Here is a 72,089-nt window from a genome sequence, read left to right on the forward strand (position 1 = left end):
AGAAGTCAATAATTTTTTGGTAAAATACAAATGATGGGAAATTGTGAGTTTTGTGGGAAATGTTCAAGGGTGCCAGGGCGGTACCCTTCCTAATATTGTTTGCTAGTTTCGAAAATTCATGAAAATATAAAAATATTTTCTTTCCGGATGAAGATTCGAGGTACGGCTCTTGGATATTAAGAGCTGAAAGATGCTTTGGGTGGGAATTTTCCAGAATTTCCCATTTTATTTCCCTTTCCTGTTCGTCGCAGCCCAAGTGATTAACATTGTTGGAAAGACTGTTCCAATACAAGCATAACAAGGTTTGAACCGTTATTCTATGTTAATTACTCTAGAAGTTACAGATAATTTCCCAGAAGTCAATAATTTTTTGGTAAAATACAAATGATGGGAAATTGTGAGTTTTGTGGGAAATGTTCAAGGGTGCCAGGGTGGTACCCTTCCTAATATTGTTTGCTAGTTTCGAAAGTTCATGAAAATATAAAAATATTTTCTTTCCGGATGAAGATTCGAGGTACGCCTCTTGGATATTAAGAGCTGAAAGATGCTTTGGGAGGGAATTTTCCAGAATTTCCCATTTTATTTCCCTTTCCTGTTCGTCGCAGCCCCAAGTGATTAACATAGTTGGAAAGACTTTCATTAGAAGCAGAACAAGGTTTGAATTTTTATTGTACATTAACTACTGTAGAAGTTACAGATAATTTTCCCGAAGTCAACGATTTTTTAATAAAAAGGGGGAGGGGAAATTGTTAGGGAATTTTGTGGGAAATGCTCAAGGGTGCCAGGGTTGCACCCGGAAGTTTTGGATTCAGCACATCAAAATCTATAAGAAAACATCAAAAAACCTTGGTCACCCCAAAATGCAAGGTACTCTGCAAATCTTATGGACTGGCTGCCAGACTAAAAGTCATTTCAGATCAAACGACTTAAAGAGAGTTCATTCCAACAGCAACAGGGTTGGACTTTCATTTTTTGTTGCACTTTATCTTCACGAATAGGACGAATATCAAGTAGTATGTTTGGCATAAGGACTAAACGTCTAAGATTCATCTCATTTTGGAGAAATGATGCTGTAGACGGTAGTGGGAATTTCGCCCAAGTGTACGGGAATTTTCAGTGCCTGGCGATTATGCCACCCGCCTCCTTTTAAAGTTAATTCGGTTGCAATACTTCCCGGCAAATGCTTCGGAGCACCTGGTGGTGGTTCGGCAAATGCAACTGGTGGAGCACCTTAGCCGTAAACCTCCATATGGCTGTACCATTTAGAAGTGTCCCCCACTGTAATAGTCGGCGAACCCTGGACCCGACGTTAAATAGAATCGAAGACTTACGCTTGGGGACAGTCGGATTTGCAGTTGGCCAGTAGTCGAGATTCTGATCCACAAGGGAGAACTTCAATAACGGTTCGAGACCAGCAGACGGTAAGGTCCCTTGAAAGAGGAAGGAGCCAAGTCTTTGGATACCTGACCCGATCTTCGAGGAGTGATAGCTCTACACCCAGACGTCGTACTGAATGTATTCCTTTCATACGCCTAATTTCCTTCCAAACCCAGTCTCTATTTTCTAGAAAATCATATCGCTAAATTCATTACTTAAATTCACTGCTGTTTATCCATGCCTTTATCCCAGAGAACAGCTGTCCGATCCCAGTAGTCAATCATCTCGAGCTAGATCTCCCGCTTTCTACTGACGGCTAGTGGTGTAGGAGGGAGTAATTATAACCGATTCTCCTGTATTTTTCCTCCCTTTTACACACCCTCTTCAATATATAGCTAGAGTGATTACCTCAGGCAGGTTCGTTAGTGGAGTCAATCTGTTAATATCTTCATGCGTAACAGTAACTTACGTTCGTCCGTTATTCCATACCATAACTCCTAAACGAAAGTGATTTTTTCAATTTTTTTTCAATATGGATACTTAAGAACGATTATCTCGACCGAATTAGCTTCTAATTTTTACTTTACAATTTCTGTAAAGTCTTATGGTAAAAAAAACGTATCCTAAAATATGCAGCAACCATATTATCATCAAAGTAAGGTGGGTTGCATATAACTCAGATGTTTAAGAACAACTTTGCAACCAACTTCCTGTAAATGGTTTAATCCGGTCCTGTTCTACCATTTGGGTGTCGAAGTTTTCCAGAGACCTCGCCACTTGCTTCTGTCCTGCGCTAGATTGTTCAGTTTCCCATGAAATGTCAAAACTCTTGGAAATCCCTTCTATCAGGGACGTACGCAGGAATTTATTTCGGGAGGGGTCCAAACACAATTTCAGGCTAAAGTATATTAAAAATTGTAAAATTGTCCCTAAAATTAGACTAAATTTACAAAAAGTTCTGATTTCGGGGTGGTGGACCTCCAGGACCCACCCCCTACGTACGTCTCTGCCTTCTATAGTCTTTTTCCAAGTTCGTTTTGGCCACCCCTTGGTTTTTTCTTCCCTAACCCTCCTGATCTGCTTCCCACATTTGTCTTGGAAAACCGTTCTTCTTTTACTTTGATGACATCCCTAGCCATCGAAGTTAAGCTCGTTCAATAAACAACTGCATTGCTGAGGGTTTGATTCCTAATTCCATCCTTCTTTGTTTTTTCTTCAACTCCTCAAAAATTTCATTTCTACTGCCTGTAGTTTTTGTTTCTGTCTCTCACTAAAGACTTTAGTACCCATAACCATGGGTGCCCGAAGAGGAAGGAAGGGTGAAGCCCGGGCCCCCTCTCTGTCTCACGAAAATGTAATAAGTTTCTTAAGATGTTCTTAATACAAATAAAAAAAAATACTAAACGTAATATAACAATCAGGGAGATGAGCCCCTCTCCCGCTAGAAAATTTTCTTCGAGCGTCCATGCCCATTACTCACACCCATAGGTAAGTGCAGAGACGAATACTAATCGGTAAACTGCTATTTTTGTTTCCTGGCGTATTTCTTTCCTAAGAATGTTAATGGCACCACAAAGTCTGTTTGTATTTGTTATTCTGCAGTTCAATTCTCCTTTTATCTTTCCGTTTCTGTTAATGTTAATCCCAATGTATTTGGATTTGTCTACTTGTTCTAGCTCTTTTTCCCCTAGATGTATTATGCATGGTTTATTTGCCCTGCTGATGCTCAGTACTTTCGTTTTTTCCCCTAGTTTATCTTTATATTTCGCTTACTCAGTTCGTGGCCAAATTAGCTAATGGAGTCAAACCGGTAACGGTGACTTTAATGGTGTCTTTCCATATCCCATTTTCTACTACTGAAACAAAAGTATAGAATGTAGAACGCTAGAAATTACATATCATGCCGTTAGATAGCAGCTTATAACGACCACAGTTCGTATATTTATATAAATTGGGTTACTGATATATCAAAATCCATTTTACACACTGCATCAAGATATTACCTTTTATTATAGTACGTCACATGTTAAACAAGTACACTCTTTAAAAATTGTACATATAGATTTCACGAGATGGATCCTTTCTTATACATTATTGATTTTTCGTTGCTATGACAACTAACTCACATCGTCGAATCACTATAATAACAAAATATAATCGCATAACAACCAGAAAAGAAATTACATTTATTTCTCTTTTCATATTCTTCTTCTTCCTTTTTTTGAACAGCTTGTGCATAATTTAAAAGTACATTTTGCCCACAAATATAAATATAGATATAATAAAGATGTTAGAATACAAGTATCATTGTAAGCTAACATTCTCTAACAATTGACATCACATATCTACCGTATTCGCTAAAATTTTTAGAAATAAAAACAAATGATCCTCCTTATTGTCATGTAGCAGAGTTCCTTTATTTATGTATTTAATAAGCTTCCAGATACCACACACAAAACTAATTTACAATGGATCATTTAACAGTCAAGAGTTCCCTCGTGATCATCGGGTTCGATTCCCAGTGGCAGGTTATGTGGTGCGGATCGCACGTTAAGCTAAAGTTCCCTATCTCATGTAGTTTGGATGTTGAAAGCATTTTTTTTAGATGGTCTTGATGAATGCCGATATAATTCCTTTTCCTATATTTGTCTTTCTTTCTTTTAAAAAAGAACTAATCAAAGAAAATATTTTTGTGAAAGATTTTTAAACGAATAAATCACCATCCAACCACCACCACTACAATTACTACTACTAAATAATAATAATAATAATAATAATAATAATAATAATAATAATAATAATAATAATAATAATAATAATAATAATAATAATAATAATAATAATAATAATAATAATACAGGTAAGAATAATAATAACGTACTGGTGTACATTGTTTTCATTCACTGCTATTGGTAAAATTTAGAAATCTTTAAGTTCTATGTCCCACGGTTATGTTGGTAGACTAAAAGAAACGGTAATGATGAGAAATGAATGAAATAGTGGAATGAAGAAAGTGGGAGGAAACGGGAGAACCACGAGAATACCCCCCACACGGTTTTTGTCCACCACAAAGTTTACTTGGCCCGAGCTAGGATTGAGTCACGGACCTCATGCATCAAAGGTGAACGCTCTACCACTGAGCCACGGCAGCCCTCTGCTAAAATTTGGATCGTATGTAGAAAATAATGTTACACTATGATACAGGATGAAAGTGACCTACTATATAGAGGCAATAACTTATACTGAAAGGACTGCAACTCTTGATGGTCCTGACACTACAGAAGGAGTGAAATGATCCTTAAAAGTGTACGTGATCATCATGGACAGCGATGTAACGTGCTTCCATCTTGCTCACAAGGTAGATATTGAGTCGTTAGTGCACGGCTACCTTCGCAACGCGTTTTTATGGCCTATACGTACGCTTGGAATACACTGACCATGCATTTAAATGTGGATGGCTATTCACAATGCGCTGCAAATGCGAAAGCAATAAAAACGCTCAAAATACGTCGGCTCGAGCGTATTTGGTGCGTTTCGGAGCACTAGACCGTCTGCTGTTTCGGAATCACTAAAAGATGTCTAAAGCAAGGGGGAAAAGAAAATGAAAGACGTGTTGCCAGGCAAGGGGATTTTAGCAAGAAACAGCTGCTTGGAAGGTGCTTTGTGCAGAGTATTGGAACTCTGCTGTTATAAAGTGTGTGCCGTATAACAAAAGAAAATTCACAAAAATAAAAGGAAATTCCGAAAAAATTAGCTAATCCCAGAAAAATCTATGTAACACAATAGGGTTATTTCCCGTGATTTGCATGAATGAGAAGGGTGTGGCAGTAAGGCCTGGAAACCCTGACAGGCTCAAAGTATGATTTATAACTCTGGCGAAAGTAAAATTATCGATAGCCACCTAGGTCGCGTTCGCTACGGGATGTAACACATCAAAAACGCATCCTTGTATAGCCATACACTCATGGTATGGAGTTCCATTACTCTATCAGCGCTGTTTTGACAACTACTGGAGCATTTGGACGTGCCACGACACGTCTTCCCTTCATTGGCGTAACTAACGTTCCCGCAATGCGGTGGGGGCCACAGCAAAAGGAGGGGCTCCATTTAAGTTTCGAAGATTAACCTAATGATGGCACGATGTTAAAATCCACTAAGGCATTTCTTCAATATTGTTCTTGTCTTTTAGTATTTTCAAACTAATGCTTAAAATCCATTTAATTTAAGGGGGAACACTCTGTATAGAGAATGAAGTAATAAACAAAAAGTATTTGATAATCCTATTTATAAAAATGAAGTTTGTTTCTTTCTTTCTTCGGTATACAAAGTAACAAACATCAAAATAATTTGACACACTTCAAAGTAACTTTATCGAAGAGACAATAATCTGGAAGAGACTGTAGGCTATATAAAGCTTTTTTGGTTCGTATCCTTAAGGGGTAGCAGGGAGTTCCAAAGCTGAAGAGATGGTTTAAAATTAGTGTAATAATCAAGTGCTCACGAATTTTTCAAGTTAGGAGGAACTAAACTCGGTATATAGTCTCATTTTTAAAAACAGTTTGACACACACGTATGACTTACAACCTGGAGAAAAGATACTGGGGGGGGTAAGACATCCTAAGCACTTCTAGGAGGTGGAAAGAGGCGACATGTGATAATAATCGAAAACGACCAACATTAGCTTCGAACTTATTAGTTTTCGGGGTCGCCGAAATGAATAGTGGCACTGCTGATGCCGGTTAAGTCCAAGTTCATGTCCGGGAGATGTGTAACGATGAAAAATTAAATGTTCAAAATGACTGAGATTAATTTCTAATCCATAGTTTTCGAGTCACTAAGCTGATCGGCGACAGCCCCGAAGGCATTTAAACCCTAGCTTAGTCAAAAAAGTGAATATGTCGCTTGGTTCGGGAATTGATAGGGGCAACGCCAAAAGCGTTGCTTATTGTTATTTATTCTCAGTTCTTTATTTTCAAATATTGTTCATAAACTTTATCCTTCCCGTGCGAAGTCGGGTTTGGGCTCTTCTACCAGTATCCTTCAATAATTAAAAGTTGACGGGCTAATTAAATTTTACTTTCTTGTTTGGTAACAATTAGAACAAAATTAAGTTGGGCTTAATAATAATAATAATAATAATAATAATAATAATAATAATAATAATAATAATAATAATAATAATAATAATAATAATAATAATAATAATAATAATAATAATAATAATAATAATAATAATAATAAACGAACTTCAAGAGTAAGAACATAAGTAAAGCTATTATCATTTGGAGTACCGGTTCTAACATTCTCATTTGGAGTAATAAAATGGACAGTGAACTAGCAGATCTTGGAAGGAAAACCAGAACAATAGGGTCAGAAAACAGAATTCTACATACACCTACGAACTGCTAAAGAAAGAGCATCATTACCAAGAAACGAAGGAAGACGAGGACTAATCATCTTAAATTTGAATCATAGACAATTATTTCTATGAGCAAGAGAAAGAAAATTCAGTACTACATAGAACAATAGTAGCAGCAGACCACAAATATACACGACTTCACCTAAGTCAGACGGACGGAGCAATCGAAATATCAATGTTACAAACAACAGAGGACATAAGAAAGCAATGAAGAAGAAAAAAAAAAAAACACTACATAGGCGATTCCCAGAAAAAATCAACCGGAAAGATGTAGATAGAGATCAACATTTCAGTGGATGGAAGTAGGTAACATATACCCAAAATCAGAAGGCTTCATACAAAGAATACAAGACCAGGTAATAAATACATAACACTACAAAAAACACATCCTTAACATCGCAATACAAGATGACTAATGTAGATGTCAAATATATCAAGAGAACAATACAAAATATCAAAAGAAATGCTTATGATAACATAAACCGAATACAAGGAAATACATGACACAATGGAAATAGGATTAGAATTTAGATTTCTGGGCTTTCAGCATTGCTGGCCATATAGCCCGTCACGTATGAGGGGTGATGATCCTCGGCGAGCACAATGAGGAAAGAGAAGGAAGAAAGGATTGGGGAAGGAACGAAGCGGCCTGGGACCTATAAGTTAGGTACCACCCAGGCATTTGCTTGGTGTGAAAGAGGAAAACCTCATTCTGAACGACTAGCCTGAAAAAGCGTTTTACAATTTTTCGACCGAGTGTCCCCACGGGGAATCGAATCCGGGATCGCTCGCATCGAAGGCGAAAGCGTTAGCGACTACAGACGACACAATGGCAAAAAAAAAAAAAAAAATCATACATCAAGAAATAACAATGAAATAAAAAAAAGATGATGCCACAAGAAACCATAGACCTACTAGAAACAGACAAATTCAAACTTTACTGGGACAGAACAATATTAACCGATAAAGAAAGAAAGTACATCATAACAGACCGGACATTTGATTTCATTTAATTTTCAGTTTAACACCCTTTTCAGCAGCGAGGCTATATGAGACATGAACCTACAGCTCAATGTGGCATCCGAACCACGGGAGCTCCGGCTGGGAATCGAACCCGGGTCTCCCACGTCCAAGGCGTGTACGCTACCTAAAAGCCGGACATCAAATAGTAAGCAAAGAAAAATGAGAGGCTTATCTAATAGACATCACAATATCAAACACAACAAACCTGCACAAAGCACATACAGAAAAAATATACAAATACAAACAACTAGCCCAAAACAAAAAGAATAATGGAAAACCAAACATACGAAAATAATATCAGTAGTAATATTGGATGCCGGAGTGGTCCACAAGACGTTGAAAAATGGACTTGAAACAATTGCAATTGAAGAAAGAGTCATAAAGAAAAACACAGAAGAGCGTAATACTGGACACATGCACAATTGTAAGAAACTTCCTGCAAAGCCCAGAGTAAAGTGAATAACAGAGAGAAAAAGTAATATACTTGGGTGACCCATATATTAGTATATCACCTGTTCAAATAAAGAGTGGAGAAAAGAAATAATAATAATAATAATAATAATAATAATAATAATAATAATAATAATAATAATAATAATAATAATAATAATAATAATAATAATAATACACAATGCTAATTTATTATTAACATTGAGGTATTCCTAGCTACAATTCCCTTCGCTATGCCTGTCAAAAAGCGTTCTCCATTTCTCCGAATTTTGTTGCGTAAGGGAGTGACCCATGAACCTTCAATGAGTAGTCATATCTGAAAACAGAGAGGTGCCGAATCAATCCCGCTTTCGGAAAAATTATCCCACGTCCTGACGTAGCTCTGTTTGAACATTAAAATGTCCCGACTTTCATTTTATTGATGAAGGCGGTGAATACTATTACTACTACTACTACTACTACTACTACTACTACTACTACTACTACTACTACTACTACTACTACTACTACTACTACCACCACCACTACTACTACTACTACTACTACTACTATTATTATTATTATTATTATTATTATTATTATTATTATTATTATTATTATTATTATTATTATTATTATTATTATTATTTTCTGCTTTCTAATGCTTTTTTGAAGTCGGTTCATATATTTACAAAGTTTTATTTTCTGCTTTTCAGTGCGTTTTTGGAGTCAGTTATTTTTCTTTAAAAATTTGTTTAATTTTCCCACTTTTGTTGTCCAAGATGCTTCTCGCAGTGGACGAACAATCACAGAAGAAGTGGATTATATTCTGGTAAACGTCGAGCAAGAACCACATGTTAACAGTCATAACATCATCAATTAGTTAATCATTGATCACCAAACAGTGTTTTCAAGCATTTGGAGAAAGCTGGTTACAAGGAAGTTCTTAACCCCTTTGTGATACGCAACCCACCTTACTTTGTTGATTATATGGTTGCTGGATATTTGAGGATAAGTGTTTTTCAAAAGGCGTTACAGGAATATTGTTTTATGATTTAATTGTCATTGGCAGGAGTATTACGTGGCCGTAGGGTACTAATACGCCTCACGGAGAGGAATGTTGAACAACGAAGAGAGAGGAACACAAGTTACATGTAGCGGAGATGAAGATTTTGCGATGGATTTGTGGAGTGACATGGAAGGATAAAATTAAGAATGAAGTGATCCGAGGAAACAGGTAAAAATGAGACCAGTTGTAGAAAAAACTGCAAGAAAGTAGACTGAGATGGTTTCGACACTAAAAATAATACCTGCTTGACATACTGAAAATAATACAAAATTTACTGTTTTTCGTTTGCTTGTTTATCATAAGTGAAAGGAGATAATAAAATACAACTTATCTCAACCATAGATAATGTTATTCTGCAACAGAAAATATGAACCTGAAGAATTTTCAGTGTTGCCATCCATAGAAATTACATTACTGCCAGAATAACATTTCCCCGAAAATCTAAGTTAAGGCAGCGACTAGAGGAACGAACTCAACTGCATTTGATTACGTATCATGTTGTATTGGAATCCTGTTAATTACTTTTTAAATAATAGTTGTATTTAGTTTGTAATAAACAAAATAGTTTTTAACATAAAGTTATTAACATTAAATAATAATGTAATGTATGTAAATGTTATTCTAGAAACACTCTAATTTATATGGATGGCAACACTGAAATTTCTTTCAGTTCATATTTTCTGTTGTAGAATAATTATCTATGATTGTGGTAAGTTGCATTTCATTATATCCTTTCACTTATGAAAAACCATAATCATAGATAATGTTAAGTAAAAGAAAAATGGTAAATTTTGTATTGTTTTTAGTAAGTTAGGCTCTTACGAAGAATGTCTTCGGAAAACTCGTAGCTCACCAATTGGATGCTACAGAACTGATTAGGAAACGATCGCAAGGCCAACCAAAGAAATGGGGAGATTATGTGAAGAATAATATGAGTCAGAATAGTATTAAAGTGGAAATGACACAAGTTAAAAACAAGTGGAGGAAAGTGATTCGTAAATGCGGGCCCAGCTAACTGAAAAAAAAAAAAAGAATTAATTATTAAGATTTTTAAAAAATATTTTATAAGTAAGAGCTTTCCTTAGGAGAAGCTTATTCGATTACTCAGAACCGCATCGAAACATGACCAATCGTACTCGATTTATTTGCGAACACACATACAAACTTACAGGTCAAACTGATTTTATTTTTGGAAGTCCGTAGCTGCATGAAATGTCCTGCTTTGGAAAGGTTGTATCCCTATTTTATGTACAGAAAGTGGAAAGTAATACTGCTATAATAGTGGTAGCTCACATTGAACACGATCGAAGATATGGCCACAGGAACAGGGATTTAGTAGCTCTGGGGAGAATATCTGTCCCCGTGCTACTTCCTGAAATCATCACAAGTGTGTTTTTATGGGAGTACTTTTCTCGTTCGTTGTAAGCAGCAAACAAACACAGTAATTTAGGACACTATGGCTGAATGGTTAACGGGCATGGTCCCTCGTTTAATTCCGTGCATTGGTGATTCCGCGCATTCAGAAACAGTTGATAACTGGCAATCAAAATTTTTGATCTGGCTGCTGGACTCAGATCTAAAATTTTATGTCTTGCTATGCTCTACATTCCTCTAGGAAGAAAAAAAACTAATTCTAATTCACACCGTAAGGTCAGGTTTTGCATCTGAATTTGGTTTAAGTGTAGCTCCTCTTTCACTAGCAACACTTTACGAGACGTGGACCTATAGCTTAATGTGAGATCCAAATTACATGAGTTCCCACCGGGAATCCAACCCGGGTCTCCCGCGCCAAAGGACCTACGTGCAATCTTGAAGTCAATTCAACATTATCTTATCAGAGATTTGGGACGCTTGAGTCTCGCCCGTATTCGGAAACAGTGTCATATGCAAGATAATTCAGGATTAAACCGCCCTTGAGGAGGATATCACGGACAAATAAACATTTATTATAATACATATACCCAAAAATAACACTTATCCTGAAAGGATATGAGAGTGAGTAATTAAATCCCTTGATGAAATTCTGCGCACCCCACTGGAAGTGTGTAAAACATGTGCAACTTTATTGCTTACTGAAAGCGACAGCTTGATGTGTATTGCGAATGTGTCCAGTGATATAATATGTTTAGTGATAAGTCCTCTGTTAACGAACGAAATAATGCGCGAGGAAATAACTAATAAAGGCCTATACAAGTTATTTCTTCACACATAATTTGATTCGGTTCATTAACAGATGATTTAACCCAGGAAAAAAATGAAATATTTATGTTGTCCTAGATTGTTGTTGTTGATCGTAGTTTAGCATCTCTTTTCAGCACTGAGGCTATATGAGACGTAGACCTACAGTTTAAGGTGGTATCTGGACCACCGTCGTAATGTCAGTAGCGGATCTAGCCCGGAGCTGGGGTTTCTAGGTCCCAGTTTTTGAGTGACAAAAAGAATTTAAGCTGTTATTTATATATTTTTGAGTATATAGTAAACTCATGATATACTTATCATGGTCTGGGGGTTGTTTCCCTCCCAGTGGTTGATGTTACTTGTTAAATAATTATCTACCATTAATATAAATAGTGGAGAACATATTTACTCTTTATTGTATCTTTTAGCATTTATATAATATAATTTTCAAAAGTTTTGAGTAGGCCCGTGCCTACCTGACCTACCCGCTAAAGCTGCCACGGCGTGAGAGTGTTTGAAATTCAACATTGTGCTTACTCTTGGGAAGCGAAAACTTTTCGATGGGCCACGTAGCTCTAGAGATTCTTGTCAACACTGAAAGTTATGCATTTATGAATACAATTAAGTTGTATAAATGTGGTAAATAATGATAATGATAAACTTGTTTATTTGTTTTCTTAATCGCCCGAGCTAGATATCAAGGTGCCGTAGCTGCTTCAGTAAGAAGTTATGTTGCATTCCTGTACAGAAGTACTTTCAAATCAACCTTGAAACTCAATTTAAATGCATACAACCTAAGTTGGATTGTTGGGAAAATCGCTTCCTCCAAGCTTATTTATGTGGTAGTTCTCGGAAATGTTGACAAGGTAACAATAAAAACAAAGCATAAAATGTACGTACAGTGTACGTTTTTTCCTCTAGACGTAGAGTTATAAAACTAGTGTTGGAAACATTGATATATGAACACCTTACACAGTTTGCGCGTGTTTCTCGATTCTCGTATGTTCCGCTCAGCTAGGTAAGTCGTTCCATAACACCGCCGGCTTTCTGCAGCTACCAAAGTCACATGAGAATGACTCATCTTATTGTGACTCGCGCCTGGTTTTTGCGACTGCGCGTACACGATGGAAAGAGTGTTTTGGAGCTGAAACTGGCTGATGCAACGTCATGAGCAGAAAAACGTCACTATCCAACAGCCTTGCCATTGAGTCAGACGATCGTGCGCTTAGTTCAAGTTAACTTTAATAATATTAAATAATACAGTGAATATACTTAGAACAGCAGTTAAGTAACAGCGATTAAACCAACATAGTTATTTGTTGTGATTTTACGAAGATATTTGGGGGAACTTTTATGTCACTTCTTCAAATAGAAACACTAATGTCATTGCTGTCAGAGGCTTATTCCAGTGATTTGTTATTGTTACCGGCACAAGACAGACTTTTATTTGGTGTAAGATTTATGAAGAAGGACATTATGATTATGTGTTGTCTTAAATGGAAATGGATGATTAAGCATGTGAGTACAATAAATCATTATTTCATGCTAATTTAGTCAATTAAATTAGAGACGAAAATAAACGTACAATAAACGTAAGTCATATTTTCCAAGATTACGCCTATTTTACTGTTTCTTTTTGTAATATGACCAGGAAAACCGTAAGGTAGGCCTAGTGTCGAAATTATATTTAAAGTGAGGGTCCTGCTGAAGCATACCAATACGTATCTCGTACCTGCAAGGGACCGAATTCAGAACCTCTGAGAGAGAGAGAGAGAGAGAGAGAAACAATAACATTTCAAAGAAGCAATAGCAGAAGCATAATTTAATCATAAAGTTCTAAGCAGAGTAGAAAACGGGAAAGTGCATGAAAACGTTTGGTTTGCGTTTGCCGAATATGTTGCACCTCATGTTCCAGGATTGCCTCATCCTCTCATTTTCAGATGAGGCATGACATTCTAAGCAACTTTTAGGCGATCTGTTATATAAACATGTTGAGGATAGTGTTATAGTAGTATATTTGCCTAAAAGACTCCGAATTTGCCTAATAGATTCACGATTATGACCAATCTATCTTTTTAGTATTAGGATTAGGAATTAGATTTCTGGGCTTATGGCAATGTTAGCCAGTCAAGTATGAGGGGTGAGTTTTCTGGAGGATCACACTATTCGAGGAAAGGGGGGAAGGAAGCGGCCTGGAACCTGTATGTAGGTACCATCCCGGCATTTGCCTAGTGTGAATGAGCAGACCAGGAAAACTACGCTTGGAATGGTTGGCTTGAAAAAGCTTTTACATTTTTCGATCGAGTGTCCCCACCGGAAATCGAATCCCAGACTGTTTGCACCAAAGATTCTCTCTCTTTAGTAGCTCTTTTTAGTATGGTGGGATGGTACTCTGAAATTAAGAATAAAACTAAATTTTTCCGTTAATTATTTAACAAACTGCTACGAGACTTATTATTATTATTATTATTATTATTATTATTATTATTATTATTATTATTATTATTATAAGAAGAAGAAGAAGAAGCAAAATAGTAGCTTTGGAATACGTATAACCGACTATTCTTTCCCGATCATGCTTGATGCAAACAAAAACTTTATGAGATAATATTTTATCTAGTGATGGGGAAAGATTGAGGGCTTGATTCCTGATAAAAGAATGGTTATCTGTGGGTGCGGAGGGTCCCTGGTTCGGTCCCGTGCACCATAAAATTGTTGGGAACAATATCACATATGTGAGCTTCTCGGTATTTATCCACTTTTTCAACCAGTTCTCTCATCGTTATTTAAATTGCTCTGGATTGAGCTACAAGTAAAGCATACAAAAAAAATAATAAAATAAATAAATAAATAAGAAATAAAAATCGAGCACTGGAAAGAGGGTGCGGCAGATAGCTGCGCTAATCCGGACTTGGGACAAATGTTAACTCTGAAAAAAGTTTCAGTAGCAACAGACCGGCCATGCGTAAGGTGAATATATTGTCTAGGAAATCGTAATCCCCTTTGTTCTGTAGATTTCTCTTTGTATATATATAATTCATAGAGTAACAGGAACAAAATATCAAAACCAAGTGATGAAGGAGTCTAGATGCTCAGGAAGAGTCTTTCGTGGATATCTGCATGAATTCAGCCACTACAATATTAATATTCTTATTTTTTAACAGATTATAAACAAATGTGTCATGAAAGCAATGCGTATTAATGCTATACTGAAATAAATCTTAAATGTGTCGTTGTAATTTATTAAAAGATAGTTCTTTCAGAAATCAATTAATAAAATTAAAAAAAATATGCATTATAAAGCAAAATGACATGAGATATTGATGGATAACTTTTTTGTTTGTTTGTTTAATCATCGAACAGACTTAGACAATTACGCAAGCACCTCGTTAATGTGAGATATTGGGTTAATATTCTGTAGCTTTCAATTCTAATGATACGTGTTGATTTTTTAACACCTCGTTATTGTGAGATACTGGGTTAATATTCTGTAGCTTTCAATTCTAATGATACGTGTTGATTTTTTAACACTCAACTGCCGCGTTACCTATCGGTGAGTTACTGTAGTTTTGTTCCATGTGTCTCGTGACTTACAGGTGAGCCAAGACAATATTTCACATTTGTGCCCACGTACCACGGGAGGGTCACCTTTTCTACAGTTTTATATGATAATATAATTTTCGCTAGCCTGTGTGAATCAGTCTGCTGAAATTGGTCTCCAAATTAAATATGCATTTCTCTATTAATCGTAAATATGTAAAATTCTTGTGGCCCAGTCATGTAATTTACTTTTATACATGTTGACAGTTAACGTGTTAAACAGACTAAGCCACGAGAGAAAAAAAAATAGAAACTAAATTAATGCCGGAGGTCCATAACGTCAGTTTTTGAATATTTCAACTTATTGCAGAGTGGAGGTTTCAGCAGTGAGGGAAAGAGTAGTGTGTAAACACGGACAAATGTAATAAACTGGCCAGTATAACAAAAAAAAAAAAAAAAAGTTCCTTTAGCATATGTCAATGTAAGTGGCGGTACGAAATGATTTACAGTAACTAAGGGCGGCAAAAGAATATATTCAAAAGATAAACTTATCAGCTATGATTAAATAACAGTACTAATAAAATCCCATTCCAAACCATATTTATGTTAAATTCCAGTTATGTTGCAAAGTAAAGGGCAATGTGCATGATGTAACATTTTCTTTGGATGCTTGGCATAGCTTAACGTCTTACAGAAACGTACGAGTGACGTATGCGAAAAAGAGGGATGACTGGAGCACATGGTTGTTTGCCTACACCAAGGTAAGCAATCTTCTGGCACGGCGTTGGCAGAAAATAGCTGTTACGGCTACGATGACATAACTTTAATAGGGAGTTAGTATTATTGCGCAGTGTCACATAGTACATTGAACATAACACAAACAACACGTGGTGAACGTTCGATACACGTTGGCTCAGAAAAACGCGAAAGAACGGTGTTTGAAATAAAACGTTATATAAACATTTTCCAAAAACGTTGTTTAAAAAACATTTGTAGGTATCTCTTGATTTAAATTAGTTGTATTATTATTAATAGATTGAATTGGTTTCTTCGTCAAGGCTACTTCAATGTTACACTTGTTACGAACATGATATTTATGAATCAAACTTAATACGAAGTTTTGACAAACCAAGGGACATTTACTGGATCAGTAAATCAATGAAATTAGAATAATACTCTCCTGTATAAATCAATGAGCGAAAAAGCAAAGATGGCGCTGGTATTCACTACCTTTAACGGTTGCACTTACGTTAAATAAATGACCCCGCATGGGATAAATTATTAAAAATAAATCTTATAATCAAGGGCGTCCATGTTGTAGTTTCCAAGGGGGGGGGGGCAAGTATAAGCGACATTTCAGATGTAGTATCAAATTTTGCGGTAACTATTCTAAAATATCTATTGGGTTTTCGATCTTCCGAAGCACAATTTCCGCGAAAGGGGGGGGGGAGGCGAGTGTCCCACCTTCCCCCCTGATGGGCGCCCTTGCTTATAATAATCATTATATCATGTCTTGCTACAGTGCATGAGATCCTTCTTCTTGAATTCTTACGGACATGGTTATTTGGTGCATTTCGACACTATTACCTTTAGCGTGTCTCCCTCTGCTATGGCATACGAATAATTTGAATTATTGCTTCTAGGATCGTATTAGAAAATCATTATTCAGTCATATTGCAGTATTTCAGATTTATCCTTGAATAATTTCAATAAAATTTGGCAGAACATGAATAAACCATTTTGATGATAATTGAAATAAAAAGAAAGCTTCCAGTTTGACGTCTCACAATTATACCCTTTAGGCTAAGGGAAACGGATGATTAAGGAAAGGGAATGAGATGATGGAAGAGTCGGTGGAATGAAAATGTGGAGAAAATGGCAGTGCCCTGAGAAAACCCACGGACGTAATGTTGTCCAGCATTAAGCTTATTTGGCCACGGATCTTCCGCAGCAGAGGTAAGCGCTCCGCCACTGAGCCACCGTGCACGCGGACGGACTAAAGGACTATCAGTAAAAGATGGCTTCCTTTCTTCATATAAAGTTCACATGGTAACTTGTTTTCTGATTTTGAAGGCAATAGAGAAAATTCCTGGAAGTTATTGAAACTGTAAATTTGTTTCGGAGGGCATAGCAAATACGATTTATTTATAGATGTCAGGGTTCTCACCAACCTGGAAAACCTGAAAAAAGAGAATTCAAATTACTCGTAAAAAGTCCTGGAAAAATCAGGGAATTTTATGGTTAAAAAAAATTAGGAAAGTCAGGAGCTTTTAAATACGGATTTTTACCTTTTAGACTATTTAGTCTATTTTATAAATAGGGAATATTTTATAAAATAAATAGGTTTTGCAAAATTTATCTATCTACACACACCTCGCGGAAATAAGTGAATTCTCTTACTACAGTTTTCTGTTTTTAATATATTGTGAATTATATGATAAAGCTTATCACATTTTTCTGTATATCAGATAGTTATATCATCGTTAATTTACATAAGGAATTTATCTATTTTCATGAGTGCACATGCTTAGTAGATGAGAAACCCCCTAGAAGGGGAAAATATAGATGCTTTATATATATAGGCCTGGAAATATGTAAAACACGAGCTGGAAGAGTCAGGGAATTCGTGCTCACCAAACAAGTGGAAACCCTGAATGTGTAATACCGTGATAGCGATTTGGTTTCATTGGATAACAGCTGCATCAGTAACACCTTCAGATAATAATAATAATAATAAAGTCCAAAATTCCTTATTAGCGTAACTAAATGTGTATTAAAAAAAAAAAAAAAAAAAAAAACACTGGCTAATGTGTATTATGTCAACGGCATTCCCATAGTACAGAAGAGCAAAGATTTTGAGTTTGACATACTAACTATAGTTATAAGAAGAGAGCAGTAGAAAATGTAAAACTTGTTCGAAAAGATTGAATGGGGTTTATAGCCTAATTGAATTTGTGCAGTACTTATGAATATTATATTGTAATAATTTACGAGAGGCTAAACTGATTGTAGAAAACATATTATAAAGAACTTAAATATTTGCATTGTGGAGCGAATTGAAGTGTAGAGAATATGTAATAGGCTATGAAAGCTTAATTTTGCAGTTTGTTTCTTTACACCCTGTCGAAACGTCGAATGTTTGTTAGTTACGGGATGTATGTGAGGAACAAATTCCGTATGACGTCACTTCATTGCACTCGCATTTTCCTCGTAGAAGTCATTCACCTTGACCTAAATTCTTCAAAATGTAAGGCAACAAAAAACATGAAATTATTTTGGAAAGTAGCACCTAACAGAAGTTTATTTGATAAATCTACAATATAAGTAACAGAAAATAATACCTAATAAAATCATCTGTTTTAAATGGAAGTATTTTATTTTAAATCTAAGTATTTGTCTGAGTCTAAACATGTAGAAACATGTTTCAGGCTGGCTAGGCAGAAAGTCTGCAAATAGAGATATATAAATACAATCTGCAACACTGACTTTTGTATTTCCTTGTATACGGAGCATGCGTAGAAGGAAGACACTAGTGATTGGTGTACAATGACATCATGCCTGTAACTTCTGATTGGTCCACAATGATGTTACGAGGTAGTTTTGCTCTCCTAATAAAAGAACCAGCGATTGCACCACCATGCGTTATTCAGCGAAAGTTTTCAGAAGCAGTGGTTGGTGGTAAGCGAGTTGCTTGGTTTTGACAAGTTCTAAGCGAATACAAGGTTAACCAGTGTTTTGATTGTTTTACAAGCTCAAGATACATCACAGTAGTGAATTAATATAAATATCGGCTTAAGTGAAGCTTCTCATTAAGAGAGATATTTAGGGAAAGTGAGTATAAACATCTTCCTTCATTTAAAGCTTTCATCTGTTACTATGTGTTAACAATGTGCAACCGTTTTGTACTAGCATGAATTTCACTTTACAAGGAAAACTCATTTTTTACTTAATTCTTATTGTCATCTATTCAAATCCACATCCTACAGAATCCCGTATGATTTATACAACCATAACAAAAAGTTAAAATATCTTATTCGCGATAAATAATTTTTTGAAGGGCATTGCATTTTTTTTTTTTTTTTTTTTTTTTTTTTTTACAGCAATCTGAGAAAAGTTGCAAAATACTTGAAAAGATTTATTACGGACTATGACGTGAAAGGTGTTAACACCATGTTTCATATTAGTGTAGGTCGTGTTAGAAATATGGGTGCAAATATGACTACTAAAAGTATTCACAAAGGAAGGCAAATGTTAGCCTAATTAGCATCAGATCCATATGATTTTCCATTAGAAAAGTACGGCAGGGTTCTTGAACACAAGTCCCTCTTACCACTTACGGTAGCTGTAATAAAGACGGGAAACAACGTGCCCTACGGGGCTCAAAGTCGCCTTCACTCGCTCGGCAATACTATGTGAATTAAACTTTGGCACAGAAAAGAACCAATCTAGCTACTAACCTATATAGGGGAAGGGGGGGGGGGCTGTGTTCTAGAACCTTCCCGGAAAGCACTGCACACTTAGCACCTGCCGCAACTATTTACATCATGGTAACGAACAGCACCTAATCTAACCTAACGTGTATTTTTATAAGCTGGCGGAGGTTAACGGAATGTATGCCCTAACATCTAGTTAACTTTAGGTACAAGTAGTTCTAGATAAACTGATGTAATTGTTTCTCCTTATAAATTCATATTAGTTCAAGGGGCCGCGGTGGCTCAGTGGTAGAGTGTTCACCTCTGGTGCTTGGGGTCCCGAGTTCGATCCCAGCCTTCGCCAACTGAACTTTGTGGTGGACAAACACGTGTGCATGGGTTTTCTCGGGGTTCTCCCGTTTCCTCCCACTCTTCATTCCATCATTTCATTCATTACTTATTATTACCGTCTCTTTTAGCCTAACCGGTATAATCGTGGGACGTAACGCTCAAAGATATTCATTTTTCCTATTAGTTCAGTATTTCGGACGTTGTCATTGTAGACGAACTATACCTAGCAAAACTTGAAAGTTGCTAACTGAAGATTTATTTAGTAGTACGATGATCTATGTAAAGAATATCTATACACACACACACACGCTCATATAGTGTGTGGGAAGTCTGTAATTACGTAAATCTTTTTATAAGGCATTAAGGGATACGGGCATATTGTTGGATTTAGGGGACCAGCATTTTTTAAAGTTAAAATTTCGTTCTTGGTATATTTTCTGTATCTTTTGTTGGTTCAAGTTAGGTTAGGTTAGGTGAACTTTATATTGGCTCCCCAATTCCAAAACTATCCCGGTATACGACTTTACAAAGCACAATCAATTTGCTGTCTTTAGTGGTGACCTCCAGATTACTAGCACCAATTATTAGTCGTGTCAGCGTGACATCTTTAAACTTTCTATATATTTACTTGTTACGTTCATAGGAAAAGTAATGATTGCAGTTGGGATGATTGTAGGTTCAGCTGACGTCTTTAACTAATGAAAGTTGTTTTCAGACGGTGCGTTTGTATTATATAGTAGTCATAAGCGCAGACTTTTTCAAGTTTCTCAATGGGTGCTTAGGCGTCGGCACTAACATCAAATATTCTTTTTATTATGATCCAATAGAGCAGTGAAATTTTCTGTGAAAGGCGAGAAAGACTATCAAGAGCTGCTGAGATGAATTGAACTGTGAAATTATTTTAAACTTGCAAAGGATTAAATAATAATAATAATAAATAATTAAACGTCTTGAGCAATATTTGTCAAATTAAGAGAAGAGAAAATTACATATTAAGATTACCCTCTAAAACATTTTAGGATAATTTGAGTGAAAGTAGAAAATGATTCAACCAGTTTAATTTACGTAAAACCTTTTACATTTTGAAAACGTAAGTTAACAATATCAAACAAAGTTCTTTAAAAAATAATTATACAAAATTACACCCACGAATTGTTATTATTATTATTATTATTATCGTTGAAATCACTCGATATGCCGCAGACCTGGAGAGTTTAAATAGGTATTGACAAATGATTGTTCAACACACATGCATCCTTATCAAAAATTAACGTGGGATCAAATGCACTATACTTTCTTTTTATTATTCATCGCATGAAAGTATGATGTCGAAGTTAATTCCAACGCAAAAATTCAGTAGGTGTTCAGCACCCATTAAATACCTCCAGTGGGTGCTTGAGGCCCGGAGCATCCACGTAGTTGGCACCTATGATAGTAGTGCTACTTTCTCTACCACATTTATTTGGAATAGGACCTAAACAGGAAAGAAGTTTTCGAATGGTTTTTTTATTAACAAATGCAAGTTTATGAAAAAATGCAAGTTTATGAAAAAAAAAAGTATGATAATGTTTGAATCAGCACGTTACAATAATTATAGTATAATAACGTTTGTAATGTTTAATTATACTGCCATGCACCAGTATGCTCATTTGAAAGTGGTAGTACAGGTTTACATCAAGAATTTAAAGAAATGACAGTACAGTTCTCTTTCTCTCTCTCTCTCGTATATATTTCTCCTCCGTCGCGTTTCTAAACATGTTAATGCTTGGTGAATTGAGTGTAACTTGGCATACTTTTACAAAGCTGTTTTATGAAATACTAGTAACAACGAAAAAAAAGAAGGAAAAAAAAAGGAATGCGACTGGACTGGGAATCTTTATCCAAACCATAACTATATTTAGTCGCTCTCGGACTAGTCACACGCCATCATTTTTTAGCTAATATTCCGCTATTCACATCACTTCTACTGCAACTCCTATCATACTTGAACAACCAAGGTCCTATATTCGTGAACAGTTGTGACTGTTTACATATTAGTTTACATATTATATGATAAATAGGAAAAGCATCCGATATCGCACAACTAATTTCAGGATTGTGCGGGTTGAATCACCAGGAGTTCAGGGATGAATAGTTTTGAATTTAATATTCCTAGTTAGAATGGAGACTTTGAGTTTCTGGGATGAATATTATAGGTATTTTTGTAGCTTTTGTACTGTATTTTTTTTTTTCATTACTACAGTCATTTTTCTTTTCACCTATATATTTTCTTTAACATAACTGCTAGAGATTAAATTCCTAATTTTGTTTCATGACAGTAGTATTACGGAAGAGTACTAGAAGTATGAACCTAATAGCTTGGTATCGTTATGATTGTGGTTGCTCAAGAGTACATAATTTTGTAAAATATTTTCCTGCAGTTTTTCTTTCTTTCTTTTTTTTTTTATTTAATAGGCGTCCTGTGTCCGTTTATGTAATGGTTCTAGTAGTACGTCCACTTAAACTATTTGCTTCAATGTTTTGTATGATGTGTGTTCACATTCTATGCTGCTTTTAAAAAAAAAGTTGTTTTCAAGCAATCATGAAAGAAAATAAAAGTTCAGTAAAACTCGTGAAAATTTAATTCTTTGGCATCCAAATGTTCACAAGATGAACCCCATGCCTCCCTCTTTTAGTTTTAAAACAAAAGTTTCGAAAAGGACGGGTTTTTTGATATGGCCTTTTTTAAAGGTTTTTCTTTTGGTGCTTCGGGATAAAAAATCTTTGCAATATTTTAGGTGCTCATTTACTCCAAATATAATGCAAATTAAACTTTTTATTATTACAGAATTGCTTTTTTTATTATTATTATAGTTTACATCAATCATTCTTATCAGAATTCATTGAATTTGCATTTTTAGTTCTGGAAATTTTGATGTTGAAGATGTTTAACAAACAATACTATGAAGAATTCCCAAAAGTTTTCACGAACGTGAAGTAGCTCACGATCCCCTTACACAAGCTTTCTCCATGAGATTTGAATTTATACAGTTATGAAGATTCATACGTGTTGTGTTTGTGCTGAACTGTTTAGTGTAACTACTTCTCTAAATGAAAGTTTTCTAAAACGATGTAATTATATTTTGTTGTTTACATTTCTTTATAGTATTATTTGTCGTTTAAAACACATATTTCATTAATACTCATCTTACGCATGTTTCATTAGAACAGGCATTTGATTTATCCTCGAATAGATTATTCCCAAATACGAGGATAGTGCCTGTTCGGTGCAAAATCCTGACGCACCTATTTTCTGTGAGCTTGATTGTGGGTTAATCTCCGTTGGAGTATGTGTCTTGGAAACCCGAACGGTGGTTTGGATTTCACTTCAGGTAATAAATCCTGTCTCATGTTCGTGGGCGCTGAAAAGGGACATTAAATTCCAATCGGTTAAATAGTAGCATTTAATGTCAGGCAGGATGAGGTAAAATATGGAACCAAATTTAAAGTGCTTAGTGTGTTGGTAGCAAATTTGCTTCATTTCAGCGTGATACTATGTAAAAGTTAAAAGATTTATATGTCTAATATAGAGAGATGTAGACTCGCAAAAATTCAACAGACAAATCTATGTGATGTATTTTCACAACTGATATTAACGTATGATTTTAATCATGTTTTTTAATAGGTTGAGAAGTGCTCGACTTTCCCCTTTTGGGTGACGCCAACGAAGTAAGCACCATTTCTAGCCAAGGACACGGCGTGTTAAATGTAAGTATCATAAATACGAAAAATTTGGATCAAACTAATTTGTCATTTTGATTAGTGAAAGGCACCATTTGCTCCTTTTTGTTTGTTTCAGTTTATTTTGATTGAAATTTATATAAGGTACCGTTTGCTTTTTTTAAATTTATAATTGAAATATAAATTAATATTATTTATAATTGAATTTCTAAATTTGAAATATATTGTAGATTGTTTTTTATTTTTTGTTTTAGAACGTTATGATATAATAACTTGTGTAAGTATTATGATATACATTCTTCCTTTTTGTACTTTGTATGTTCTGAAGTCATATCCATAGGTTGAAACTGATAATTTGCTTACTCCATATTTCCACATGTTAAATCATTGTTCTTGCACGATCCTACCTATAGCACATACGCAGTAGTGTAAGAAGAATGTAACCAACTATGGACATTCAAATTTTTCCGAGCCGTCTTTACTCTGTTGATGGCTGACGTGGGACACGATCGAATGAAGTATGGCACATTCTAAAGTTGTCACTCACTACTTACGAAGAGCAAAGAATTATAGCTGTTGATTTAAGTAAATTTTTTATTTACTTCAAGTATTACCACTTAGGGTCATTTCGAATGTGTTTGGAATTCGTACAATGAAGATTAGATTATCTTCCGTATGTGAAGTTGTTAATCTGGGAACTTCATAAATATTTTGTGGTCAGCTACCTTTGGGTTGATTCACTCAACGTGTCTAGTCAGTCATAGATAGAAATGTTACTTGGGCGCTCCTAATACGTTACATTGCATTGAATTGTTAAGTAGTAGACTACAGCTCGTTTATTTTGAAATGATGCATGACTCCACCCATCCATCTGACCTTGTGAATGTCACGTGGTGTAATCTCGTCATGGACAACCAATGAGAGATACTTGGTCATTGGGGGGGGGGGAGGATGGATGTGGAATTTCATGCATCACTTTCCCTATGCCTAACCTTTCTTCCCTATACCCAGTGCTGCTTCCTCTCGAGCAACAGTGCTCTTCCAGCATCCTGCCTAAACCATAGGCGGAGCGCAGCAAATAATTTATCGGGTCATTAGTGTAGTTTGGCAACAGCAACACACGGTTTGGTTACGGTACTCGATTTCATGCTTATAATACGTACAACGTTGTAGAAACGGATTATGCATCCTTGCTTTGTTGTACACAGGTAGTGTAAAATTCATTCATGGGGTATGATATTAGAAAACAAGAGATGTTAGATTCGATTCAGTGCCATTATTTAAGAAATGAACAAATTGTATATATTCGTTTTCTGTTTAAAAATATTTGGGCACCCAGGTAAGAGCGTTGAGAAATGTTAGGCATTCCGGTCTTTTAATGTAATTATCATTGATGCGTTGTTCTGTAACTTGATAAATATTGCCATCACATGAGAAGTTCGGATATCACAACATACACGTGTGTGTACTTTATTGAACGTGCTCTTCTTATTTATTTATTTATTTATTTATTTATTTATTTATTTTCCACAAGACTAATTTATAGATAAATGTTTGCGAGATATCTTATTGCGATATCGTATTCATGAGTTGACAATATCGTTGGAGCGACGGATTTCAATTTAACTTTGCGAGGTAAGTTGAATTTCCCAGTTGTCAGTATATTATTATTTTACTAATATTCGTGCGCTTTTATGGAAGCCAGCTTTGAACTTGTTTGTTCAAAGTGTGTTGATGAATAATGACAAGAGTGGTCATGTTAATGTTGTGTGTTGGTGAAGAATGTATTCTGTAGGTTCGAATAAAAATTTCTCATTGGTAGTGTGTTTTGTTTTGTAAATTTGAACATAGACATAAGAGGGATGGCTTAATTAGCTTTCTTTCTGTGTATTTAGATAAGGATGAAAGTCGGGGCCGCGGTAGCTTAGTGGTAGAGCGTTCACCTCTAGTTCATGGAGTCCTTGGTTCGATCACAGCTCGCGCCAAGTGAGCTTTGTGGTAGACAAACGATGTGCGCGTCGGTTTTCTCAAGGTTCTCACGTTTCCTTCCCCTTTCTTCATTCTACCATTTCATTCATTTCTCATCATCACCGTCTGCTTGAGCCTAGCCGACATAAGTGTGGGACGTAAATTTAGATTTACGAATGAAACTAAGGTGATATTATGAGATAATGCCTGAGATGCATGTGCTTTTTATAACGTAACTAAACATACTAACTAAAGATGTATTTATTAAAAATACTCACATTTGCAAATCTTTGCTTGAAGGTTTCGGCAAAAGGGTTGTTGTCTTCAGAACGGATTGTTCCAGAAAATTGAGCTCCCTCGTGGCTAAGCGGTTAGCGTACGCGCCTTTGGCGTGGGAGACCCAGGTTCGATTCCCGGCGGGAGCTCATGTAGTTCGGATTCCACGTTAATCAGTAGGTCCAGGTTTCATATAGCCTCGCTGCTGAATGGGACGCTAAACTCAACTCAACTGTTCCAGAAAACTAACGTTGCCACTGTTGGTTAACCATAATCATATACAATGTTTATAGTTAATAAGTATAGTTTCAGGTAGTCTTGGATATACGTCCTCTCACAGTTATTCAGCAATAACTAAACATATATACGCATGATACAAAATAAAGTGGTATGCGTGTGAAAGGAAGAATGAACAAGACATTTAGAAATTCGGCTATAGGATATGTTGTAGCACGTTACAGTGGGAACTTCACTTTCGATAAATGCAGAGGTATAATAAATAAATATATATATAAACGGAAGAGTTGTTTCGTCAGGAGAAAACATTTTTAAATATTTCGCGTACCTAAACTGTTGCATGCGCAAGGACTTGGAGGATAAATAAGAAGATAAAGTTGGAAGAATCTAATTTCTCAGACTATATTCGAATTTTAGATTTGTGGCAGTTCTGTGCAGTGATGTTCAGTGATTTACTTAAATTTAAGGGTTCGAAATTACATGTAATTATTTAAATTAGAAGCACTATGGTTAGAGGATTAAAAGTTTTTCGTAATTCTCTAAATCGATGATAACTCTATACTCGATTAATCGTTGTGTAGGTGGTACATTTATAAAACAACCACGTTGGTGGAGGTGCATGTGCTAAATATGTCATTATTTGGACAATAACTTCGAATACTTTGTAGAATCCAGTTGACAGTCATGGCGTGTTATGTTAACACAACAGCGAAAAAAGATGAGACTGGACTGGGAGTCTTTATCCAAACCATTACTATATGTAGTCGCTCTCTAACTAGTCACACATCATTTGTAACTATTATTTCGCTATTCAGATCACTTGAACTGTACTGCAATTTCTGTTGTACTTGAACAGTCGAGGTTCTATATTGAACTCAGTGCCATATTGACCAATATATGGACTGAGCTCACTCGTGGCTAAGCAGTTAGCGTACGTGCCTTTGGCGTGAGAGACCCGGGTTCGATTCCCGGCGGGAGATCATGTGCTTCGGATCCCACGTTAAACTGTAGGTCTAAGTCTCATATAGCCTCGCTGCTGAACGTGACGTTAAACTCCAAATCAAATGAACCAATATTTGAAATACCTTACAACGAACTGTACAATATGAATTTTGCTAAATCTCGGATATGATGTGCTGTGCTGTTCAGTTGGCCTCCTTTTACTCTTTATAATTCCATCTGCTTAATTTGGCTACACACCTATTGTAGAACAAATTAGATTTAGCTGCATAATTATTATTTTCAAGAATTGTACACTTATTATAGAATCAAGGATAGGTTTTGCAGTACACAGAATATTCAAGATGATTCGGGTATTGAGGTCAGTTCACAAGTTAAAAGGGAATGAGGCTGAGAATGTATCTATTAATGTATTCACATAAGACTTCGTTTTGGGATTGACCGTAATCGGATTATGTGCATAGATAATGTTAAACATTTTATAAACACGTCAGTATTAGTCTGACTCATCTACAGTGTCCGATATAAAGAAAAGAGCTTTTTTGCTTTTCATATATTTTTTTTAATCATCATCAGCCAGTTACGATTTTTATGGAATAATATAGCTATGGCTTCTTTTTATGCGTTATCGCGATTAATAGGGGCTTCTGAAAACTAATATGAATTGCTTTCAATATTTATTAAAAATAAATATGTGCTTTCAATATTTATTTGTAACCATATAATATCTTGTGTTGGACATTTCTGCCCTGACGTACATGTTTCTTTTCTTTTTAGGTAACTGGAATGCATACCAAATTGGATTCAGTTGGAGACTTCAGAAATAGCAGTATGCTCCTTAAAGATTATTCTGAAGATGAAGAGTTGGTAAGCCTGAAAAGAAGCGAGAGATAAGCGGATGATTTGAATTCCCGAGAATATTTTCTCTCTTAAAGGCTTATCTAAATTTAAGAGGAAAAAAAAAAAAAAAAAAAAGATATGAAAAACGAAAGAAAAAGTGCATTTTGCAGCAAAGAGATGAATGCTAATTATTTGGAGTACACTTGCGAGCTATTGTAAAAAATTTGCGCATAGCAATCGAGTTTTGACATGCAAACGGATAGTGCGATAGAATTATGAAATATAAAGACGTGACAGTGAACGCATCAGTACGTGTGCTCCGGACAACTTTTCATTGTTTGTACAAAATATCGACTCACGTAAATAATAGGAGTACCTACATTCCAGAAGTGTGAAGATTCTAAATTGGACATTTTTCTTCTATCTCAGCCAGATTACTCTTCCGTAATAATAGTACGTCCCCTTCAGAAACAAGGGTTTTGCATTACAATTGTGAAAGGAAATTCGATCTTTTTTTAAAAAAAGCTTTTGCACTTTCCTTAAATTTGTCAACTTTCCTATAGACTTGAATATCTTAACAGAACATTTTTAAGCTGAAATATTGAAACGTGAATTAGTAGTGAAGCGAAAGAGCTATTAGAAAATTCGAATAACAACAATAGTAATACGCCACACAGCTGAAAAACTTTGTTCCAGTAAATCTGACTTTCGACCGTTTGAAGTGCATTATGTTGGTGGGACTTCTCGTTTTAAACAGATCTGTGAGTTAGATTTGATAATTGCAGTGGATTTGTTTTATTATTAAAAAAGCTTTTAAGATGTTTACTTAAAGTTTGTATAGTAAAAAGAAACAAAAATGAAATTTATCTTCAGTTGCGATTGGTGGGCCTGAGTATAGTGAACGAAAATTAATCAAATTCGTCTTGTGAGTGATTGGAGACAAAGCGAAGAAAGAAAAGTCTTAAGAATTCATGGACAGTTATCTGATACATAGTTTTCTTTCGAAATTGGAAAGTTACGGAAAATTATGTGCAGATTAATAACAGCAGATGAAACTACAATGTAGCATAGTGTTTGCTGTACCGCCTGGAGCAGATTTTGTTCTATCGTATTGTTCGTGTGTAGGAATGTACTTATAAAAGTAGTTTTAACCCTGGTGGCTGCTGATGTGATAGACTTATTAACCAAGGTGCAATTATTAAATTAACGACAGTACAGTGCGGTTCTTGCCGAAAATGAAAATAGATGCAGACTGACGAGGTCACACGTATCTTTTTGGAGTTCTTCGGAAATATTATTGTTTACCTGGGAAATGCGATTGCTGAAATTCTCTGTGTATGAGAATTGAGATATTTACATACTAACTGTCAAGAGGATCTTATATCAACAGTGCCTGTTGATAACGCTTGGAACAGTTAGGGAAGGGAGCCATGTTCGTGAATTCACTGAACATGTAATGACAACCGTAAAAGTTCAGATCAGCTGTTAGAGAAGTGACATAGAATGGATGATCGTAATGTTAATAGATGCCCGTAAGTCGTAGCGGTGCGCTAACGTTTCTTATTCAGTAACTCTGCTTGATTTTCTGTAGTTCTTTTCGTTTTGTTGACGTAATGCAAGGCAAAGTATACAGAGCAGTGAGGGATTTCGAGAGAGTAGAATACTACCTTCGAGGAACCTGTTATTGTTTAGCAGCGATGGCTAACAAATTCTGCAGTATTTTTTGGGAACTCCTTGTAATAATGTATTGTAATCTCCACTCTGACTTATTGGAAGTAATAAAAATCATACAGAAATTCATTTCGAGGAAAGCACGACAGTGACATTGATATTGCATACGAAAGGCGAAAAGAAATGGTGTTTGCAGTAATTGAAGGACAAAATATCTTGTAGAACTACAAGTAGAATGTTACTTAATGTTGACGGACATGTATGATACGTCGTTGTCTATGATACAATGGTGCATGTGTTTGTTATAATGTAGTTTACAATAAATATCTTTGAAAGTTGACAAGTGCGAGAATGATGAAGTCCTGCTCACGTATTGCACTTCAAGTAGATCCAGTATATTCAACATACACACTCGTGACTTGTGCAAGCATTTACTCTGCGTCATTCCTTACATTGTACGGATTTAGAGATAAATACAAACATGTTATGGACTACTTGATTTCTTTCGCCCGAAAATTGGAATCTGTGTCTGTTAATTTGACCGTTAATATATTCAATTTATTTATTTATTTATTCATTTTTTGTACGAATGATTAATAACAATAAAGGAAGAAATGTAGTAAATATTCATCGACATCTTTTGTCTATTCACTGAAAAATATAAATGTTATTTTCTTTGTAATTTGACCTTTTCTGTCTCCCTCTTTTATTCCTTCTCATGTTCGTGTGAAACTTAAAGTTGTAATCTGCAGTAATTCGTGTAAGTATATTTTTACTTTTATTTTGTGTTACTAAAAGTTCCTGAAGCAAGTTTGTCGTTTATTGCATTATTTTCGATGCGTATACGATTGCGAAAAAAAAAACATAGTATATAGTTATATGGTAATAATTTAAAGTAAATAATAGTCAATGATGATTTCAGGGGATGGCCTGGAAGCATTTTTCAGATTGTGCCCAACTTGAGCTAGCAGTATTTTCGCAGTATGGCTTTCACCCCCACCACTGTTTATTCAGATTTCTCCCTCCTCAAAGAAGGAAATCTTCTGAAATCATCATTGATAACAGTTATATGATTAAATTTTGTTTTAGATATGTTGTATTAGTAACCTCAAATATGACGCCCTTTAGTAGGGAGTAAGGTAAATATAGTTATATTACGTGTTCGTAATGATACAAAGTCTTCTTCCAAAATCGGTCAAAATTTTTTAAAGTTCTCTCAATAGATAATTTTGTTGCGATTGTGTACTTCATATTTATGCATAGTATTAATAGCTTCATGAAAGCAGGTACCTATATATTTAATTCAGTAATAATCATTTTATTAATAGCTTGAAAATAGAGGCTTAAGTATTGGAGTACACATTACATATTTCCGTAACTTAAGAAACCATGGTGGTGCCAAAATTAAAAAAAAAATAAGCAGTTTCGCACTTCACTCTTTTTTCATTTTACTTCTTTACGTAGGTTGCAACGTTTAATAATCCGTAAAAACTCTATATTATATAAGGTAATAGGCGTTAGGTTATCATTATGTGCATACATAATTTCACCAAATGCTTGCTTATGGTAGTGTGGAATAGATTTTATGGTTCTGTCTTTCACTCTTCGGATTTGATTCTCCCGTGATGAGGCTACTTGTCACTGATGGAAACCCAAGAAGTGGTTAGTCCCACTTTGAGGAGTAGGCCATGTTTCACACAGTAATGAAAACGGACGTTAAACCCTTTCAGTCAATCAGTTAGTTAAACAATCCTTTTATGTTGGGGTAACAATTATAAACTTGAATCGGGATCAGATTATTAGTTAAGCATGTTTATTACAAGGTTTTGAAAGTAATCATGGAAATAGCCTCATAATTATTATAAAAGGTAACTATGTGAACCCGAGATAAGAGCGCAGATATATATTTGAACGTTCTTCCATTTGATGAAGTGCGAATTATTCATAGTGATAGTATAGATTTCATTGGAGTCTTCGTGCTTCAGTCTAAATTAGCTTGTTTTCCCGGTGAGCTTCATGTAATGATCTGTAAGGTAAGGTTGTCTTCAAGAGAACGATGTTACTTCAGTTGTTATTGTATGATCATGTTCGAAATACAAAATTGCGAAAGTGGGAATAAAAAGTCACTCATGTTCTTATAACTGTAGACTAGTTTAGTACTTGTAACAAAAACTAGGATTACAATTTTCGTTCAGTTTCACCTATGGATTTTTTTTTTTTTTTTTTTTTTTTTTTTTTTTAATGCTGTTGCTAGGCTAATTGTGGTGTACGGTACTGGATCTTGACTATAAATTTGCTTTGTCTGTTTCTTTTCGCAGATTAAATTAGTAATTCGATTAACCATTTTTTTTAAAAAAAAAACTTTGTATTTTTTCTATTTACAGACCCGTGAAACATGTCTGCAATCGAATCCGTGGCTCATCCTGAGCAGTACTATGCAGAATACGATGGTGAACACCTCCATAGATTCTTCTATGGAGGGTATTACGTTATTTCCAAACGACGGTCTCGCAGCGTCGAACTTGTACAACGAGAGTGTAGTAAAGGAGCGTCAGCAGATCAGTTGCATTTCCCCGAACCTTGGAGATTTGGAGGACTTTCAGGATCTGAGTTCTTACTGCAGAACACCCGATCCAATGAATATGACAACTGCAACAAACCAAGACATGACATTGGTTGAAGCGAATGAATCACGAACAACATGTAAGTTTTTGTTCACTCAATGTACTTTTAGAATGTGAAAAACATTGTGGAAACGCGTCTTAGTATACTTAAGAATTATAGATGCTGATACTTGTTGCATACTATTGATTAGTATAGGAATTGGGAAGTTCTTGATCGACGTTCTAAAAACTATACACCATTTTGTGACCTCATTTTTAGTTTTAAAGCAATGTTCGGATTAAACACAAACTATTTGCTGAGCAAAACAATATATCCACACTAAAAAAATTACATACGTGTTACAGTTTCACCATAGTGTCTGATGGAGCCAAAGTGTTAGTTGGCGAAACTGTCACACGTATATAGTATTTTAAATGTAAATATATTGTTTTCACCAGTAAATAGATTTTTTGTGTTTAATTATATACAGAGCAAAGCTTTTACTTACGGAAAATATTACAGTGTTCTGAGTTTTGAGTTAAATTAAAAAATAAATTTGAAAGCAACATGTTATGTTGACTCTTATTTTTAGAAAAGGGTAGGTCAATCTAATTCTGTCCTACATTTTCAGTTAAATGTATTGTGACAAGTGTTGTACGTATTTATATGCGTATAATACTGTTTCTTAAATTTTGATTTTTGCATCGCAAATTGCGAAATGAATTGTTTGCTTACGCAATTGTTAAATTCTGTCTCGCATTTTCGGCAGTATTGTGGGTAGGAATAATAAATTTACATTTTTTGTATATCACAATAATGATAATGAAAAGCAACGCAAAGAAAAAAAAACTATTGTCAGTTTTTATTTTAATAAGTGCTAACTTTGTCCTGTAGTTGTGTAAGCTGATAGCTAGTTTTGAATGCGTCTATATCTAGTTTAGTATTAAGTGCTGAATCCGTAACGCCTTCACGAGATTGAAAATTGGAATTCTGCAGCCTATGAAGTGAACTTCCATTTTTGTCATAATTTTAAACAAATTTTCATTTCGTAATTGTAGTGTAGGTAAATGTGGCTCCGATTCAGCTCATTTTCTCATTTTTCTAAAATTCTAAACCAAACACTACTTTTTTCTGCCCATTTTCAAATGGAAAGCAAGAGGGCTGAGCGAAAAGAATTCTTCCAGGTCAATGCTATGTAACACCTAGATGCGTTCTTTATGAACTCCTTACAAGAGTTTGAAACAATTATGAAAAGATATGACAGAAAATAGGGTATAGATAAAGTGCCTTGTTTGCGAAATGTAAGGTGAAGTTTTGCATCTCGAAATCTCGTTAAGGCGTTGTATGTCCAGATGCAGTATTATGTGTTAAGTACACAAAGTATCTTCGTTGTCTATTTTATAACCAGTCATTAGTAATATGGTATTTATCTCAATAGGGCTTTTGAGCGACGGATATTTAGTACTTGCACGTTTACCAATATATGTAATATCAAAACAGAACCGATGTTGAAGGATGCAATAGCTTATTAGATGAGGAACCCCTGGTGGGGAAAGCATATACTTGCTTTTTTATATTATATGTAGACCTTTAAATTTGTAAATCGTGACCCAGGAAATCTGGAAACTTAAGGAAAATTCGTGCTCACCTAATAAGTGAGAACTCGGATACAGCACTTTCTTGCATTATTGTGTTGTAAGGTTAGTGGTGTACATTAGAACTTCTTTATGCCTACTGCTTCGAAATTAAATAATTTGTTATTGTTCGGTATATTCAGCGTGTAAGACTATATGGAAGTATCTATGAGCTAGGGCACGTGATTACATATTGAATAGTTGAAAATTATTGCTTTATCTATAAAGTCGTAAATTAATTTATTGATAGTTTTGTTTTCTTGTAGGTTCTAATGACTTTTAATTTGTTTATTTCAGTTCCTGATGTGAGGAATTCATTATCTTTTGACATGGGTAACGTCGATGATAATCGGCTTTCTGTATGGGGGTCGCCATATCCTTTAGACGTCGATGCAGAGTCTCCTCTGAAGGATCTTGATGAAAATGAGAAAGTCGATCCTGATACTGATTCTGTAAATGTAAATACATCAGAGATGATTGATCAAATGAATATAATCGGTGATGGTTATGCTATACATCCACAATTAAATGAATCTAGTGTACATAATGTTGCTACGAGTGACTTCGGTAATATGAATATAAGTAACGGCAATGAAATAGGTCTACAAGCAGTGAGTGAAACAAACATTGTTCCTGGTACAACTGAGACAAATGTTCTACAGAATGTGGCGTTGGTTCCCTCGACAGATGAAAGAAAGGCCACAAAAATTATTCTGATAGTTATTCAGCCTCAAGAAAATCTTACTGCTGCAACTACTACTACAGCAGCTGCAGCAGACACTTCTATTAACAATATTCAAGCTATAAGCAATAATGTAACAAAAGTATATGAAAGTACAACAACAGTACCTGAAGTCATGGCGCCCAGTACTTCAAACTTGCCCAGTGCACAAGAGTCGACTATGGAAATTACTCCAGTACCAAACATGGAACAGCACAAGAAGAAGCAGCCAGACATGAAGCTGATTGTTGATAGATATATCGACCCAAGCATTAGTCTTAACACTCCCGATGTCGAGAGGGAATTGTTTAATCCTTCATGCTCTTTCGAACTACTAAAATACGTAAATGTAAGTACTTAATTTTTATAACTAACTTCATTTTAAAAGGCTTAACGATTGTATTTGTTTCTGTGCGTAGAAGGAAAATGTGTGGGGGAGGGGGGGGGGTGAAAAGTAGGGTTGCCACCGTTCCAAAGCACAATGTCGGACACTTCATGTGGGAATATATGTATGTATGAGCGTCTCTTTCCGTAATAATGTAATATAAATCCTTCAATAGCGAAGCATAGATATCCAATTGATAAATGAAAACTGATAGCTGTTTAGTGACACTTGTAAATGATATAGAGCCTATAACGGGTGTCTACTGGTCATGAAAGTCATGAAAAAGTCATATATTTTGCTTAGTGGTCATGAAAGCCATGAAAAAGTCCTTTATTTACCCAACTGGTCATGAAAATCTGAAATCTCAGAGTATATTTTTATACTTCTGTACCTCATACTGCATGTACTGAAACAGTTGTATCAGGTCAGTAATTGTGAGAATTTCCCCCACCAGTTAGTGCTGGCTAACTAGTACTTTACTGTCTTCCTAGCTGCTCCCCATTTCATCTTCTAGTCTCTGTAATATAGTAACAACTTTTTACTGTCCAACTTTCTGATCTGCTATTTCTTTAGTTCTAAGAAATGTAAATTGTGTATTTTTGGGCCTTTAGACTTATGCAAATAATATTATTCGTTTGAGTTTGCAAATTTTAAATTTGATGATCTATTTTTTTTAAAACGAATTTCTTTTATAATTTGTTTTGTCTTTCGGCAGTTCTCTGAGTGCTTAATTTCAGACAAATTTGTGCTAGATGGATAATTATACTCAGAATTAAAACTTCAAATACAGTATAGAGTGATTCACTGGTAAGAGCAGGCCCGTATTTAGGTAAGTTCTATTCTGTGCTCGAGCACAAGGTGGCAGAATTTTAGATTCTTTAAGATTCACAATAAGTGATATTTAAGAACCGCAATTAAAAATTTGTTTACTGCCTTTTAAATTGCTCTTGCATTTTAAAATTAGTTGTCAGCTAATCGACATTATGTACATTAGACAAATAAGAACATAATGTGATCTTCATCTTAACCGATGCACCACTAATGGTAGGGGTTTATTATTATTAATGGTAAATTTTTATCGCCATGGTCATGAAAATTTGAACAAAAAGGTCATGAAAAGTCATGAAAAAGTCATGAATTTACTTTCTGGTATTCCAGTAGACACCCTGTATAAAATATAATAAAAATGTTGCCATTTTAAATGAAAGTAGCGTATATAACTATAGGCTTACATGTTACGTGCCTAAGTACATGAAAACTAAAGATAAATAGGAATAGTTAACTATTCCAATACTTTAAATATTATTTTTATTGTAAAGAATACAGTTTATTGCTTCAGGTGCTGCCACTCACATTTAAATGTATATCTCTACTTTTTGCCGCTTTGAGAAGTCGATCTTCACCAGTTACTGAGCTTAGACTTTCTGTTGTCAGGGTTACTTCCTGCCGCTACTGTGAGGTTTCCTCTTATTTTGAAGACTCTGTGAAGTGGAATCTTAAGTTCCGAAATCAATAATATTAATTACTAACTTCATCAATAAATATGAAAGTCGGGTCATATTGAAGCCACGTCGGAATATGGGACATTATCTTCACAATTGGGGCGGGTGGCAACCCTAAGAGTGAGTGGTGCTTAAATAATTACTGGGATAATACAATATGAAGAAACTAGGATGTTAGGAATACATGTCCTCTCTGTATAGACTTCCAAATGTAATACTATAAAGTTGTGGTCAATAATTATCAGCGTAGTACTAATTACATTCACTGTTTTCAAATCCATGTAGTGTGTATAGCTAACGGTTTAGTGTATTGATGCTGTAGTCTGATATCTCCAAAATTTTCAGTTTTGTTCCTTTCACAAAATTTGTAAGTCGTTGAGTGAACATCACCCCCGGTGCTTGGGGTCCCTGGTTCGATCCCAGCTCGCGCCGTGTGGACTTTGTGGTGGACAAACATCGTGCTCGTGGGTTTTCTCGGGGTTCTCCCGTTTCCTCCCACTGTCTTCATTCCACCATTTCACTCATCTCTCATCATCACAGTCTCCTTTAGCCTAACCGGCATAACCGCGGGACGTAAAACTTAAAGATTTCATTTCATTTTTCGTTGAGTGAACATCTGATATACGTTCTTTTATATTTTCTTTCCTATTTTTCCATGTTTTGTATTTGTTGTTTTTCTTCGTGTTGTAGTTGTACTAGCCAATGATTCAGTGTTGAAGCTCTTAACTTGTGGTAAGATCTGTGGTTCTGTTTCTAGGCACGTAGGCGTGTGGTGGACATTATCGTGTTTATAAATATCTCATTTCCTCATACTGTCTTTACTTCACCAATTTGTTCATAGTTATTGACTTAAGATATCTTCAAACTACAAAGCATAGTTTGTAGGATGTCAAACCATGACAGATCGAACACAACCACCAACGGAAAAAAAAGAAGTTCTCAGTGATACTGGTTGTAGTATGCGTAGTGGTTACTCATTAAAGGTGTGTGTTAAGTCATTGCTATATTAAAATAAAACTCTGTGTAATAAAAACCAGGAGTTCAAAGATTAGTGGGTCGAGAATCAAACCGGTGTGCCCATTTAGCATGTATATCATATTTCTTAATTCTACTAGAATACGTATTCAATAATACACAGTAGCTTGTCCAAACACAACAGTTGTGTACAACTCTTGCACTCTGACTGGCCTACCTCAAGAGTTAAAACATTTAGCTAGTCAGGAATCAGACTGGGTAGCGTGGTTAACGCACAGGCAAGTAAATCTGAGATACAGGTTCGATTCACGATTAAGCATTTTTCACTGAATTTGATCAAAATTTGCATCTACAGAAGGTATTGTGTGAGAAAAAGAAGGCATTCCTTAATCTTTTCTTTCTTTCTTCATATATAAGGACGCAGTTTTACCTTAATTGTTCTTAGTTCTAATTCGACCTCGCATCTGACATTCGCACTTAATACCTGGATCTATACTTCGTAGAGACAATCCACCATTGTGTGTGGAGACAAAGTATTTAACATTTGCTTATGAATTGCCTAGTGTTTATGCTTAACTCATTTCTCACTCCTCCCTTTTATCACTTGTCTGTTGTCTTAATCTGCGTTGTTAGTTTTCAGTTTAAATGACAGTCTTGACATGTATTTGACTTATCTTATTAATTTAGACCTTTCTTTACCCGTGCCGCGTAGCTTCGATTAAAAATTAGTATCTCACTATGTTTAAAGATTAGTATTTCACTGTTACCAATTTTACCCTTTTGTGCTTTTGTTACTGTATTTTGTATTTTTTCTGTATATTATCCTTCGTACCAGAGTCTTTACTGAATTCTAAACACTGATGTCAGCAAAAAGACCTTTGTAGTATAACGCACCCAATCCCAATCTCTTAACTCGTATTCTTGATTGCTGTTTTAACCTTTATACATGTGATTTGCTATATTTATGATCCCGGTTAATTTTTGTGGATGCAGTCCCTTTGGATAAAAGCGTGTAGTTTTTCACATTCCATTGTGAGCATTAATTTCTCACACTGTCTATAATTGAACCTTAAGTAAATTATAAGAATACTACAAATGTTGCTGTGCCATGTAAATACAATGTGATTTGCGTAATGTATCTCTTAGTACGTGATTCATATTCGATCACTACGTGGGTACATCGTGTTGATATAGTTTTAAATCAATTAAAACTTTTCTTTTATAATGATGGGCAAATGTTTCATGTGGCCCGCGAATAAAAGTGTAGTTATTTTTTCCCTCCCTTTATATAACAGTAAGAGTGTAGCTGACTCTGCCTGAATATACTCTCATAATATACTTGAATGAAAGTCGACTTGTAACTGTGAAAAATCTTTTCCTTAACATTTGCAATCCTAACATCGAGTAAGATTCGGAATAACTTATTAATGCAAACGGACGAGGTACGAGTCCAGCTCGGTAATATTGTAGCAGTTCCACCAACAGTACGAATAAAGTATTCATCTTAAAAAGAACGTTTAAAGATTTATTTGCCATATATTTCGCATGCGTGCCATTTTTATGCTATCTGATACACATCTTTTAAAGTGCGCTAAATAGTGAGAAAGTTGGAATTTGCTGTACAAACTCCGGGAGCGAAAGTGTTAAGCCATTTCTGAAAGAGAAGGCCGTTAGCACGGGGCCGATTTTTAGAATTACTTCCAAGTCTTTTTAGTTCAGGCCCAAATTGGCTTAAACATACGAAACATGAAACGGGATGCGCAGAATAGAATTCAGATTCAAATAATGTATGAGTTAGGCACATTCAGTGAACCGTGGTCTTTCAAGGGAGAAGAAGAAACTAGAAAATTACTCCAGTATGGTTCCTATTTTGTCCTGACCCGCAGTGCATTACCAATTCACTATCACTGGTATAAAGAACAATGTCTGTCTTACGATGAGAAGCAGAGTAAATTTGAGCGTTTTTACCCCGTGCGCTTACCTATCGTAATTGATAACTATGTAACGTATAGTGTTGGTCATTTGTTCAACAATATTAGTTGTAAGCAAAACGCACACAAACGGTATACGAGGGAAGTTCAATAATTATTGTCCCCGGCATATTTAAAATACTTGAGCTGGGATGGCTGATGAGGGATACTGTTGCCTAATGTCTTAAATACCTATATGCTAAATTTCAGAACCATAGCTGCTATATTAATATTCTTTTTGTCGTTTCAGGTGTGAGAGGCGGCACCTAGCTTGAAAAATGGAGAAAACCGAACAAACGAGCTGTCATCAAGTACCTCCAGAAAAAGGGGTTAAGCCCAAAGGAGATTCATGAGGGCATGATCAGTGTGTTCGGTGATGGGGCTCCTTCCTACCAGGTGGTATAAAACTGGTGGCGCGACTTCCGTTGCGGCAGGAAAAGCTGTCAAAAGGCCCCTGGTGCTGGTCCTCCAACAACAGCATGCATCCCGGAAAACATTGATGCTGTGCATGATACAATTATAGCAGACAGAGAATCACGGTGCAACAGTTAGCAGACATCATGCACATCTCTGTAGGCTCAGTGGAAACCATTGTGCGTGAACACTTGGAATTCAGAAAGGTGGCAGCGCGATGGGTACCCAAAATGTTATCTCGTGAACATTAGAAAGACAGTTCGATGTACAAGGTCTGGTTTGGAGGTTATGGGGGCAGACCTGAAACAGTTCTATGATAGATTTGTGACAGTGGATGAGACGTGGCTCCACCACTATGATCCCGAGTCCAAACGACAGAGCATGGAGTGGCGGCACAGCAGTTCACCTCTCCCACGCAAGTTCAAGATTCAAACATTAGCACGCAAGGTTATGGCCACAATTTTTTGGGATGCGAAGGGTGTGCTCCTTATTGACTACCTGGAGGTTGGACACACTATCACGAGGGCCTATTATGCAGCCCTAATCTCTTAAGTTACGCGAAGCAATCAAGGAAAAACGACTCGGGATGTTGCAGCGAAAAATGCTGTTCCACCAAGATAATGCTCCAGTCCACAAAAGCCATCTTACTGGTGCCGCAATCCATGCTTCTGGTTTTTAGTGTTGGAAAATCCTCCCTACTCATCCGACCTCGCCCCTAGTGACGTTCATTTGTTCCCAAAGTTGAAGGAGCACCTCAAGAGGAAGAAGTTTCACTCAAATGCAGCTGTTACTGAAGCTGTGGAGGAATGGTTCACGGCTCAGCCAGAGACTTTCTTTGAAGCTGGCATAGTGGCTTTACAGCATAGGTGGAAGAAGTGCATTACTGTGAAAGGAGACTTTTTGGAAAAATAATACTCCTTATAGATCAGTTACAATAATTATGGAATCACCCTCGTATCTCTTTTGGCAAAGTGTATAAATAAATTCTACTCTCCATTATCTTAATATCTTATATTGACATGGGTGACCATAATTTCACTTGTATAGAAGTGGAATACCTTATGGAATAAACTTAGTGTAGAGAAAATTGACTGTAAGACGATACAACAAAATTAAAATGTGAATCAAAACCATGTTTATTGTATAGGAAACATAATACAGCAAAATTCATAGCGAAGATTATATTATAGTATCAGTTACGATATTTTACAGTAGCAAAATATTTTTTTTAAAATCGGATCAATATCTCGCATTCGTACAACGGGACAATCCCGATTAATCGGGACGTAAAGTCCTGATATTGACGTTAGAAAATTTTGCCGAGTCAGGTTTGTTACACTGATGTGGGGGATGGAAACCCGTTTTCAACGTGATGACGCATTGTTGTGCAATCGTATGACACACGTTATCATTGTGTATAGTTCAGTACTACAAGTCAGTTCTTGTTGAGCTGTAAAGTTAGTTGACAGTTAACTGTTTAGTACGCGAAACGTATGGACATTGTGCGTATTTTGTACAATTTGTCGGATTTTCACAATAGTCTGTCGTGTCCGACATTCATCAGTAATAATGTAAGTAATATATTTATTTATTTTTTAACCGATTGGGTAACAAATTTATAGTGATATCATATCACATGTACTTAATAGGTAATCATTTTTGTTTAGCTTTAATGTCTTATTACATTTTTACGGCGTGCTATTTGAAATTAAGTCCAGTGCGACATAATAATATATGTGTGTGTGTTCACGGGTAAATCGCGTTTTTTAGTGTTACTTAAATATGAATTCATCAGGTTGTTTACCAATAACATTACACCCGTAATGATACTTGATGGCGGAGATCAGTGGATATAGCAATGACACTTAAATACATTGAATGTAATGAATAGAAATATTGCTGGATATCACGTCTTCGTTTTTATTCAATTATTATTATTATTATTATTATTATTATTATTATTATTCTTCTTCTTCTTCTTATTATTATTATTATTATTATTATTATTATTATTATTATTATTATTATTATTATTATTATTATTATTATTATTATTATTATTATTATTATATGACATTACTTTCATTACATGTACATCTATTTTATTGAGGTGTTCTCCCTGGAATCTTCGCGTTTTAGTATTGAATACATCATTAGTGGGACTAGAAAGTTTAGAATGTGATGTCGCGTACTGGAACGATTGAATTTTTAATGGCTCAGATGAGGTTCATTTGTAAATTCAACGATTCGGTAAAGAATAGACTGTTAGAATAACAGTTCTCTTTGGAAGTCAGTACATATATAGTTTTCCCGTATGTACTCCTATGTAAACTTGCGTCATGTATGACATGAATTTTTTTTTTTTTTTTTGTAAACATTTCACTATTAGTTAATAGTCTTAAATGTGTACGCAAATGTAGTCGTTTGAAGAAATATCTGTAAAATTTTGTTTTTTCACTTTTTAGTGGTTAAAGTGACTTAACAAGAGTGTAGCGAAAAGTATCGTGAAAATATGCAATAATCATAAGATGAAATTATTCCAGAAAATTTTGAATCCTTTTCAAACTAGCTCCTAATTTTGTGCTACGTATTTTTTTTACCGAAAATATATTTCGGAAGTCGCTAATATGTTGGTAGTGGTTGACAGTTAAAAGTAAACACGTTATGTTAATAGATCTGTTGCATTAAACGCTTTTGCGATCTTAAGGGGCGGATGTTCGTAACAGTTTTGCATTGTATATCTTAGAAGTTCATGCGATATAGATTCATTACGTACTTTGAGACACAATGAGATTCAGGAGAGAAATATCCTTTCTGGGCTCAACAACGGAAAGCGTGCGCGATAATCACGAAGTAATAGTAATGAGATATAAAAACTTAAACGTTAGTCCGTATTTGTATTTAGCGTGTGTGGTTATTGATATCTAATGGTATTGCATTTTGTGTTAGTGTAGAGAATTGTCGAGCAAATTGGTAGACTTATACGATATTAAATTATTTTGTTATTGTTAAAAACGAATAATATATTAGTATCACTGGGTATTGATGATATGCATGAAATAAGTGTATTAATACATATGTTCCTCGATTGTGCTTTTGAGACTGAGAGTTAATAATGATAATGAACGATATGGTGGAATGAGGGGAAAAACGAGGGAACTCCGAGGAAACCCACACATCCCCACGATTTAAGCAAGGATTCCACGCACTAGAATTGAGCGCTCTACCATTGAGCCACCGCGGCTCCACCTTACATCCGTGTAGTAAATTCCAATACATACTTATTTAAGGCCTTTCACATCTTCCTTAGTAAAACATTTTTGGCTGAGTTGCTAAACGTATGTATATTAAAGATTTTTCATTTCCAACTCAGCCGGAAACGTTAAATCGAGGAAGGAAGCTGGACAGACCATGAAACAGTATGCGTTATAATTTGTTTGAAAATGTAAAGATTTTATTTTTGTAAATATTAAATATACACCCTATAATATGCATCAATAAATAAACGTATTGAAGTTCCATCAAAGGTTTAGATGTTTTTTAATACACATGAAAATTTAGTAAATTTATTTGAATGATTAAGAATGTTTATTCAAATTTGTTGTATGAGTGAGAATCTTCGAAATTTATCCCTAGATCTCGTTGGTCAGCACTATACACCACAGTAGTCAATGAAATTAGCTTGTATCTTGAATCGACTTATTCGTCTAGAATTATTTATTCATATCTGTTGTTAATAAAAGCCATATATAATACGAAAGTAAAGTTTACCTCACTGTTCTGTGCTTTAATAGTATAATTTTTACTGTTTTCACTAATATCTTACAGCATTGTATGTATTTGTTTGTATTTATTTCATAATTTGTTGGTCTGCATTAAATTTTTCCAAAATTACATATACAAACTTGTACGGATAATTTCTTAAACCAAATGGAATAGAAGACGCTCGATAAACGTAGGCGTATTACGGATCTATAGGCGACGAAAAGTTGCGCGGCAAAGTGTACTGTAAACAATATCGCGGAGAATACGAAGTGAACATACGTCCGTACCACTTTTCACGAAGATCATTGATGTTTTGATTAAACACAAATTTTCGCACTCAGGTCGAAGGTGAATACGTACGGAGGACCGTGCGATTTGCAGAAGATCGAAAAACTAAGGATGGTAAAATAATAATCAAATCGTCCGTAAGATACAGTGCATAACACACTAATTATAACAACCAACAAGTAAAGGATGCTAAGAAAGTTATCCTGAACTACGTGGGTTGCAGACAAGTGCTAGGGGGATAGTAGTTATTATGAGGTGCTAGAATTAATTTTTGGCGGTGATTACGACTTTTCGGTAATTAGATTCTCAACCGATACACCACTGAAAATAGTCTACAGTTTCTAGCTATCTGTTCCATTTTGATGTAATATGTCTATGAAAATATATTTTAATCGTTCATTAGTATCTGTGTTGTCAAAAATACAAGATAGTATAATCAGTATCTGTTCTTCTTGAACGATCTCTTTGATAATAGCTACATTGCTGTGTGCAGTAGGTAGTTTTTTTTTTTTGTTTTTTTTTTTTTGTTTGTTTCTTCCTCCAAGACTTAAGAAGTCGGGAAGTACATTTACGGATGTAGGAAAGTTTTAAACCACAATATTGATTACCTTGATTTCAAATCTCTACTCATCCAAATAGAGGAGGAAAAGAAAATACGTTGGATATAGCGTTGTAATTGTATAAACAAGTGATGTTTTTTAAAAGTTTTTAACTTATTTTTATTAGTGATGCATATTCAATTGGAAAATTATTATTTTAAATCTTTGAAATTTTGAATAAACTCTTATGAAAATTTGATTCATTTTTTCAAATTTCAATAATATGAAATACGTTTTATGAGCGATAGATTCGTTGAGTATGAAGGCTACGTATTTCCCTTACTTTAACAGGTTAACTGCCACGTGAGACCACGTTGGTCTTACATAAAATATTTCCTTACGGCCTTGTGGTGCCAGGTTGGTCTCGCACAACCTCTTGTTAGCTTATGGCCTGTAGTCACTGAACAAGAGGTTGTGTGAGACCAAATTGGCACCACAAGACCATAAGGAAATATTTTACGTGAGACCAACGTGGTCTCACGTGGCACTTAACCTGTTAAACATCCTGTGAAAATATACTTATTTTAAAATTCAAAGAGGAATTAATTTTTCTAGTTGCTTGAATTGTTTGATGGTTTGAGATTTTTTCTGTGAAGGAATTTTTGATGTGGGTTTACTATGTCTGTCAGTTTAGAAATTTAGTTGGTTAAATAAGATGAGAAATAAAGTACCTTGTTCAGCTGAATATTTTATCAGCATTTCTGTGTATTACAAGTACATAGTAACATTTCTTTTTCTTTTTTTTATTAACAGGGAGACGCACCTAACTTCCCTATGAACCTTCCTGGAAATTCCAGCGGATATGAAATTGGTGATGTGACTGCTACTGCACCTCCATCTTCATCTTCATCTTCATCTGCATCTATATCTACATCTATAGCTACAGCAATAGAGGAACCAAAATGTATAATCGTGGAAGACAGTATCGTTTCACCTTCATGCAAAGATGAAATCGATAATACCGTTTCAACTTCATTCAATAGTGAAATTGATAGTTCCATGTCGACTTCGACCAAAAGTGAAACTGAAATAAGCAGTACAATTTTCGACCCGGCATTTTCAAATTTTGAAGGACAGGAAGTAGTGTACGAAGTGAGTGTGTTGGACAGTGGGGAAAGTGTGGATAGTGTGGAATCAAAGAAGCAGAGAGTATCTAGGAGAGCGCCTAAAAGAAAGTCTTCAACTAAAGTGGAGACTTTATCAGTTAAGAAACAATGTTTACCATCTCCTTCACCTTCAAGTATGAGTGACAGTGACGGTGGACAAGATGATGGCAAGAAATACCGAGAACTGAGAAATCGTAATAATGAAGCGTCAAGGAGATCTCGACAGAATAGGAAGCAACGTGAACGTGAAATGCAGGAGAAAGCCAAAGAATTAGAATTGGAAAATGAAAAGTTAAGGGTACGAGAGAAAGAATTGCAGAATTTAGTAGACCGTTTAAGAGAAGCTGTAATTAAAGGGTTTGCCTCAGCAGGCAAAAAATCACAATAACTCAGTATTTAATGAAATTGACATGTGTATCCTGACTGTGGCAAGTGTTAATTGATATATTTAAGTATTATATTTCATTTTATGATTTTATTTACTTTTGTATCAATTATTTGTATACTGTTTTAGCAGTTTGTATTTATGTATTCAGTAATGTTATGAAAGGTTTACAAATTGTCGACGTGGATGGCACAAGTATAATATGAATTATTAGACCAGTGATTGTTGTAAGATGATGTTAGTTATGACAGTTGCATGTAATGTGACAAATTTACAAGATTAAATTTTAAATGCATGTGAATTAAATGGGTTTCCTTGTTCAATACCTAAGTTAACAGCAACAGAAATTTTGTCACGTTTGTAAAAATATTCTTGAAGAGTTCGATAGTACATGGATAGTTCATTTACTGAGCACTGTTACCTAGAATGGTCGATAAGTAACTACATCAAATACAAAACTCGTCTTATCCGAAATTAACATGGTGTTATTTGTACATTTTACTGATACGTTTAAATTGATGAAAGCTTCCGAATACAACGCTTTTACCAGGTTGTTCGAAGACACTGTTTACCACAATACCCGTTAAATGTGTTTGCATTGTAAGGTCTTTTCCTGAAAGATAGGAAAAAAATGTATAAGGCGTTTTCCATTAGATGGACTTTTAAGAAATCATTGAAAATATTTGATAGAAAGATATGGCTACAAACGGGATAGAATTGATATTCCTGAATTTTATTTATGGAGACAGTAGCTTTAAAAAAAAAAAAAAAAAAATCATTATCTTAAGAATTGGAAGTTGGGTAAGAAGCATTTTACCTTACGTGGATGGAAACAGATTAAAGGAGCGTTGGATAAGTTGTCAAGAGTATTTGTTCATGACTATGAGAATATGAACAACTTGGAGAAGAGTAACCTAAAAAAAAGAACGTGTCTGTACGAACCCTGTATGGTGGGTTTTATTATATACAGGGCTGGTATAAATCATTCATTTTGAAAAATGCTATATTTTCAAAAGTATTACACGCACACATGAAAGATACTGTACATGAAAAGAACTACAAACTCACAAAGTTTATACGCCCTCTACAAATGTGCCTCTTTGGTGACACGACACACACCCAGACGATACTCGAAGACTTTTCTTGCTTTCCCTTCATTTTAGACAGGCACTAACTTTTTACTGCCACATCCGATCGGAAAGATAATAGATTCGTGCTGCCACACAATACAAATTTGGTGAGTTTGTGGTTCTGTTCATATATCTTTCATGTGCGTGTGTGTAATACTTTTGAAAATACAGCCTTTTCAGAATTAATGAATCATTTATGCTAACCTTGTATATGGAGGCAATATTTCGCGTAACATATGCCGAAATGAAATGTTAGAAATCTTTCTTTTCTAGATGGGTATGCAAGTACATTACCTAGAACTTCGATTGAGGTGTGAAAGCTTAACAAGACACTCAAAACTAGAAATACAAAATATAAATTCAGTTGATTTATATTTTTACATTCTGCTATGATGTAGAAGCTTAAAAAGAATTCAGAGTTAAAAAAAAAAAAAAAAAAATCCGTTTGTTATAGTTGAATGTCAATTTTGAGCATCAGAATTACTAGATGTGAATTCCGAACCATCTGCCCACAGGATTGCACCCAAACCTCTCGGATGGAAGGTACGACAGCTAGCCCTATAGCTACGAAAGAGCTGTCACAGTATCTTGATGGCTTAAAGGGTTCACTGGTAGACTATTTCCATCATCCAATTATTTTCAAATACTTCGATAAAATTACAGTTATTTGATTGAGTGATGTTTCGGACTTAATGCCTCCTTTCAGTATCAAAGCTTTCTGAGAGGTTCAAATGGGATTACTACGTTGGTTTACGTCCGAGGTAAGTACACTCTCAAGGAAACAAAGCCGGAGCAGGAGTCACTTGGATAAGCATACGATTACCTCGAAGACGAAGGTGATTAATTTTTGATCGGAAAAAAATAATATTCCTTTTCTCTTTAGGGTGTGTGTGTGTGTGTGTGTGTGTGTGTGTGTGTGTGAGTGAGTGTGAGTGAGAGAGACCTTTTCGCATATTTTTTTTTTTCTTTGAATGAAGGAAATGCTACAGATATTCAATGTTAGCTCTTCAGTATAGTTAACATTACTTCACGAAGTGCGAAAAATTCCAGACGTAAGAACAATACGTAAACTATGAATACCAAAACAAAGCTAAGATACTTAATTAGAGTATTTAATCGGCGTATTTATCAGTATTAGCAATGATCATTAAATCTTCCCGACACTACGAAGGTAAGTATGAGTCTTACAAAATTACTCCAGTAGAACTCGGATAATCTTTTTTCAAGAGGGCACAATACTATACCTAATTTCCAGTAGCCTGTTTGACATGACATCTTTGAGTTTTGTGTCCACGGTTATGCCGGTTAGGCTAAAGGAGACGGTGATGATGAGTAATGAATGAAATGGTGGAATGAAGAAAATGGGAAGAAACGGGAGAACCCCGAGAAAACCCACGCACACGGTGTTTGTCCACCACAAAGTCCACTTGGCGGGGGCTGGGATCGAAGCCGGGGCCCCAAACACCAGAGGTGAACGCTCTACCACTGAGCCACCGCGACCCCAGTAGCCTGTTTCTCAAAGATACTAGTCTCATAATATGTATTATACAAATCATAAAATATCATGAAGCAGAGACACTAGAATAATAATAAAAGCTAATGCTGATATCTTTATGATGATTTTATGACACTTGCAATTGTAAAATGTAAGATTTTAAAGTTTTACACTAGTAATACAAGCAGGGGTAAAAGTGAGGGGGAACGTGGGGAGATGTAGTCCCCCACCTCCAAAAAATAAGTACGGTGTCCCCCAGTTCTTAAAAAAAAAAAAAAAACAAAGGGCAAAGATGGGCAAGTGGGTCGGCGTGACGTTATACCGCTATGTACCGTCCCTCTACCTTTTCAGATTCACTTTCATCCCTGATTACAAGACTAGTAGTTTGGAGAAACAGGTCCAGGTTAGCAACGATTTTGTTGCGCTGATAATAATGTATATACTAGTTAAGCTATAATAATATAAATTACTGATTTAAAAAGTTCTTTTATTAAAAAAAAAAAAAAAAAAAACACGAAATCAAAGTAGTTTTGGTTTATTCACCTAAACTTCGGAAGCACGTACTTAACATCATAAGTGTATAATTATGTAGTACGAGTCGAAGTGCGAAATAAGCATTTTTCTCCCCCCAAAAAGTCAATTTTCGGTGTGTTACTCCAAATGCAAATTGCGTCATATGGATTTTTTTTATTTATTTTTTTTTTTATGGTTAGCCATAGTTTTCAAGAAGCTGAAGAAATCCATGAGCGTCTTTAGATGGGAACATTTATTCGCACTAGTAACACAAAAATAACTCGCGTCTTTGGACGGGTTAAGGTACAAACTACATATTTTGTAGCGTTTTAAGACTGGTTACCCACATAAGGGGTTAATACGATGCTAAAATTTAAAATTTTGTAACCTTGTAAAACAGTCGTCAGTAAGGTGGAAAGCAAAATCTGAAGGAAGTTTGAGTGAAATTAAAAATATACTTTGTGGTGGCCAGGTCTTAACATACTACGTAACGTTAAGAAAGTTGATCCCACTCTACAAAGCTTAAGTGTAAAGTGAAAATACAGTAGATCTAAGTGTGGGATTTCACCCTTCCAAAATTAAAAATACTCTTAAATACTTACCTACGTAAGTTAGGCTGGTTTCATTTCCAACACAGCTGCCACTTGATAGTCGAATTGGAACAGCTAAACATCGTTCAGAGCGAATGTCTTCCGAACAGTTTAAATTTCCATATTTCACAAGACATCAGCACACACTATGCCATTTATTAAAATCTGAATTTGCACTATCTCTCGATTAGCACCATTATTTTTGTTGAAATTTGCGTGAAGAATTCCCACCACTATCTTGAAACGATAAAAGTAATCGCACTTTTAAATAAATTCATTGTGCAATACCGATTTTTCAAAGTTCGTCCATATCACTGGTGTCCCGCATTGAAACTGTCAGACCGAGCTTTCACAACAACGACTTTAAAGTTACCAAGTGTGAACTGGTGCAACTTGGCGCAACAAATTAATTGTTAAATCTTTTGTTTCATAATAAGAATGCAATTATTTGATCGTATGACTAAAGTACAAAGTAGGATGATGATTGCTCAGAAAGCAACGGGAGTGTGCTAGTCTTTTAAGTGGGAAGTCTGAATTTCCACTTATTTTTGATTAGTCACGCTATAGGTATGTACGCAGGGGTTTATTTTTGGAGGGATCCCATACTTTTTACGGGGTTCAAATTCAATGAGGATAACTTGTATTTAAGTTCCGAAATCTCAGGACCCACCCCTTGCGTACGTCCCTCCCGTGTCAGCTAAATGCATGATAGGTGTTTTGAATGAAAGCTAGATCATCTTTGTTATTCGCATATCAGCTCAGACAAATTCTTTTAATACTTGCTATGACTTAGTGGTAGTGCGGTCACCTGTGGTGCGTGGGGTCCTTGATTCGATTTCAGGTTGTGCGAAGTAAACTTTATGGCGTACAAACTATATGCGTGAGTTTTCTCGGGGATTCTTCCGTTTTCTCACAGTTTCTTTATTCCATCATTTGTTCATTATGATCTTAACCCTTTTCTTTAGCGCAGGAACCTTTTCGTTTATGCTTGATATATAAAGGTGAGACAAATAGTAATCTGTAAGAGTTGTACAAAATTATATAGTCATGAATGTAATAGTTTATGCGTAGATTTTGAGAAAATATATTTTTGTAAACCTAAAACTTGATGCTGTACGTTGAATACCATTACTTATTAAGATGAAACATGGCCTAACCTTCTTCAAATGCTTAATTATGGCACTAGCAACACAACAGTACGTACGATTACTGAAAAAAATCAGTTTAACGTCCCACGATTATGTTCAGTGAACTAAAGGAGACAGGTGGTTATGGGAAGTGAAAGGTGATTTAAGAATAGGAATGTGAATAATTGGTGGAATAATAATGTAGGAGAAAACGGGAGTACCCGAGAAAACCCACAAACACGATGCTGTCTACCATAAACTAACGGTCGAGGATCGAACTAGGGACTCCAAGTATCACATGTAAGCACTGTACCACCGATAGTTAATGAAATACGCTCCAAAAATCATAAACTTTAATTCCTGTTTCACTAAATATTATAGGACTCATATCAAATAACGTCGAGCTGAAGAGAAATACTTGCATACTTTGAATGCAAATTATTATGCATTGTTTTCGAGGAAACTATAATTTTATGACTGTCAAAAACTACTTTTCTGTGTTGAGTAAACAGAGTGTCACGAATATCACGAAAAAGTCACGAAATCAGAAAACGGTCATGAATGTCAAGGAAAAAGTCACGAGATTTAGCTTCTGCGTCACGATTTCTTTTATCTGTACAAATGTAAGAACAGATTGGAAAATTTTGTTCTATAAAACGTCCAAATTCACTACCAAAAATGCCTATGGTCGGCTTTGTATGCTACCAAATCGCAAGCAAAGTACGCTTCTTTATCGCATGGATGAAAATTCGGCCTGAATTGCACCTAAATTCGCTCTTGAGATTGTCCTTCAGCTGGCATCAGTGGCAAACCGCATCGCCGAAATCATCTTAACCAGTTTATTCAACTGTGAGAAGACACCAAGTTTTTATCGCTCCAGGAAACAGCCTGGAAAAGTGCTAAAGAATATAGGTACTGTTCATAGGCACCTGAGCCATGGGGCAAAAGGGAACACTTGCCCCCCACTTCCCAAACTGGGGGGGGGGAGGCAAACATAGCATTCCCCCACTTTCGGGGTAGCAAACAATATCCAAAAAGTCTTGTCTTTCACGGAAAACTACTTCTCAAATACAAAGCACTGAAATAAATTGCTAAGTGTTTATCGAATTTAATTTCTCTCTTTTATATATATATATATATATACAGCTGGAAAAGAAAAAAATCAAGATTCTCAGATTTTGGTAAACCATCGATACAAAGAACTAGATTCCAGCATTCTTTTAATGCTAGGTCAGTTTTAAAATGCACATGTCCAAAACAATGTGGAGGATTAAAACAACTGCAGATGGAAAAGTGGGTACAATAACCTGTCAATCCCGTGCCGCAGTAGAAGAAAAAAACATGGTAGTAAAGCGAAGTAAGGTCAACTTCTGCCGGTGTCCTGTGATGCGCTATTTGAAGCCAAAGAGAAGGAGGATGGGCACTTCTGCTATCAAGTGACAGTCCATGTTGATCTGTTGATCTTTTAACTTCCGAACAAAGCAAGTATTCGGTAAAAGAACCAATAACATCTTGCTGCCGTGGATTATATTCGTGCAATTGCACATGTGGATGGAAAGAAGGCTACGCATCATTCTCACTTCCCTCCTCTTTTAGTTTTCTAAAAGTTGAGACAAGAAAGAATGCAAGAGTTATTATAGTTTTCGAACAGTATGTCTGTATTTCTGTATCATGCGGGTCCGGCTGGTGCTCATCGTATCTTAAATTTACTAAATGAATTTTGTGTGTCAAAATCTCAATCATATCTTGATAAAAAGCATAATAATAATAATAATAATAATAATAATAATAATAATAATAATAATAATAATAATAATAATAATAATAATAATAATAATAATTTGAAAATTACACACTATTGAGTTTTCTTTTTCTTTTTTTAAATTAAAGAAAGCAAGTACACTTAACTTGTTCAAAATAGTGCAGTAATTCTCACAATGCAAGTTTGGAAAGCGCATGCTGGAGGAATGTTTTGGTGTAATGAGAGCTTAATGGTGTAATGAGTACTTAATGGTAATGAGAGCTAATGGAAGAGATATAAAATGCTTGCTGAACTTGTGCCGACCGAAATTTGTGTTCAGATTAATTTGAAAATGAACTGCCAAGACTTCCTCAAGACTGATCTTGGAAATAGGATACTTTTTTTTTCTAGCAGCAATGGTTTCAAAACATCTGGAAGTTGGACAAGCCCGGCGGAAGCTTAGCACAATGCTTTTTTGTTTTTTTCAAAACTTGTCTGTATCAATAATTTGTTGAAGGAAAAAATAATTTTGTGTTTTGAGCGTATAGCAAAGATTTTTATTCTGCCTATTTTATAACTTCTTAATGTGTAAATACCTTTTTTATGCTTTTTTAAAAAATATATATATACATACGTATATTTTTCAATTTATCACATAAATTTTAAACTATGAGTACTCGTTTAAGTAAAGCGCATCTACCTATCTATCTGCTCTCTCTCTCTCTCTCGATACCGAACCAGTTGTTAAAAAAATTAGAATAACACAACTGAGTATAACAAATTTATGTTTTACAGCTGTGCGCATTACGTTTTGCTTTTTGCTTGTGCAATGGAATGCAGTTGGATCAACGATGCAATAGTAAATTCATTTTCGACGCACGCACAATTTTTTTTATCTTTTCGCAACCACTAGTTTCTATTTTATTGGCCATAATAACACTCGGACGGTTAGCTTCAGCATCTTTATCTTTAATTACAAGATATCGGATTACAGGGATCACGATACTTATCTTTCCCACACTATCGGAAACTTGAGATTTTGTCTCACTCTCGTTTGGTTTGGTGAGCCCGGACTTGATTTTATAGTTTTAGTATCCTTGAAATATGGATGTTAAATATACATTGATAAATAGAAAATGCGTGTAAACGTCCTCCCCGACAGTGACGGTCCGCTACGTGGAGGAGACTTATTCAGTGCTGTAATAATTACTAATGTTTATTATTATTTTCATTTAGTTCGGTACAGTGTACGTTTGGGTAGTAGTAGTAGTAATTGTTTTTAATGTTAAAAGTAATCGGTTATAACTGGTAGAACAATACACAGATGTCTTTAATTTCAAATATGCTTCACCAATTAAACAAATGCTGCTGGTCTCTGAACTTTCATTCAGTTCAACTTGACAACTCTAACCCCCCACAGATCGGCATAGTAGTTATAATGGCTTATTTCCCTTTTTTTTTGCGTTGCGAGCTCATAAAGTGACATTCTATCACTGTGTAAAGAGTCATTCCGTACCAGTCTTTGCAAAATTCTGTGTACAGCAAGGCAATGATAAAAATGAAAGAAGTCATTATAACTCCTATGCCTATTATTGCAAACTAATTCTCAAATTTTGCGTTATGCTGACAGAAAGAATTAGAGTATATGCTCGTAAGGCTGACAAAATTTGCGTATCGATCTTCAGTTAGTTAGGAAAATGTTCTTCAGTTAGTTACCATACTGCACACTAGGTGGCCTTAACGAAGATTTACAGTGAGCAGAAGACTCCCGACATCTGGTGGTGTAATTTTGAACTTTGTCCACCAAACTGCACATTTTCAACATATCCTTCAACAGATGGCAGAAAGAGAACACGAAATCGAGGATAGCCTTTTCTCTTGTCTTATTCGAAGTCCCCAACAGTGATTTATCTACATCCCTCTAAAACTCCCCCAGCACCCCTCTAAAATTTTCGGACACTCCCCGGAAACGAATTTCTTAACTCCCCCAACTAGAGGGGGGAGTACAATATTAAAAAGATTCATTCTTGTTTTGCCTAAAGCCTTTCAGGACTTCGCAGAAAGATACAGTATTTTAAATAATCTTATCTTTAGGCACAACGGGAATTCCAGTTCTGTCTAATCTCTGGAGACACGGAATTCTGTGCGAGTATGGATACACACGAGTCGAGATTTAAGCCTGTCTTGACTCGTCTCGAGAAAATGTTTCGACTCGAAAATATGTTTCTGTCTCGACTCGACAGCTTCTGTCTCGACTCGATTCGAATTCGAGACGAGACGTCTCGAAGTTCGAGTCGAGACAAAATATACGAGTTATACATCAGCCAGAACATTATGACTACCTACCTAATTGTCAGTATGACCACCTTTGGCACGAATAACAACGCCGACGCGTCTCGGCATGGACGCAATGATCCTTGGTAGGTCGCTTGAGACAGTTGGCACCACATGTGCACACACAGGTTACCTAATTCTCGTAATTTACGGGGAGGGGGGCGATCGATCTGACGTCACGTTCAATCACATCCCAGATGTGTTCGATTGGATTCAGATCCGGCGAGTTGGGGAGCCAGCACATCACTTGGAACTCGGCCCTGTGTTCCTCGAACCACTCCTTCACACTCCTGGCCTTGTGATATATTGCATTATCTTGTCGAAAAATGCCACTACCGTTGGGAAACTTAGTCGTCATAAAGGGATGTACGTAGTCTGCAAGCAGTGTGCGGTACGCCTCGGCCGTTACGGTACCTTGCTACTGGACACCATCCACTAGACACATGGATGCTCACGTGAGTGTTTCCCAGAACATAATTAAGCCGCCGCCAACTTGTTTACGTCCCGCAGTACATGTGTCAAGGAGCTCTTCCCTTGGAACAGGACGGATTCGCACTCTCCCATCGCCATGATGAAGAAGGTACGGGATTCATCAGACAATGCAACGCTCTGCCACTCACCAAGGTCCAGTGGCGATGGTCAGGTGTTCATGGCGATGTTGTGGTGTTAATATTCGCACATGGATGGGTCGTCGGCTGCGGTGACCCATCGTTAGGAGTGTTCGGTGCACTGTGTGTTCAGACACACGTGTACTTTGCCCAACATTAAAGTCTGATGTTAGTTACGCCACAGTTCGCTGCCTGTCCTGTTTTACCAGTCTGCCCAGCCTATGACGTCCGGGTCCGACATCTGTAATGAGGTTGGGGGCGCCCAACCTCTCGACGTTTGGACGTTGTTTCCCCCTGGTTTTGCCACTTGTTGAAGACACTCACCACAGCACTCCTCGAACATCCGACAAGTCCTACAGTTTCCTAAATTCTCGTGCCGATTCTCCAGGCCATTACAACCTGCCCTCGGTCAAACTCAGATATATCGCATGCCTTCTCCACTCTATACACGGCCAGCACTCTCACTGATACTACATGCACCGTACGTGTGTCTGACTAGCAGGTATTCCTTGGCAAGTGACGCTGCTATCCTCTGGACGGGTTTATATCGATAGTAGGTAGGTTGTCATAATGTTCTGGCTGATCGGTGTATAATAAATAAATTTAAAATGTAGGAAATTTTTGACATTTTGATTAACTTGCAGGAAATTTCACAAGTTATGACAAGAAGCACCTGACTTGGACAGGACAACAGATAGTTGATGAGGCAATTTTTTTCTGTTTTTTGAGGTGGGCGGCTTTGACGTCAACAAATATTTCATGCCTTGTCAAATTTTGGTGAACCATGAGAAAGTTCACACACACGGTGATTCTATGCCAAAAGCCCACTTGGCGCCTGCTGGGATCGAATCAGAATCCTCATACACCAAGGGTGAAAACTATGCCACTGAGTCACAGCAGCCCCGGGCTAGGTCGAGTCCACTACTGATTACAAAATGAACCCGTAATTTTATTAGGTGAATATAAATATACTCCCAGCACAAAACAAAACTATCTGTCATGAAAAACAAAACAAAACAAAACAAAACAAAACAAACAAAAAAAACAAACAAACAAAAAAAAAACGAAATAGCGTTGCAACCAGATTAGTAAGTAAGTGAAATTCATTTCAGACGTGAATTTCGGAAAGTAAAAAATAGTAAACCCATCCTTACTTCAGCAGTATGCAGAATCGATGTCTAGTGAATGAGCACCTCCATGATAACAGAGAGAAATCGGTGTTAAGTCAATAAGAAAAGAAAGCTAAATAAATTCATATTAAAAGTTATATCAGTGTGTAAATACGGTTACGCACCAAAGCTATATGGTCAGCATGTATCAAACAATCGTTAAGCTTTCATTTGAGAGGATGGATCCCAGGCTCCTGAACAACTACGTTTCTAGAGTAAAGTGAGGAGTGTATTTATCTTACATGAACTGCTTTGATGTCAAGTGGGCTAACTCCAAAATTGGAATTTTCCAGAAGTGAAAGTTGAAGTGTTAATATCTCATGAACAATATATATATTTCTTTTATGTTGGGAACCAAAACCATAACTACTGTATGTAATTTACTGTTTTATAATTTAATGTTTACAAAAATCTTTTTAAAAAATACCTATCTATAGAAGTGAAAGGTACCTATCTGTACTAGTTCTTGGCATCCAAGCAGTCCATTTATTGTAATATACTATGTAAAATAGTATCGTATCATAAAATATTATGTATATACAATTATAGTAATGTTCTGTTACATGTGTCAATAAAACAAATGACTCTCTCTATATATAATATGCGTAACTTGAAAATGTTTCTACTAGCAAGACACAACTTTCGCCGACACAAGTGCAAACACTCAAATGTGTTATAATTCACTCTAACTTTCATTAATATTGTCACAATAAGTATCTAAAAAAAAATCACATATGCAATGAGATATGTTTTAAGGAAACAACAACAGCAATTTCTATTGCTTCGTTTTGATGATCTGAGTTTAATATTTTCATTATATTAAAGCTTACTGTACTGTATGTCCACTCATACTAAGTGGACCTCCTGAACTAAACACAACAACTATAAAATATGAGATAATTAAGTAAAACTTGTGAACCTTTTCACCGTTTGTACCATTCAATTTCATTTCAACAACTTGTAAACTTAAGAAAAGTGGAATTATCCTCTATGATACTTTAAAATCTTTTCTTCCGACATCTTTCGTGATAAATCTGTCGTAATCTTTCAATTATAAATACAAGAATTCCACTTATATACCCAATTCCAATGATGAAGAAACACTGTTGTATTTTGTCCAACGAAATAGATTTGAATCCAGTTCCACAGGGATTTTCACATTGGCTGTTATCCTTAGATTCTTTCACAACTTCCTGTACTCATTTCTCGATTAACCCAGCCTGTTTCATTCTTCCAATAAGAGTATTAAAACGATGAAGAAATGGTGAACCTTTGGATAAAGCTACAGACTGAGATTTGATTTCTGCTTTCTCATTCATCATGTGAAAGCCCGGAGGACAACTTAAACATTTATGAGCCTTATGTGCATAATAATGCAAAATATTATCTAAAGATGGAACTGACATATTTCTATATTCTATTAAGTTCGCTATTGTATTTTCAAAGTTAACATCTATAGCATATCTTTCATGAAGTGTCCACAGAAGTCTATTCGATTTATCATTTAATATCGTCTCAAAAACGCTACCGCCTCTGATTTCCAGTTGAGAATCTACAAGATCTTGAAGAGTGTTGATATCAGAATATCGTTTAGGGATAGTTAAAATGCTCACAATACCTCCCTGATATAAGGAAGTAAAGATTAGGGAACAGTATACCCAAACAAAGAAGATTATTCTTACAGGATGGGTCTTTAGCTGAGTTACTGGTACCTGTAAAAGAATAGACCATACATAACAAAATATTGTACATAATTCTTCCTGAATATCAGCTTCAGCAAAGCTAGACTTGGGAGTGCCATTAGAAAAACAAGAATCACAGAAAAAGTACTAATAATACAATACTATACTTCGGCTTTGTAAAATAAAACTAAAGCTAACCACGATGGTAGTACTTCCGCTTTAGGTACCAAAATTGCATATCTTGTAATAAAAACACAATCTGTGAAATCAATCGCTTTATATCTTTCAAGAGTTGATGCTAAAATCACTCTTGCCATGTCCACTTTCTTTCACACAAGGTTTCCCATCATGTACAACCAAGTACCATTCTCTGCTTTATGTCCAAATTTGAGAGGTCCGTGGTTTATAACACTTTTTGTTTCATACTTCATATACTTTTTCAGTGCTTCAAACACGGTCACAACAAAACCTTCTACCGTGTAGTTACCAGTATCACCAACTTTTCTGGACGAGAAGATTTTAAGGGCATTTTCTTCCATATTAGTCGTAGTCAATAGATACTTGTTAAGATCATTTATTTTTTTTCTTAAATAAGCTTCTTGAATTATCGAAATATTTCCTGATATTTGTTCTAGTGTTATGTTGCCCTTATACGTTGTGTTCAAGAAAGGGTTGTAGAACATCACAAAAGCAACTTGTTTAGATACATTGTCATAAGAGAAATTCTTAAACATGAAAACTTCTACTGAAATCAGAGTAACATAAAGAATTTGTGCTTTCCAAAATCCTAACAGTAGAGAACTGATATCTGCTTTAGTATGTCCACTCACGGATATATAAATAACAAGGAAATAAGCTCGGTTATTCCAATAACGATTGTTACCAGTATCTTCTAATAAATACGTAAGAACCTGCTCACTTTGTGTGATTATAAATATAACGTTTTTGTCGCAAATTATTAGCTTTTGTATTGAAAAACTTGAAGAATATACACTGTTGCTGTGTAGATTGACTGTCAGCGTAGGAATTACATTCTTATTGATGATGTTATAAGCAAGAAGTTAAGTATGAAGTTCATTGAGATTATATAGCAAGACAACAGTACGAGCATGAGGGAACACGTTCGGAATGAAACGCCAAACCGAATGTGCCAGGTGACGCTTATATGACTCTTGTACTGTAGTGACAGTATTTCTCATAACGTTTGCTGTGTTTCTGCGAAGGAAGTATAAGAACAGAAAAATCACAAATATATATCACAAATATTATATATAGTTTTCAATTCTCATTCTGCATATTGGTTTACACCTATGGTATTGTAACTATTTTATTAAGTCATTTCTATATTTACCTGAAATATATGAAATGTTGTTATGAAATATCAACTTAATACTTATTCTAAAATACCATAAAACCATTGTACAATCAAGCTTATAAACATCTAACATCTTTTATTTTGCTTTAATGTTGAGAAGCTCACCGTAAGTGCTTTCGATTTACTGGCAAAATAAGATATGTAATGCAATTTCATTAATGAGCTTGCTTGTACGATAACAACTTTATTATTCTAAATATATTGTAGTAAATTTATAATTTTTTGTTTTTATAATACATTAAATAGCAAATCATCAGTAACTTTTGTGAAATGACTTAGATTTCTAATATTGGACTATGTATATACTATCTATAAACTATTGAACCTATTGTAATACTTGCCTTCGAACAGTCATTACAAGAATATTTAACTCAGCATATGAACACTATCTTGTTTTTATTTATTTATTTATTATTATTACTTACTAGAGAGCTGTTGCTCCCTTTACAATAGGTATTGTAGGTAAAGTTAACACTATTCTTAAAATGGTACACAGAAATTCAAAAATAAATAAATAAATAAATAAAAACATACATTACAAAAGAAAAGAAACAGAAAAGAAATAAAACAAACTTATACAGAAGATTGAAATAAAAAATGAATACAAGGAAAAAGTTATTACGTCATTAAGACATTACGACATTACGTAATTGCCGAAAATTTTTGGGTCGTTGCCTTTAGGTATTTTTATTACTAATGTTAATTTGGCAGTTTCAACTATTATTATTATTATTAATATTATTATTATTATTATTATTATTATTATTATTATTATTATTATTATTAGCATTATTAGCATTATTATTATTATTATTTGGTTATTGTGATTAAAAGTTGCCTGCGTACTACCCGATAGCACAATTAGAGACATGTATTAACGTAATCGGTTAGAATTTGAGTCAGCCACAGTCTTAGCCGTTTTCTATTTATATTAGGATGCATTTTTAGATTACACCATCAGCAGTTAAAGCAAAACCTGATTGTTTTGTTAGAATACATCAGGAAAAATTAGAGAGAATACTATAAATAGCATTTACAAATAGGGTTTACCATTATCCTAATGTTAATGCTTCATAATACGTGTGCAACTTTCAAAAATGAATGAAAAAGTTTTTTAAAAAATGTAAAATTTAAGTATTTGATATGCGCCCTGATGTCAGTTTTATTTGTGTTAATTACCAAAATTAGTACAGGTAGGCAAGGGCGCCCATCAGGAGGGGGGGGGCAAGCTGGCGCCTTCGCCCCAATAGAGGAAATTGTACTTCGGAATATCGAAAACCCAATAGAATTTTTAGAATAGTTATAGCAAAATTTGAAACTATATTTGAAATATCGCTTTTACTTGCCCCCCTAGGAAACCACATGGGCGCCCTTGCAGGTAGGTTAGTAATGAAAAGTAACAGCCATATTGGAAGTAAAATAGGACTCTATATTACTCTATATGCGTAGTCTTTTGTGGAAGTCCTCTACCGGCAATTTTCAGTGTTTCTTCAGACATTATAATAGCTACATAGTTTTTAATGCATGTTTGATCAATTTACTTTCAGTTAACGGAAAATTATTTGTCAATATTAGTATTTTCATGTTTCCTCCTCTGATATTCATGTTAACTGGCATGGAAAAAATTAAACAACAGATCTTGCGGCGGAGGTCTAGTAGCCGGGTTATGGCATTGATATCTTTGGGGTTATTAGTAGATCATAAAATATAACTATGTAGTTTAGGCTTAGAGTGTTCATATAACTTTTAAACATAAATATACTGATACTTATTAATTTCTTTTATTGTGCGATACTTCCATATTCCGAATTGAGTATTTCAATTATCCGAAGAGTTCAGTTGGGTTTGAGTTTAACGTCCCTTTCTGCAGCGAGGCTTTATGAGACGGGACCTACTGATTAACCTGGAATCCGAACCACATGAGCACCCGCCGGGAATCGAACCTGGGTTTCCCTCAAATATCCAAAGAGACGCACCCTTCCATAAAAGTACATCTTAAGATGATTTGAGATTCTGCCTACAAGAGAACACTCATGAGGGTTCTAACAATAATCTACGATACATAATCTTGTTTGCACAGATCCATTCCCGACAACTAAACAATCAATGTACACTCACGTCCAAAATGATTGTCGCATATCTATAACTGTCTTTTTGTAAGAATATAATTTGATAATGATTTTGCAGGGTACTTTTAATACTAATACTATGTGCGTAATCGGGAAATGTATATTTGTGGTAAATTTCATAAGAAAAGAATTAGAAATACGAAAATTGGAATGAGTAAAACAAAATGTTGCTAAATGGACAAGGGAATTTTAATTTCGTTTTATTATTCTTATTTACTGCTCTTTTGACATGAAATTTGCCACATACATGTCTTTGTCGAATACACACATACTAACATTAAGAAATACCGGGCGAATTCGTGATCAAATTATATTCCCACAACAACATATTTATAGACATGCGACAATAATTTTGGACATGAGCGTACATGTATAGTATGTGCAACCCACTGGGGCACTTTGAGCCCAGCACAATCATTCTGTACCACATTATAACCATTCCAATTTCCAAGAGGGGTGATATGTGTTCAGCATATCGAATCCCCTCGCTGTTAATGCTGGATTCCTAGACTGGAGTTAGCTACTTCTCTTTCCCAAGTAGCTCCCCGAGTGTTCTCACAACGTTTTGTGGACGCCTCATTGCCAACGGCATCTGCCGAGTACGAATAATCTTCCATCTTCTCTCTGACCATACTCGGCGTTGCTTAGCTTCGCTGATCTCACCCTGAAGCGGTACTTTTGTGCGGCTATGGCGTTGTTATGCTAATTGGTATAAGAACGCAATTATGGAATTATATATACCCACGCGCAGAGATTAAGCTTAACATTAGGACATTTTTGCTTACTTGAAAATACGAAATTCACCTATAGTACGTGGGGTCCTGGTTCGATGCCAGCTCTTGCTATGTCGGCTTTGTGGTGGATAAACATTGTGTTCGTGGGTTTTCTCGGGTTCTCCCGTTTTGTACCACTTCCTTTATTTCACCATTACATTCATTTCTCATCATCACCGTCTCCTTTAGCTTAACCGGCATACGCGTGGGACGTAAAGATTTCATTTCATTTGAAAATAGGAAGAGAATGTTCAGCAAATCTAACTTAAACATTCTTCTTCTTCTTCTTCTTCTTCTTCTTCTTCTTATTATTATAGTTCATATTTGTGTGTTATTGTTTTTAGGAAAGAGTGCAGAAAACGATTTTCATATTGTATTTCCTAAGAATGCAAATATAAATTTGAGAACTTATTCTTTTTCATAAAAAATAACGGATACAAAACTGTGTTTATATAAAGAATTATTAATAACTTATTCATTGCCTATTGGTCGAATTCAGTATTTAGAGAATACAGGGTGGGCATAGTTTAGAACCAACGTAAGAACTAATCAGTAATTTACTTTAAGCAAATTCATCTTCCACCTGTATACAGTAGGAGTACGTTGGCATGTATGCCTTAATGGCTTCTGACTCAAAACCCATTATCTTTCGATACAGGGGTGTTAATTCCGGAACAAGCTAAACTCTAGCATGGGTATATTGGTTCACCCTCCAGATTTTTTTCGCTCGGTTGCATAGAACCATTTTATATTTTGGAAATTACAAAATAATAATGATAATAATACTAAATAAACTTTTGTAGACAATTATGTACGACTGAATGTTTTCTTGGATGGGTAAACATGTTGCAAAAATTCATTGGAAGGTTTTCGTTCTAATTAATCGTTTCGCTCCAATGATTTTATTTGTATTTCCTTTTAAACTGAACAAAACAGGTGCAACTATTTGTAATGGTCAGTAATGCACATAGCTAGAATTCATAAATCTCTTTCCTATATAGAGAAAGTAAATTGTATTTTCCAATTATTTTTTAAATGTAATTCAAATACATACATTATAGGACTTCTTATTTGGGCAATGTTGTACTAAATCAGTGATTTATCCAGACTATAAGATCAGGGAGGGGATCTAAATCCCTAGGGGAATAATATAGGGTCATTTAGGGATGTTTCGACACTCACAAGGGAACTTTTTCTGGTGTCACACGATATGCGGAACGAGACTATGGTCAATCGATTTGTGTTAGTGAACACGAAAATCCATAAGCGGGAAAAATCCTCGATCGCAACCGTTCCGTACTTATGGGGAGAAGGCTAAGAGCACTGCCAACACAACTTATTGACAATAATGAGACTAAATATGGCGCGAGTTCGATGATAATATGCATAGAAGCACAGTTAGACATATACTACATTGTGACATTACATTTCGACAATACTCTGACAAGTGAGTGCATAGCACGTAATGACAGAGGAGAAGGGCGGGTAGCGTGGATTATAGCGTAGGGGAAAAGTTCCATAGAAGGTATGAACCCATACGAGCTGGACTTGAGGGGAATAGCATAATAATATATCATGAAGATGGTCAGTTACATGGGTGGAGATTACAAAGGTAAGGGGACAACGACCCCCACCTTCCTCAACTGATCTTTCAATGTATAGTGTTGTATTGGACTTTGCGGTGCATTCACACAGGAGCCTATATTGTTGTCTTACTTTTATGTCAACATCATCATCATCATCATAAACATATGGAAATAAATGCCTACATGTATACAACAGTCTATGCACATCGGACGTTACGAGGGGAGGGGGTCTGAATCCTACTGACAATCCCCTCCATAGCTCTCTTTCTTCCATTTCTGCTTCACGATGCCGTCTACAATATACCTATAGTTCGTGATTGGTTACTTGACCATGTATTATTACTGTACCATTTTCCTGACGTCTTGCTTCTCCGTTTTCCTCAATTATATGACTATTTTTAATTGTCCTTTGTTGTTATGTGCTACGCCTCTGCCCTCACTTGTCCGAATATTGTCGAACATAATGTTACATTACAGTATAGGTATGTTGTGCTTCTTCGCATATTTTCATCGAGCTCGCTCCATATTTCGTCTCATTATCCACAAAGTATTTTGTTATCAGTGCTTTTACTCCCCTCATAAGTACGGAACGGTTGCGATCGAGGGTTTTTCTCGCCTATGGATTTTCTTGTTCACTAACACAAATCGAGTGACCATAGTATCGTTCCACATTTCGTATGACACCAGAAAAACTTCCCTTGTCAGGAGATTTCGACACTTTTAAAGTCTGGTAAAGCTAGTGATCATAGACGAAAGCGACAAGAAACATTCAGTACGTAGAAAGTTAGTGTTGGTTCTCAGTGACAAGCGGCATCCGTAGAGAGATTAATTTTGCCTGTTGCAAAGGAAGCAAAAGCCTCTAAAATAAGTACATAAAACTTTATTGAAGAAAAAAATATCCATGTTTTAAGTTTCAGTAAGTCAAAAATAAGATATAGCGGTAATATATGTTGATGAAAGGAGGCAAAGGACCCTTGTATTGTGTTAGAGTATACCCTCTGCATGCATGTATGTCAGGCTGACACACGTTGCTTGTTACAGTGACAACTCGTGCCAGCTTTTGTTGATCAATGCATTTAGGGGATAAATCGACAGTGATTGTAGGGAGATTTCAATATGTAGTTCCTTTGTTGTAAGGAAAGTCATCAGACAAAAGGACTACCTTATGGTTCATCCTAGTGTATACATCAAAGGTTTAGGTTACATAACAGACGCGCTTTCTCAGCTTCTGAGTCATTTAAGCCAATGGTAAAGGACATTTGGTTTTAAATTAGTACAGTACAAATAATCTGATGTATTAAAGAAAGTCTCTAATGCTCCCACTACACAGTACTCAAAATTGTCAATCCTTAATATATATATCTTTCTTCCGTAGTTTGAGAAACAATTTCAGCTTGTCTTATGGTAACTTTGTTCGTAGGAATCCTGGCAAAATGTTGTGAAAGAAGAGTGTGGAAAAGTCAATCTGAGTTGGAAGAAATCAGCCTCTGCTGGATTCTTCGCATTTGGATTCCGAAAATGATTGTCTTAACTTGTGATTTTCGATTTTTGATTATTATGTGTAGTGAAATATTGAAATGTTCCAAAACAGGTTGAAAAGAGTTTGTTATTAACTAGCTTACATTGTTTCAATGTTATCGTATTTCAACTTAGGCTGTAATGATTGTCTTAACTTGTGATTTCCGATTTTTGATTATGTGTAGTGAAATATTGAAATATTCCAAAACAGGTTGAAAACAGTTTGTTATTAACTAGCTTACATTGTTTCAATGTTATTGTATTTCAATTTAGGCTGTAATGAATCTCACCAAAGTTTGCAAATAAGTGATATGTAGATGGTAAAAACCTTACATCTAGTATTTCATTGTGTTTTATGTTTGTTGTAAAGGACACTTTCAAAGATGTGAAGGATTTCATTGTTTATATAGTGTCGACATCTCCCATAGTGACTTTTCCCGCAAGACTTCCAAAATCTACTGATCCGCACCATTCCGTTTATGTGATCTTGCATTTACGAGTTCTACATTCACGGAGAAGATATTGTGTTTTATAGCTAGGGCAAGGATTATTGTCAGGTATTATCGCTTTTGCAGAATAAAATTATCGTAACATTCAGAGTGGAGTTGTTTCTTAACGTGTCGAAATGTCTCTAAATGACCCTATATACCACCCTTTTAGTTTTGCACATTTTTTACTTGCTTCGAGGTGAGACTACCAACAATACTGTGAGGATTGCTTGGTTGAGAACTAAGTAAGGCGTTCTCTAAGTGATCTAGTTTGTTCAAAAGATGTCAGACTAGCAAACTGCAAGAAAATAGAATAAAACCCATGTCTCTGCAACGAATAAGCAATCGGGAAGAAAACATCGTTTAGTATCTACAGAGCGATTAATATAATGGAAAGTTTCAAAGTAATCTTATTTAACTTTAGATATATAAAGGGAAAATCAATATTGTTGAAACTTTCATTTTGTTTGTAAAATCTCTGGATGTTTTATATTATTCGTTTCAGCGTTACTTTCACTTTTGTTAGTTTTCAGTTTTAATATCTCTACTGTAACATTATGCAAAAACACCTTGTACTGGGTGATTTAACTACCACCTTTGTTTTGCAAAAAATTCTTTTACCCGCAACACCAACGTATTTTTCTGTTTGTTTTAAAAAGTATTATTATTATTAAAGCTAACACATTAAAGCTAACATTTTCTCGTGCAATATTATTCGTAAAAACATAAGGGCAATATAAGAAAACCATTGCATTAATAGAAAGCATGCTATATGTTTCAAATATGACAAATTCTAAAAATCTTTGTGCGCTTTGTGAGCACATAACATGAGTTTGTGAAATTTAATCTCCAACTATTAATACAAGCACGTCTCTATTAACACTCGCCAGCGAAGATACTACAAATAACGCTTCTGACGAATAGAGTCATTTTTGACCCAGCAATTTTTAATTGTTTTTTTAAAAGGAAAACACTATTATTACTAGATTTCCAATTAATTTAAATTTTGATATTAGTGATGAGTATATTGGTCTTCAGTGGCGGATCTAGGAGGTAAAGATTTGGGGGAACGCAGACTATGATAGCATCAGCACTTTCTTTTTGCTGTCTAATCAGTTCACGAAATATCTCATCTAAAGTTTTCAAAAACTTTTGCTCGGATATTATTACAGGACAGAGAACAGACGCGCACAGTTTATTTACATTCTTCGCCTGCACGAGGGAAACTGGACTAGATTGTTTTAGATTTACTCTGACAGGCAGTGTTACCAGTTTGTGAAGGGAAATTTCACGTCCATAGACAAGAAATTTTTCAATATGATTCAATGTTTCCCGCCAATAAATAATGCTCACAAACACACTGAGATATGCATATATATCTATATCTATCTATCTATCTATCTATCTATCTATCTATCTATCTATCTATCTATCTATCTATCTATCTATCTATCTATCTATCTATCTATCTATCTATCTATCTATCTATCTATCTATCTATCTATCTATCTATCTATCTATCTATCTATCTATCTATCTATCTATCTATCTATCTATCTATCTATCTATCTATCTATCTATCTATCTATCTATCTATCTATCTATCAAACCTATATATACAAAAATGTACGATGCGTTTCCATTGCTACATATTTTCAAGGAAATTATCATTTTGTGGGAATTTTTTGCCATCTGGCAATACTGCTGACATGTTGGAACATGATAAGGGAATGAGCAAAGAGTAGAAATGATAATGTAGAGTGAGAAAAATGGTAAAAAATCAGACGGTATGAGGTAGACAAGACAAATAATATATCCTTCACGTAAACAGCGAAGACCGGTCATTCAAGACCCAGACAAAGAATTATTTGAGTTGTGGTTGACAAATAAAGAATGCTAGGGTAACAGAAATGCTACTGTATGGTATGTATGTTAAAAGAAGCATACCTAGGCCGATGACCGGAAAAAGGAAGAATAAATAGGAAAAAAGTTAAAATAAAACATTTATGGGTCAAACATGACCTAATCTTTGTTGGGCGAGTGTTAAAAGCATTTACCATATCAAAGGAACATCAGTTCCCTGTGATAGAACGGAGTAAAAATGAAATAAAATCTTTGAGTTTTACGTCCCTCGCTTATGCCAGTTAGGCTAAAGGAGACGGTGATGATGAGTAAGAATGAAATAGTGGAATGAAGAAAGTGGGAGGAAACGGGAGAACCCCGGGAAAACCCACGCACACGGTGTTTGTTCACTTGTCGGAGGTTGGGATCGAACCCGGGACCCCAAGCACCAGAGGTGAACGTTCTACCACTGAGCCACCGCGGCTCCCCTCATAGAACGGAGTATCACTTCATTCGCTATCCCTTGATATATTCTAAATAATCGGGAACTGCAATTTCGCAAAGAAGGATAAACAAAAATGAACTAAAATATAAACAAATATGAATACGGATGAATGTTTCTGATCATATTTTAATAAGACATGTCTTCACTCTCTCTTTCTCCCGGTTAATTGTAGATAATTCTTGCATCTCATCTGTAGATGGAGAACTTTAGCAAAGAGAATTTATAATTCACCTTGTAAGAACGAATTAAATTTAAATTTATTATTTTAAAGTAGAGTGAATTTGAACTGAAGACCTCAGCATTACCAGACCAGCGCCTATAATACTTCGATAGGGCGACCATACGTCCCATTTTGATCGGGACAGTCCCGTTTCATGAGCGTGTCCCGGCTGTCCCATTGGTAGATAGAAAAAGTAGTATTTGTCCCGTTTTAAGCAAGTGAAAGAAGTAATAACAAACCGAAAACTAACTCAGTACCTTTACTCCTTGTAAATGTATTAATAATTAATAATAACAAAGAGACAAGAATTGAACTGAAATTCCCTATATTAAACATGATCTATAGTTCGCAGTACTGCTCGAAAGACAGCAGAGGTTTTAGCAGTTGCTTGTTTGTTGAAGAAACTTTAATGTGGCTTTCCTTTTTCATAAGTATCAAATTACTTGAGCCGTCCTGTAGCAAAGAGAGAGAGAGAGAGAGAGAGAGAGAGAGAGAGAGAGAGAGAGAGAAGGGGAGGAGCTCTGATATCAGGGCGCTGATAAGAACAAAGGTAGGCCTAAAATTAGATATTGCTAAGGTAAACAGGAAATAGTTTACGCACTGACCTGCTCTTCATTTCTCATGATTTTTAAGAAGCAGGACTCTCCCGTTTTCAGCGGAAAATTTTATGGTCACCCTATACTTCGACTATTCTTCCACTACTGGCGGAGTCACCTAACTTGATAGTTGTATTCACAAAATGAAGGTCGAAGAGGGAAAGAACAGGACAAAATATTTGTGTGAAATAAATAAAAAAGGAACTTTTCACTTGCGGAATGAAGGTTAATGTAGATAAGTTTCTGTTAGTCCTTCCGAAAGTCATTGAAAATGTGTCAGATGTCTTCCTGACCCTGAAAACTATGAAGTGAAGGTAATTTTCAGTATTTTTTGACATGTTATTTCTCACGTTTCCCCTTATTCTCGGCCGATGGAGATGAACTTGGAATTAAACACGACTGGGAGCCTCACTATTCATTTCAGCAACCCAGAGAACTATGGATTTCACACTAACATCAGTCGTTTTGCATTATTTTTAAATGTCACTCCTCCCGATCCGCATCCTTTAGGGCAGCGTTTCCCAACCGGTGTGCCGCGGGGAAATCGAAACAAAATTATTAATTCTATAAAAATCAAATTGCAAGACATAAGGGAAAATGTATATTTGTATTTCACATTACTATGAACCTCTACTATGAATTTGATTTTTATTTTTTGAATTTTTGATTTTTTGAATTTGAATTTTAAGTTTCATACCGTGTTACTCTTGTGTACAATTTTAGTGTTGAAAAAAATATTAGTTATCATTGTTTTGACCATTGTTGCTCCTTTATTGTTGCAGACTAATTCGTAACTTGAAATTTTAAAATATCATTCAACCCTTTCGACAAAGTAAAATGCATATAAATTACCTACATTAAGTCTTAAAGCTCAAGAGATTTGTTTGTCAATTCGTTATTTAGTTATCTATCTTCTTAGTGAAAGGTTGCATACAGTTTTCGAAAAAGAAAGCGTAGTTTTGCAAACCTGACAAGGGAACCTTCCGAAAATGATAGTTGCAGTGAAAGATATGACCTATGCCAATTGAAAGAGCTGTAACAGAGATGAGCATTCCCAAAAAATTAGCTGCCCATAGCAATAGGTTCAAGAAATATAAGGGGTGGAATTTCGGGAAACAGCAAGGTTGGACATTGGGGAAAAGTGCAAATTTCGCAAAAAAAGGGGGGCACGGCAAAATACAATGTTGGCAAGTGATGTATAGAAAGAGACTTGCCACAATAGGGAACAAATGAAGGCCACCAGTGGGGTTAACAGTGTTGCCAACTGCAATAAAAAGTACATGTTTTGTAAAGAGCACTATATGAATTGAGTGCAATATTCAGTGTCATGTAGAACATAAGATATGGCGTGTATAATCAGTGGTACAATCTAACAAAAGAAAATAGAAAAAACAGAAGTACGAAAAATACGGAAAAGACGAAGTTGGCCATAATGCGCCACATTTGATCACGAGCTGTGCATATTAGAATGAACAAAACAAGAAGCTCCGACTATGCAGGAAACCGACGTACCTAGAGTCGAAAAGAAAACGAGTTCCAAAGTTGGCAGCACTGGCCATGAACATCCAGACAAGTCTAATATAATTAGGCCACTCGCTTCACAAAAAGAAAATTTCAGCAACAGGCATCACTCGGAATGCATCAATGCTAGAGTGATTGAGGCAATGCCAAGTCGGGGAACATGAAATGGTTGGGTTAAGCCAACAACCTATAATAGAAGTAAACAATATGTCATGGTTGGGTGGTATGTTGGAATATACAGGGTGTCCCACCAAACTTTGTGACCTGAAAGATTTGAGAAACGAACAAAAATGTGAGGGTCCAGTTGTGCAGGAATGTACCAATGTCAGGGGATTATAAAAGTCTGTGAGAAGCAAGTGCCCCCAGGATGCCCATCATAGGGCCCCAGGAACCAACTTCAAACTTCCAAGTGGCAACAGGGACCGAGTGGTACCTCTCTCGATAGATCATGGAATGTGCAACAACACATATAGGAAACATTTGCTATGTGAAGCATGTTTTTCAGAATGGCCGCCACAAATATATGTTGTGTCTTAACATGGCATCGAACATTGTGATCTCAAATTGCTGCGAAGCGAAAACAGATGTTGCAAATCCAATTGCACAGGAATGTACTCATGTCGAGAGCCAAGAAAACTTTGCAAGAAGCAAGTCCCCAGGGTCCCCATCATAAGGCTCGAGGGGTCAACCGCAACATTTCAAACGGGAACAGGGGGCGGATGATATTTCTCTGGATAGATACAATACCGCCTATAAGAAACATTTGCCATATGACGCACGGGTTTCAAAATGGCCACCAAAAATGCACGTTGTTCTTGTCACCGAGCAGATATTTTTGGCGGCCATTTTGAAATCCCATATAGTAAATATTTCTGATATGCGTTGTTGCATATTCCATGATTTATCGAAAGAAATATAACTCGACCGATGGTGCTATTTGAAAGTTTGAAGTTGGCCACTGGGACCCTATGATGGGAGACATGGGGGCACTTGCGTCTCACAGATGTTTCTCGCCCGCTGACATGGGTACATTCCTGCACAACTGGATGTGTCACATTTTTTTTTCGATTTGAAACTATTTCAGTCGCAGAGTTAGGTCGGACACTCTGGATACATCATATAGGCGGTGATAGTACTGCAGACAGCAACACCCAGCAGGTCAAGCCTTTGATTATGTTTGCTTTCTACTGGTGTGGATATGTGGTAGAAAGACCACCAAAGGTTCCGACATCTCTAGAGTACTGTTTCGAGACATTCACAGGCGATCATTGTACCATGTATGACGGATTGGCAGTATTCCGCGGTGCTCACTGCAAATGTATCTTCTGT

General features: G+C 35.6%; 1 protein-coding gene across 2 annotated transcripts; it reads left to right on the forward strand.

The window, feature by feature from the left end:
* The first annotated feature begins 12,643 nt into the window (after nucleotides 1-12,643).
* LOC145678724 (uncharacterized) lies at nucleotides 12,644-46,124 on the forward strand. 2 transcript variants are annotated; one of them, XM_081749163.1, is made up of 5 exons: nucleotides 12,644-13,013; nucleotides 23,463-23,545; nucleotides 31,855-32,173; nucleotides 34,006-34,778; nucleotides 45,081-46,124. In XM_081749163.1, the coding sequence occupies exons 3-5, from the start codon at nucleotides 31,906-31,908 to the stop codon at nucleotides 45,819-45,821; spliced, it is 1,782 nt and encodes a 593-aa protein (XP_081605289.1). In that variant the 5' UTR covers nucleotides 12,644-13,013; nucleotides 23,463-23,545; nucleotides 31,855-31,905; the 3' UTR covers nucleotides 45,822-46,124. The 2 variants fall into 2 exon arrangements, with proteins under 2 accessions (XP_081605289.1, XP_081605288.1); XM_081749162.1 differs by lacking the exon at nucleotides 12,644-13,013 and adding an exon at nucleotides 18,646-18,866.
* Nucleotides 46,125-72,089: the final 25,965 nt, after the last annotated feature.

The sequence above is a fragment of the Thermobia domestica genome, chromosome 2 (genome assembly GCF_964235325.1).
Source record: "Thermobia domestica chromosome 2, izTheDome1.hap1.1, whole genome shotgun sequence".
In the NCBI taxonomy this organism is placed as follows: Eukaryota; Metazoa; Arthropoda; class Insecta; order Zygentoma; family Lepismatidae; genus Thermobia; species Thermobia domestica.

Bases quoted from the DNA above. Each gene is read 5' to 3' on its own strand.
- LOC145678724 (XM_081749163.1), top strand. From the start codon at position 31,906: ATGCAGAATACGATGGTGAACACCTCCATAGATTCTTCTATGGAGGGT. The intron at 32,174-34,005 runs GTAAGTTTTTGT...TGTTTATTTCAG, and splicing joins GAATGAATCACGAACAACAT to TTCCTGATGTGAGGAATTCA. The intron at 34,779-45,080 runs GTAAGTACTTAA...TTTTATTAACAG, and splicing joins AACTACTAAAATACGTAAAT to GGAGACGCACCTAACTTCCC.